Source organism: Symphalangus syndactylus, chromosome 13 (genome assembly GCF_028878055.3).
Source record: "Symphalangus syndactylus isolate Jambi chromosome 13, NHGRI_mSymSyn1-v2.1_pri, whole genome shotgun sequence".
NCBI classification, from domain to species: Eukaryota; Metazoa; Chordata; class Mammalia; order Primates; family Hylobatidae; genus Symphalangus; species Symphalangus syndactylus.
Window position 1 is genome coordinate 122,582,697 of NC_072435.2, and position 72,089 is coordinate 122,654,785.

A 72,089-nucleotide genomic window follows, 5' to 3' on the forward strand; every position below is an offset into this window, starting at 1 on the left:
TTTCCTTTGCCCAGAATGGGGGACCCCTGGATCTTAATCTCAAGAAGAAGTAACTCTTTTGAGCCCGTCCTATTAAAAGAATATTTCCTAAACCATATTCACATGCCACCACCATAATGATTGCAAATGCCGTGGACCTCTTGCATTTACCTTCTTAATAGTTTTCTTTAAGTAAACCAACTTTATAACTTAACAACAAATGCTAGCTTAATTTGAAATCATAAACACGATCACATAATATCATGCTCTTTAGAATTTTAATACACATAAAAATAATTAACTATTAAAATGAAATGTTTATCCATGTACCCCCTGGCATTATTCTGAATATCAACACATTTTAATTCTGCCCTAAGAATATGTCTCCTGTTTCTTATTCTAGTTGGCCAGCTTTATGTCTCTAAATTCAAGTAGGATCCAACTCATAGTTCTCTCAAGGGTCTGTTTGAATCACAATCTTTTGTGTTTCTGCCTATTTTTTTTTTAAATACATTGGGTGGTCTTTTCCTTTTGCAGCAGAGACCTCAGAGGTTAGCTCTTAAGAAACAGAGCTGGGTCCTCAGAAACATCCTTCCTCCTTTAACTTCTTAAAAGGAGCCCCTGAGTCTCCATGTATTTGTTCATTTTTGAAAACGTTAACAATGCTGAGTTCTGTGTTTCCTCACATTTCATTTTCTCCTAGTCAGAAGTTGAATTTAAGTTTGCCTCTGTCGTAAGAATTTCAAGGTAGACAGAAGAGCCTTAAAGTTTTCTCCTCCTGTATAAAAGTTGTAAGAGCAGTTAATTTCTTCTCATAGTCTAAGATTAGACCTGGGAACTTTTGAAGGAGATTGCCTCTGAAGTTATTGATAGTGTTGATATGAAACAAATGAGATTGCATGATAAATGCTGATGTTTTTTAATTTGGAAGTTCCAATTAAGCATGACGTATTTCTTGGTTGTGGAGACCACTTTTTCAAGATGAAATTAGCTCAATAGCTGCCTGGAATGTCGATGCAATCTGTATATGATGTGAGCCTTACAGAAACTAAACAAGTGGAAGGACATTGGCAACAAACCAGGGTTTGAAAAGAACTGCAGCAACTTATCCACAGTTTGATGCGTTCATATTCCTCTTCTCTGCAGAGGAATATGAATGCATTTAAAATGTTAATGGAGGAATATGAATACATCAAAATGTGAATGAGTTGTTGTGCCCTTGGTTGCCTTTGATTCTGCATATTATTTGCTATTCCTACACTCGTCATGGCAGAAGGGAAACATGAATCATTGCATCTGGCGTTGGTGTCCTCGTGTGTGTACCCTGAAGAAGAATTGCCCTGGAAATTCCCTGGGTGTTTTCTCTTTCCTACAGAGAGCCTAAAATAGAGCCCAATGAGCTGGGACCTTTACTGTCATAACCTAAGAGAGGTGATTCAGCCCATGATGGGCTTTGTCCTATTGTTGCAGTCTTCCTGGTTGAGTTCACTGATGGTTAATTTCATGTCAACTTGACTAGGTCATGGGGAGCTCAGTTTAGTAAATAGCATTTCTGAATGCGGTTTGTGTCTATATGCTGAACGTGTCTGTGAGGGTATTTTTGGATGAGATTAGCATTTGACTTGGCCGACTGCAGGTAGCCTTCTTAAATATGACTGGGTGGGTGTCATTCAATCCTTTGAGGGTCTGAATAAAAGAAAAGGGTTGAGGAAGGTTGAATTGGTTCTCTCAGCCTGACTGTCTGAGATGAGACGTTGGGCTTCTCTTACCCTTGGGCTGGGACTCAGGCCTTTGACTTCGGATTGGAATTTGCAACACTAGCTTTCTTAGATCTACAGCTTGCAGATTGCCCATAGTCATGAAAGATAATTCCTCACAATTATCTATCTATCTGTCTTCTATCTAACTGTCTATCTATCTATCTATCTATCTATCTATCTATCTATCTCTATCCATCTATCTGTATCTGTCTAGCCTCCTATTTGTTCTTTCTCTGAAGAACCCTGGTCAATTCAAGTTTCATCCATAGGACTTTATTTACATTATCCCCTGCCTAGCCTGCCAAATATATCACTTTGGAAGATAATAGCCCTTGGCTCAACTGTCACTTTTGCTACTGTATGAAGATGGCGTTTCTTCTCAGCACACCATGACAGGAGGTTACAGTTTAGCCCGCTGTTCAGGGGAAACCCCTGTGGTCTGCAGGCCACCATGTTCTGAGCAATGTTAATACTTTGCTGGGAGATACTCAGTTCTGTCGCTAATCCTGAGACCTACGTAAATTGAGGGGATCTGATTAATTAGCTGTGATGTGCTTGTCATAATTTTAATGTGTGCATTAATAATACATTATACTGTGACTCCACAATGAATCGAGAATTCCAAGGAGCTGTGTTCTTCTTTGCATTACTTTGAAATCATCATGAGGCACCTCTAAAAGTGTGAAGCACTCATTAGCATCCTGTAGAAGATCCTTGTTCGTGGTGTCATCACTCTTCAACAGCACAGGAAATTTGGTCTGATTTCCAGGGAAGGTTTTTGTTTTGTTTTTGTTGTTGTTGTTGTTATTTTTGAGATGGAGTTTTGCTCTTGTTGCCCAGGCTGGAGTGCAATGGCATGATCTCAGTTCACTGCAACCTCCAAATCCCGAGTTCAAGCAATTCTCCTGCCTCAGCCTCCTGAGTAGCTGGGATTACAGGCATGCACAAGCATGCCCAGCTAATTTTGTATTTTTAGTAGAGATGGGGTTTCTTCATGTTGGTCGGGGTGATCCGCCTGCCTCAGCCTCCCAAAGTGCTGGGATTACAGGCGTAAGCCACTGCGCCTGGCCTCCAGGGAAGGCCTTAGAAGGATTATTAAAGACACCTACAAAGCTCCTCTAAGAAATTATTTTACGTAGTAGAGACTGCATTAGCTAAAGGTGAAGGTGTCAATTGAAGTGATAATATAAATTATGGTAATACGAAAATATACTATATTTTGTGTGTCCCAGGACTGTATTCCTTTTGGGTAATAGAGAAAGAAGCGTATTAGAATCCAGAATTTGGAAAAAAAAGTCATTGGCAATCTGGAAGCTTGTGCCTAGTGGAGTAATATCAACATGGATGAATGTAAAGTTCTGTAATTAGGTCCAAAAATTACTTTGCATTGGGAGAATGTGGCAGATGTAGCTTAATAATAACATGTGAGTATGTGTGAAAAATCCTAACACGATCTTTGTTATCAGTAATTAGTGTATGTCATCAGATCATCTTTGTTGAACAGGTTTTACTGGATGAAGACCTGTCTTCATACTTTAGGGATTAGGATCCAAGTCTTCTTCAGATTTCATGAAATGTTTTTATTCCAAATATATGTATATATTGATTACCTTCTTTGTGTAGGGAAATGTATCAAGACAGTTACTATCATGAAATTGATGTGGTTCTTCCTTAGGGGATTGCAGTCAAACTAATGATTTTGAATGGCTAGCATTTAGTGAGCACTTAAGTGCTAGATGCTGAGGACACGAGAGGTATTGGCTCATTTCATCCACACGAGCTTTTGAATCAAGTAAGGCTACTTATGACACCATTTATAGATGAGAAACACAGAGTCATGGAGAGGTTAAGTAGCTCACCTAAGGCCACGCGCTTTGAGCATGGTGGAGCCAGGGGTCCCGCTATGCTTTCTAGCTCCAGAGCCAAATCTATTCACCACTGGCCATTAATGAAGTGCCACGCAGCATGATCATGCAGGACCAGAGGGCCTGGAGGTCGCCCTTATGAAATAGTAGCAAATACCCCTCATCTATTTCTCCACAAAGGAACTAGTTAGCTGATGATGTGCTAGTTCTAAATTTGCAAAATGCCTTGCTCCTTCCAATTATATCACCTGGAAAGCATGACTTCTCTTTGCCAAGTTTTTTTGAATGTCTTCACAGGAAGGAAGAACACAGCTATGCCTTTCATAGTGTGACTATAATGTGATATATAAACATATACAGTTCTGGATAAGTGGTGGGCTCATGTATTTATGTGTTAGTAATTGTATTGTTTATCAATAATTTGGGGCTTCTTAGGGTCCCAGAAGCCTATCATACATTATCAGCAGGGGATGTACTCTTTCGTCCATAAGACTAAGAAAAGTACAATTATGGTCACCTTGACGATAGTGCCTGCCAACTTCTCTCTGCAAGAATTCGGTTTTTCAGCTTTCAGTTTCAGCTGCGCTAGGCACTAATGAGATGCTAAAGAATTATAAAAAGAGATTTCACATTTGAAAGCCTTCCCTACATCCAAGGAAACATCTTGTTTCCAAACTTAGTCTGTGATGAGTAAGGAGAGGCTGAGTGTCTTCTGACAGATGTGTTCTCAGAGGAAATTTAAAGTTACCTGCTGCTTGCCTGGAAATATGCAGCGAGCTCCTTTCCTAGGAATAGAATCTGATGTCACCTCTGGAGGAAATCACTGGCTTTGAAATAGCAGTGAATTTCCTGGGTTAATATGCAACAGCTACAAAAAGAAGAGCTCTGATACCAAGGTTGCCTTAAATGGTAGAATTTACAAAGATCTCCCAGGGAGCGGTGGCTGAGCCAGAATTAGAAACCAATTACACTTGACTCCAAGATCCCTGTTAATCCACGATGGTGGGCATCGTCTTCTGGCACTGATATTCTCTACTGATAGATCACATGGGCTCCTTAGGGGCAGGGAACACATGCTTTTCATTTTAATAACACTTATTGGATATTTATAAAATATCTTCTAAGTGCCAGGCAGGGTGGTGAGTGATGATGATACACAAGATTGGCAAGGTCCCTGCTCTCCTGGACATGCCATCTTGAGAATAAGGACAGGCCAATAGGCCAACAAATTAGTAGGTTGTAACACACCCAGCCAGCATCAAAAACAGCAGTGCCTTGCAAATCATACTCGCTCCACAAATTCATGCGGGATAGGATTGAGTGGAAAGAGGTAGGATGCGAAGGAAGACTGATGCTCACTGAGTTCCTGCAGCACTTCAACTTTGGCCATGACGATGTCATCCATTCATCCTTTCAGTTGACATTTGCTGAAAACATATAGCTCACCGGACAGACACCATGAGAGGGAGTGAAGCTAAAGAGATCGATGAAACCTGAATCTCTCAGAGGGTCCAGCTCTCTCTCCAATGCACTGTCAGACAATTTCGGTGGTTGTTATTGTCACATAACTAAAAATATCTAAGAGTTAGCTTCAACTCACATGCAAACGTCATTCATTCATTCATGGCACAAATAAGGAGAAAAATAAATGCAAATCCAGGTCACATTCTGTCCTCACAAACTTCTTGGTGGCATCACAAGAAGAAAAGAAACACACATTGATCTGACATTTAGAATTAAGGGAGTTCAGCAGAAGTGAAAGAATCAGGACTCTGATGGCAAGGGGAGGAAGCTGCTGGGCATGGAATCCTGATTCCCTATCGTGCTGGAAGAAATCCTGCTGTAGGAAAGTTTTATTTACCTTTCTAAAAGGGTCTGCATCACTAACCTATGTGCTTCCCTTTAAGCAAATGTTTAGAAACATTAGGGGCTTCTGCTTCTTGGACCAAGATCAGGGGGCATCAGGCCTAGTGGTCCCTGATCAGCCACTCTGCCCCAGCTCCGGCATCTCGGAAGCCCGTCTTCCACTCTGGATCTTGGAGGTTAATTTCAGTTCGTAAATCCACAAGTGCATAAAACTGGAAGGCTTTCCATCTACCCCACTCTGCTCAAGACTTCAAGTGAATTTTTAAGACATGAGGGTAACAGGCCAATACTTTAAAACCACCTAGCTTAGTCCTTATGTTGCAACTCATCCTGCCCATCTTTGGAGATAAAAAAACAAGTAAATAATAGAAAGATTATTTATATTCCTGGAAGAAAAAACTCAAAAACAAATAAAACTTAAAACCCGGCACTTAAAAACAATTATAAAGTGGTCCCAGAATACATGTAGCTCCCAATCTGTCAACTCTTCAGAATTAAAAAATGTACCAGTGTAAGCTTTTTTATTCCCTCTAGAGTTAAGCTCATAACAAAATCGGCCATACTCTCAATGGACGAAAGAATTTGACTTTTAAAACCACATCCCAAAATTCCAAAAAAATCAAATAATGCACTTGGTCTAAATTAATTGTGGGCATCTCATTTCTTATAATGATGTTGATGGCGATGATGACTATAGTTATTGATATTAATTTTTACCTCGTGCCAATCACTGTGCTCAGGACCTTCCTCCACACATCTCACTTGGCCTTTCAAATCATTCTATGGGTCAAACTCTAACATGATCTTCATTTCATAGATCAGAGAGATTACCAAAATAAAGCCACTCAAAATGTTCTGGAGGTCAGAAGTCTGAAGTCAGCCCCATTGGACTAAAATAAAGCGTCTGCAGCCACGTTCCCTTTGGAGGCTCTGTGGGAGAATCTCTTTCCTTTCCTTTCCATGCTTCTAGAGGCTGCACAGATTCCTTGGCCCATGGACCCTTTCTCTGTCTTCAAAGCCAGCAAAGTCAGCAAGAGTCTTTCTCATGCTGTCATCTTTCTGATTCTGCCTCCTGTGTCCACTTATAAGCACTTCCGTGATTACATTCAACCCATCTGAGTAATGCAGGATGATTTCTGCATCTCCATTGCATCAGTCCATTTTCACGCTGCTGATAAAGACATATCCAAGACCGGGCAATTAACAAAGGAAAGAAGTTTAATGGAGATCTCACAGTTTCACGTAGTTGGAGAAGCTTCACTATCATGGTGGAAGGCAAGGAGGAGCAAGTCATATCTTATGTGGATGGCAGCAGGAAATAAGAGAGCTTGCATAGGGCAACTCTCGCTTTTTTCTTAAACCATCATATCTCCAGCACGGGAAGAGAGCATGGGAAAGACCCACCCCCGCGATTCAATTACCTCCCACCACATTCCTCCCTCAACATGTGGGAACTGTGGGAGTTACAACTCAAGATGAGATTTGGGTGGGGACACAGCAAAACCATATCATCCATGTCTGCTGATTAGCAACCGTAATTCAATCTGCATCCTTACTTTCTCCATGCAAACTAACAAATTCACAGGCTATGGAGATTAGGACATGGAAATATTCGGGATGGGGCGGGGGTGGCATTACTTTGCATGTCACAAGCAGAGAACAACTGAGAGCTTCTATGATTCCAGATGAGCATGCAGAATGAAGGAGGAGTCAGGTATCTCTGGATTTGGAAAGAGTGCAAATATGTCCACCTGGTCTTCCAGGCTAATTGCCAACACCTTGCAGGAGCTCACACACACACTTTTCAAAGAATAGGTCAAGGCTTTGTCAAATGTCAGCTAGTGTCAATTCTTGAGTTAGGAAAAATTTAGCTTCCTGCAACCCTTGCTGTCTTCGTTGCAAAAAAAAAACCTCTTTACCAGAAAGAATAGTGTTCTAAGATGGGACCAAAACAGTTGGAACCACCAGCACTTACAAACAGCTACCCTGGAAGGCTGGCCTGTCTTCTCTGCCATTTCTGTGGCCATATTTAATCCACTGATCAGATGACTACTGGTCAGCCTTGCTTCAGAATGTCCATGTGCTATGTTACATGTCAGTGTGATCGTCAAGATGTCAAGAGAGAGAATTTGACAGCCTCCATAGATGTGACTAATAGCACCTTATAAAGTCTGGTAAAAGAAGCCCAGTTATGGCTGAACACCACTCAGTCATGACCCCTAGTGAGCACTGAAGGGGAAAGGATACTTACTTATGTCTTCAATTCACTTTGGAAATACTGTCCTGGTTTAGTTAACTGACCCTTGTGGACTGTTATCCAAGGAGCCAAAGGAATGCTTGTCAAGAGCAAAGGGGAAAAAAAGCATACTGTCTTACGTCTTTATTCTGTTTTGCACATCACGAATGAACAGGGTGATGTCCTTATTCATTCACCTGGACATCTAGTGTCAGACACCGCCTGGTGACATCAACATTAATCGACTGAGCGTGACTATTGAATTGTATTCTGATAATAATCTCATGAAGTTGGCTGAGCAATTACTATCATGCTTTCCTAAGAGGGCTTTGCCATTTGGAGTGATTGACTTGCTGGAGGTCCCAGAGTTAGTGGCCAGAACAGGAACCATGGTCCCTGTATTAGAGACAGTAGTGGTTAAGAGCATGGGCCCTAGAGCCAGATCTCCTGAGTGCAAATCCCAGGTCTACCATATGTTACCTGTGTGATCTTAGGCGAAGTGTTTAGCCCTTCCATTTTTCAGTGTCTTCATGTATAATCTGAGGATAATAATGTCACCCATCTCATTTTTAAGGGGATTAATGAGCTAATATATGTATGGTGCATAGAACTATGCCTACATGCAATATAAATATGAAATCTTCTTATTCCCCAGTATCTTTTATCCTGCATAATATGACCTCTTTACAGAGATTGGGCATGGTGAAGTGAGCATTTAATATTCTTTCCTTATGTATGTTTCCTTCTGTTTCTCTTTGCGAACAACTCCTCTGATACCCCATGGCTTCTGAAGGGATGGATTCCAGGGTGGCCATAGATGAAACATGGCCAGCCGGCACTCCATCTTCCTGGCCAAAGTGAATAGTTCAGAAATGGACATATCCAAGTTTTACCACTGTGATCTGAGAGACCAACTTAGACACCCCTTTATCAACTAAGATGACCCTAACGTTAATGAAACAAGTTACCCATGGTTCCACGGTTCAGGGCTTGGCTGGCCTGGCAACTTCCTAAATTCCTAGAGCTCCAAAAAAGATGACACTATCACTAAACTCCCTAACTGTAGGAGCTGTCAGGCAAATTAAATCAATGTTGTACTTAACTCTAATTTATAACACAGACCTCTACAACTCTGATTGGACAACGGACTAGCCTTACAAACATTATTTTCCAGTAAGCAACTGCAGACTTTAAGCTGGTTTATAGAGGCTGCGCATAAACTGTCATCAAGCCCTATAGTTTACCTTTTGATGTAAGAAGGCAAATTCCACATCATTTGAATGCTAAAACCCCTCTCCAAAGTGAACATGGGATATATGTAACATATATGCTTACCCATTGCATGTGCACTCAGTTCCCTGCATAAATACGTGTAGCTTTTCGCTTTTCCTGGAAACCTTCTGTATATATATGACTCCATTGTGTGAGGTATAAAAGCCAACCTACCCTTTCCCTCTTCTGAGAGAGAGCACCTTTAGCACACGCCAGAGATATATTTCTTCCTGATTTGCAAACTGATATCACCAATAAAACTCTCGTTTCTACTATTTAGCCATCCTGGCGGTCTTTGGAGAACACCAGGCAAAGACTTTGCTAGGATTACGCTAAAATTCTTAGGAAATGGGGTGCTTTCTTAAAACTGGGCTTTCTTACCTGAGAGGAGGCAAGCCCAGGATGGCCAGGGCTATCATCAGAAGAGACGTAGCTCAATGGTGATCCTAATAAATGTAAAGCAGACAGAAAAGATGAAAGGAGACGAGAACCTGGGCACATTGTGCATACGCAAGTGAGTGAGGCTAGGGTGGAGATGAGCGGACATAGCGTTTGGCCAGAAGAGAGAAGAGAAAAGCCCATGACAGTATTTGACAAGACAGGAGGAAAGCTGGGGCCTTGCCGGTTTAGAGTGCCACATAAAAGGAGGTCTGTGTGCAAGAACATCACTGGAAAATCAGTACTTTGGAGATGACAGAGAAAAATGAATAAATCAATTCACAAGGAAATCATAAAATATTCGATAGTAACAAAAGGCTAAAATGTAGTCTAGAAGTCCAATATACAACGTAAGAAACACAGTTCATAAAATTGTATTCTATGTTGGAAATTTGCTAAGAGAGTTTAAGTACTCTTAACCACGCACACAGAAAAGAAAAATATAAAAGGAAGTAAAGTAACTGTAAAAATATTTGAGGTAGATGAACCAATTTTCTATTTCTGGGAAGCCAACAAGCACTATGTTTGCATCACGATGGCAATGAGGCCTAGATTTGTACCAGTTAATTTATTAAACAAGCAAACAAACCCATATCTTTTTCTTTCCACTGGCATCTGGAGTCATGTTGTAAGAAGTTTCTTTAGGTTCTAAGCAGCAGCTTATGAGAATGGCTTGTTTTGGTCAGTAAAGCATTTATATATGCATCAATAATTCATTCATAATTGCTGGCTGAAATTGAAAAGTTTGCAGATTTCAACAAAAGGCTCTATTTCCAACTTGTCTTGAAAAGTCAGGAGCTCTATAATGCTAAGTGAAATAAGCCAGTCATAGAACAAGAGATACTGCACAGATTCCACTTATATTCAAGGAATATCGAAAATAGTCAAATTCAGAGAAGCAGGGAGCATAATGGTGGTTGCCAGGAACTGGGGAGAGGAGAAAATGTGGAGCTGCTATTCAGTGGGCGCAAAGTTTTAGTTATGCCAGATGAAGGAGCTCTAGAGATCTGCTATACAACATTGTGCCTGCAGGTATATTGTATACCTTTAAAAATTAAGCAGATACATCTTATGTCAAATGTTCTTACCACAATTTGAAACACACACACACACTGGTGTCAACATCCTGCAGTGAGTGCTGGCTGCCCCTAGGAATGGATGTTCTAATCCCAGCTAGGCGCACACCCTACATTGCCAATTAAATAACATCAGATCTGCTTCTCTGATTGTATAGCTTTAAAAATTAAGAAGATACATCTTATGTCAAATGTTCTTACCACAATTTAAAATATCCACACACACACACTGGTGCCAACATCCTGCAGTGAGTGCTGGCTGCCCCTAGGAATGGACGTTCTAATCCTAGCTAGGCGCACACCCTACATTGCCAATTAAATAACATCAGATCTGCTTCTCTGATTGATGTTACCTGTCCTGTCCCTGCAGAGATTTTTGCTTTTAACTGCTGCTTATTTATTTTCACTAGCACCTCGTAAGACTCTCTGTGTATATAATGGTCTTGAAAATTTCGCCTATCGCATAATTGTTAAATGTATTTACATGTAATGAATAGCATTATTGTAATTTATCACTAGTGAGAATCTAGATTTTATATATAAGTGATGTCTAGAGTATGGAGTAACTATAATGTCTTCATAACACTGGTGAGAGTTGGGAGCTCAACATCCCAAATTGTTCAGGACAAAGACTTTTATACCCATGGATTCCAAATAGCTTTCCCCACAGTAGAATGAATTTAAAGTCCAATAAACGAGTGTATTCCGTTGAATCATCCCATGATATTTAAGGGATTACTCCTGCACCAAGCCTGCCTCCATGAACCATGTGAGCCTGGCTCGATGATCAATTGCTTGGCTTCTTTTTGGAGGTATTCACTGGAGTGTAAGTTTTAAAATTCAACTTCTCTTGACTGTGGGCAGCATTAGCATGCTTCTGTCAAGTGTTTTCAACATAGTTCTTTAAATAAATATTCTTCAACAAAAATTTGGAAAATGTGAATCGTATAGACCTTTTCTCTTTCTTTTTCCTTTGAAGAATTTCCCGTGCAAACCCTGAACACTTAAGCTTGTTGTTTCAGTGTTTGTGCCAATGGCACATAATTAAAAATGCTTCTATGAGCAGCAGGCTCTGCATTAGCAGTGATCCAAAGGATGCAAGAAGCACATGGGCACCATATGTCAGGCTTTACCAAGGCAAACAGGTCTTGATCCCTTTTGTGGCAATCACTTAATGAATTAGGAGTACCTGGATCATTTTCTAAGCTAACATGTGCTGATGATGTCTTTTAATCTCCAAAAGTCAGGGATAAAATGATAAAAATAAAGGAGCTCATGAGATGTGTCAGTAGCTGGTCAAGATAGAATAACAGGGACTAAATGTAGCCATTTACTTGAAATAACTAAAAAAAATGGCTAAAATAAAATGAAACAACTGCTTTCAGTCATTGAGCATTAGACGGTACAGTATATTAATTCCTGTAATAAGGAAAGTAAATTAATTGAGTCCTATCATTGTTCCAGTTATGTCCTGGAGAACATTACCAAGGCACAACTCAGAGAGGGGAATCCAAGCAGAACCCAGTAGTTTTCAGATTTGAGAAGACAGACATGGAAATCCAAAGAGACCAAGGCAGCTGGAGCTCATAGGATGCCGTAGACAAAAGAGGTGGTTTTTGTTTGTTTATTTCTGTTTTTGTGTTACAGGTGGAGAAGAGACATTTCTCATTCCCACAGAGAGTTCTTTTCAAGTCTTCAGCTAAGTGCTGATCAATGTATGAGTACAAAGAAGAGGTCCGAGGTGTGGAAAGAACGAAAGGGTGAGAGGGAAAGAGTAGATGAAGACAGGTTGGTCAATGAGTACAGAAATACAATTAGAAAGAATATGATTTAGTATTTAGTACAGTACGGTGACTATAGTTTACAATAATTTCTTGTGTAGTTCAAAATAGCTAGAAAAATTGGAATATTCCTAATGTAAGGAAAGAAACTATTAGAGGTAATAGACATCCTAATTATCCTGACTAGATCATCACACATCGTATGCCCGTATCAAAATATGACATGTACCCCCCAAATATGTTCAACTATTATGTGTCAATTAAAAACTGGGAATGACAGTTCATATCTTATAGAGTTGGCATAAGAACTTAAATAAAATAATGGTGACTAGTATATTAAAAAAGAGAGAGATGCTGGGGAAAATATTATTCTCACACAGTGTCAGAAATGGTTTGTGTTTCCACCAATGAAAATGGAGAAACTGAATATTACATGGGGCATCAGGTTGAGTATTAAGAAGGATAGTGCATTCATAGTGAGACCAAATTAACACTAAGCTAAAGTAAGCCTGGGTCCTTAGTAATAAAGCTTAAAAGTAAGTATTAAAAAGGCCAAATTGTCTCATAGCAAAGTGCATGAATATTTATGCAATAAGAAAATCCCACAACACAATGTGACTTTTACATGGTCTGGCAGAAAGAATAACACCAATGATGGAACGATCAGGCAAAGGTACTAACACAGTTATCATTAATAGGGTTCATATGTTTGAGAAGATAATGATTCATTAGATACATGAAAGGAATTTTTAAAAGACACAAAACAAATCTTTAGAGAAGAATATTACAACAACTAAGAAGAAAATGACATGGGATGGGATTAACAGCAGAATAGCTCTTACAAAATCAAAGATTAGTAAACTTGAGGACATAGCAATAAGAAGTATTTCAAATGAAGCACAGAGAGAAAACATAGCTGGGAAAAATAAAGGAGCAGATAATAAAATCAACAATATTAGATTCACAATTCATCCCATTCTGAAAAGTCGTAAAAAGGGGAATAATATTGCTACATTCAGGGCAGTGGTCATGTTGAAGAAACATTCTTTTAAAAAAATAAACCCTACTTGAAAGACCTTTATAATCAACAAATGGACCAACAACAGCTTTGGTGATTCTGAAACCCTGGAAAAAAAGCCTCATTACTACATCTAACTCAGATACTGCCCTAAATTTTTGGTAAATTCTACAATGTTATTCACTTTAAGCAATAGCCATTTGCTGCTGAAAAGAGAAGGAAAGTAATGAGGTTAAGAAGTGGCATGCAGGAGTCTTTCATGTATCTGTGACGTTGTTTCTTTACCTTGATAGGCTATACATAGACCTGCTTTTATATTCCTCACCCCTTTTCACTCTGGCTCATTGAATCCTGATTTTGTATTTTGTAGGCAGTAAACTCTTGCCCTCAAGGAAGTAAGCCTCCCTCCTTTGTCCAATCCTCAAATTTAAACTGGTCGTGATTATATCTTTCTAATTGGTTAAGAGACTGGCAGGTCAGCCAGTTCTAGCAAATGAGATGCAAGGGAAAATTTGTGGGGGCTTCTGGGCAATATTTTATTTCTGGATAACATGTGCCTTGGTAGCAAACAGTCCTTTATCCATCTGCTTATATCAGTATCTTGTAGCCATGAGGCAATGAGTTCAACATCAAAAAGCAAAAATTATTAATATGGCAGAATGCAAAGACAGTAAGTGACATCACTGAGCTGCTGAACATTTGGGAGCCACCAATCTCTGGACTTCCTTTTGTATGAGACAATGGGATGCCATCCTTCCATATTCCACAGTCAGTCAGAGCGTGGAGGGAAAGCTGACAGAGAAGCTTGTTAGTAGAAAATGTCAGGTATCTTAATGATCCTTGATGGTCAAGTGTAGAATTGCATGATAGGGAAGAATCCCTAAGCGCCACAGATACAAGGGAAGTTTGTGTATACTGACCATCTCCTTCTTGCTGGTCTCCATCTAGTGCTTCTGAGAAAGATTGGATGCAGAGCAGGACACCTGAAAGACCCCTACCACCCACCACCACCCCACTTGATGGTTCAAGTAACAAGGTTTGAATGTAGGACACTAGAGGAGGTACCTGGAGTAGATAATCCACTCTTCAAGACTTGCATAGAGGCAAGTAGGAATGAGATGCTGCAAGTAACAGACACAGAACACATGCCAAACTTGTACTCTTCTCTTATATAAAGCAAAATTAACCTGCCACAAGAAGAGGGGCCGGAAACCTGCCTGTGAATGGTTTCTAATGCTGCTTTGACAGGAAGGCTAGAATGGTACATAACCTCCCTTGGCTGTATATATTAGTTGGTTCTCACACTGTTATCAAGACATACATAAGACTGGGTAATTTATAAAGAAAAGAAGTTTAATTAGCTCACACTTTTGTGGACTGCACAGGCCTCTGCTTCTGGCGAGGCCTCAGGAAACTTACAATCATGGTGGAATGCAAAGTGGAAGCAGGCACATTTTCACATGACCCATAGAAAAGAAAGAGAGTCAGAAGGGGAAGGTGCCACACACTTTTTTTTTTTTTTTTTTTTTGGCAGAGTCTCACTCTGTCGCGGAGGCTGGATTGCAATGGCAGGATCTCGGCTCACTGCAAGCTCCACCTCCTGGGTTCACGCCATTCTCCTGCCTCAGCCTCCCGAGTAGCTGGGACTACAGGCGCCCGCCACCAAGCCCAGCTAATCTTTCGTATTTTTTAGTAGACACGGGCTTTCACTGTGTTAGCCAGGATGGTCTCGATCTCCTGACCTCATGATCTGCGTGCCTCAGCCTCCCAAAGTGCTGGGATTACAGGCATGAGCCACCATGCCCAGCCCCCACACACTTTTTTACAACCAGATTTTGTGAGAACTGTGTCACCGACAGCACTAGGGGAATGGTGCTAAATGATTAGAAATCACCTCCATGATTCAATCACCTCCTACCAGGACCCTCCTCCAACATTGAGGATTACAATTCAGTGTGAGATAGGGGTGTGGACACAGAGGCAAACCATATCATTACATGTTAAACTTCAACACAGCACAGCTGCCTATAGAGCAGAGTTTGCTTGTTGCTTTGAAGGCCATTTAGGATGTGCATATGCAACTTCTTGCCTTCTAAGTTTGTCATAAAATTCTTTTCAGCAACAGCAGTTCACTTTTTTATAATAGTATTTCCATAACTATTATTTCAGAAAGACTATTAAAAACAGGTATACTGTAAACACACTAGAGGAGAAAAAATAAAAATAAAATTTCCCTAAACACCATAAAGAAAAAGTGATTAGTGTTTTTTTTCCCCCTTGGCATTAGAAATAGTTATTGGCTCAAGAAATGCTATGTTTTAAGTCAATGGATTCCCCAGCATGTGGGCGTAATGAGAGAAATGAAAAGGATGACAGCCTGGGGCTGAGTATCTGATTGCTAAGGCAGAATAAAAGCTCAAATGAAGGCATGTCCCTGTCTATCCTGTTGTGTAAAGAGAGAATGAATGAGAGGCGAAGGAGCTTATGTCAAATAAAGTCTTCAGCTTCTGATGTGGATGTTGGATTTTCAGAACACCTGGCTTGTGGCTGATGGCTGCTCTACTCATCTTCCTGATTGGGTAGCTTGTCAAATTAAAAATAGCAATAATAATAACAAGGATAGAAGAGTGTAGAGTCATGCTTGCCAATCAGTCTAGTAAGAATTGGGATTGTGTAGATAGTAATAGCGATGATTAAAAACCAATGCATTACAGAGTGCCCAAAATGTGCCAACTCTAAGATAGTTGTTCTAAGCAATATTTTGCGTGAATTAACTGTCTTTCCTCCCTAATAATTTTGTAAATTATTTTTGACATAAATTATCATCATTTTGCAGGTGTGGAAATGAGTGCACTAAGAGTTTAGGTGTACGGTTTACATTGTACAGTGATGATGGGAGTGGTTGGGATTCAAACTCACCTCCTGTGGCCCTGTTCTCACACTGTAAGTATTTACATTTCTCTGCCTCAGTGAATCTCTTTTCCAGTGGAGCAGAGACTTATTTCTGAGTTCATGAGCTTGCATTGCCTTGTGTCTCCTCCTAGACCTAGGCGTTTTTTTGTTTTGGTTTGGTTTTTTGAGAGAGAGTCTTGCTCGGTTGCTTAGGCTGGAGTACAGTGGCACAATCTCAATTTACTGCAACCTCTGCCTACTGTCTTCAAGAGACTCCTGTGCCTCAGCCTCCTGAGTAGCTGAGACCACAGATACACACCACCACACTTGGCTAATTTTTGTATTTTTAGTAGAGATGGGGTTTTGCCATGTTGGTCAGTCTGGTCTCAAACTCCTGGCCTCAAGTGATCCACCTGCCTCTGCCTCCCAAAATGCTGAGAATACAGGTAAGAACCACTGCACCCAGCCAAGATCTAGCTCTAATGCCAATGCTTTGCCTGTGACATCGATTCCCAAAATCAAGATAGAAAATAAGCATTTGATTATTTTATCTAAACTATTTCTCAAGAGTTTGAGTGAGAAGGATTTAATCCCTGCCTCCCTAGTCTTAGAAGACAATGAAATCCTCCATTGAGATTTGTTTTTTTCATCATGCCCCAGAACAGTATTTCTCTAGATTTTCCTGGCAACTCTGATGTTCCCCAACAAATAAACTTGATGTTCTGTCTGGATTTCTCAGGACTGTGGTTGAAAATCAGGAAAGCTCACTGTAATCTAGTTTAAGCAATGCTGGGTAATTTATTTTGTCATGAAGCCACGCTATGCACAAATGGATCTGCCAAGAGAACAGACTCCCTTGGACTCTGGGACTTCAACATCACCAGATAATATTCTTCTTATTTCTCCTGATCTTTCTTCTCTCTTTGTTTCTATAATTTGATTCCATTCTCTGCACTGTAGACATATTCTTTCTAAGACAAAGGAAACGTGAGTACAGGAAGCCCTGAACTCATACTGTAGCAGTACATTCTATCAGGAAGGAAGAAGGGGTCATTCCTGTCAGCTCCAGATTGGAAAATCCCAAGGAAGAACTCAGGAATCTCTGCTTAGATTATGTGTTCATCCTTCCACAAACACTGTGGCTAGGAGGATGGCTGCATGAACCCCCTGCCTTGGGCCTGAGACTGGTCAATGCACAGGGCTTCTCACTGAGGGACAGGACTGGCCCTGAATGAAATAAGCAGTGCTCCACTGCCAAGCAGCAAAATGAAATGACTAACAGAAAGTTTTAGTTATCTCCTGTGGCAAACAAAATAAGTATCCCCCCAAAGATGTACACATCCCAATACCCAGAACTTGTGAATGTGTTACATTACATGGCAAAGAGGTATTAAGGTTGAAGATGGGATTAATGTTGCTAATCAATTGACTTTAAAATCAGGAGATTATCCTGGATTCCAGGCTGACCTGACCTGATGTAGTCAAAGGGTCTTTAAGAGTGAAGAGCAGCTACTCAGGGGGCTGAGGTGAGAGGATCGCTTGAGCCCAGGGAGTGCAGCTGTCTGTGTAATAAGACATTGGCTGCACTTGGCTACTCATAAAGTGTGGACCGGGACATTTAGACACATTCACAGTTCAGGCACGTCTGACTTCAAGGACTCTAGTGGCCTTGATGAAGAAGGCAGCTCTAAGGAGAAAAATTCGTATCACGGCCATGTGATGCCTCTGCGGACTTAAGGCTTGGGCCCAAGAGATTTTGGGGATCAGGTTTTTCCAAGGTCATTTGTGAGATGGATGAGTAGGCAAACCTTCTAAATTCTCTGAGCCTTTTATTATCAGTGAAATGACAGTAAACATACAAGCCAGTTCCACATCACAGGATTGTGGTGAGCAAAAACAAACTAACATCACCAATGTAACCTAATTTGGCAGGAAAAGCTCAGTGAAAACATAAATAAAAACAATATTTATCTTCAAACATAACCCTCACTCTCCGTATATTACCCATGGAAGACAAGGAACCTTTGGTCGTCTTTATTGTCTAATTTTGGAGTTGAACTGTTTGCTGTACTTGGTGTTAGACAGTGAATAAAAACATTTAAAAATATTTAAAATTCCATTTTTGGCACAAAATATAAAATTACTAGAGTCTTGTGCTCTATTATTTCTTGTACGACTACTGAAAATATTTTCTAGCTAATGTATATAGAGTAATATTTTGGAGATTGATCAATAGATATTCTTCATGAAACTAAATTGTTACTATAAAGTGTTAGTCCAACAAGTTAGTTGCCTAACATTCATTTTCCCCATGGCTGCTTTATTGATGGTACATTCCATTCTAGAACTAAATTTCAAGTGGATATTGAATTGGTTAGACTGATGCCTTTAGGCCACCAAAATTTTTTAATTCCTTTTTCCATTGTGCCTTCCTGGGGTACCTAGGAATGTCTTCAGAGTCTACTCATTATCACTCCATAAATATCTATGTCAAACTTGAAGGTAATGAAGTAGGGAGGGACAACTAAGCACTGTCATTTAAACTGTTTTATTAGACTTGCTCCATTCCTTTTTTTTTTTCTCTTTTGAGACGGAATCTTGCTCTGTTGCCCAAGTGCAATCTCGGCTCACTGCGGCCTCCATCTCCCAGGTTCAAGCAATTCTCCTGCCTCAACCTCCCAAGTAGCTGGGATTACAGGAGCCTGCCACCACGTCCGGGTAATTTTTATATTTTTAGTAGAGATGGGGTTTCACCATGTTGTCCAGGCTAGTCTCGAACTCCTGACCTCAGGTGATCCACCTGCCTTGGCCTCCCAAAGTGCTGGTATTACAGGCATGAGCCACCACACCCGGCCTACACTTACTCCATTTTATCAGCATACATATTAATTTTTTAATGTGATGATTCATGCACTTTGAATATTCAGCAACGATATGCATTCTTTTTGAAATTTTAAATTATTACCAATAAACTAATTCATGCCCTTTTATAAATCCATGAAATTATTACTGTTTGAATCAAAGAAATAAAATGCAATAAGCTGTTCTCTTTAGAAATCTTTCTTTTGGCAGGTGAAATCAAACAATTATGAAATGCTTTAATAAATCATTTCAGCAAATGCATACTTTTGGCAGTAAATTAGGAACATATTTTGGTATAAACATCAATTACAAAGTTTTAAGTGTTTTGTTGTAAAGTTGTGATTAAAAATAAAGCATCTTTGTCATTATAATAATTTGTTTTCCTATACAGTACACATATACATATATATGTGTATACATATATACATATTTTCTGTACATATTTCAAATTTGGTAGTTTTTGTTTGGTTAGACCGTATGGAGCAGAGAAACAAGTTTTCACTTTTATTTTTGAATATCCTCTCTCCCCTCTCTTAGCTCCCTCTTGGCTAAGGGATGGGGATTTTCCTGTGTGACTGGTCATCAACACAGAGCTGGGAGTGTGGCTCTTGGCAGACTTATCTAAAGATACAATAGAGTAGTTTCCTAGGATATCCTTCAAGTTCCTAAAGATGAGTGACTCCCAGAAACTCTTGAGATTTAGGTTGGTGAGGATGTGTTAGTCCGTTTTTATGCTACTGATAAAGACATACCCAAGACTGGGTAATATTTTTTTTTTCTTTTTGAGATGGAGTCTCACTCTGTCAGCCAGGCTGGAGTGCAATGGCACTATCTCAGCTCACTGCAACCTCTGCCTCCCGAGTTCAAGCGATTCTCCTGCCTCAGCCTCCCGAGTAGCTGGGACTACAGGTGCCCGCCACCACGCCTGGCTAATTTTTGTATTTTTAGTAGAGACGGGGTTTCACCATATTGGCCAGGCTGGTCTCAAACTCCTAACCATGTGATCCACCCACCTCTGTCCCCTAGAGTGCTGGGATTACAGGCATGAGCCACTGCTTTCAGCCAAGACTGGGTAATTTATACAGAAAAAGAGGTTTAATGGATTCACAGTTCCATGCATCTGGAGAGGCCTCACAATCATGGTGGAAGGCGAAAGGCACTTCTTACATGGTGGCAGACAAGAGAGAATAAGAACTAAGCAAAAGGATTTACCCTTTATCAAACCATCAGATCTCATGAGACTTATTCATTACCCAGAGAACAGTATGGGGCAAACCACCCCCATAATTCAATTCTCTCCCACCAGGTCCCTCCCACAACACGTAGGAATTATGGGAGCTACAATTCAAGATGAGATTTGGGTGGGGACACAGCCAAATTATATCAGAGGATAACTTGTCCTTCTCAGTTTTCATATCCTGCAAGGAAGATCAGCATCAGGTACTTGCAGCTGAGATGGAAATTCTTGAAGCTTCTCTCTGCTTTTTGTTGAGCCTGTCCTGTCCTTTACAGCAATGCTCCATGACATGGAAAAAGTTTCCTCTCAGATGTTTTTTACATGCCCATCACAGGTCCAAATGCCATTTACTTTGCAGCAAGTTTATCTGTGCAGCTGACAGTCTACTGTTAGACCGTGGCAAAAGGATTCTATTTTTCCACTTTTACCAAAGCAGACAGTTTTTGACACTTAGACATCCCATTTCGGGTACTATACGTAAGTACCAAATTGCTACCCATTCACTATAATTATTGCCAATTCTAAAATGTTCCCACATCTTTAGAGTTTTAGAAGATCATTTAAAAAAGGTATCAGGAGCATTATGTCTTTCAAGCAGGATGGAATTATAATGCATCCTTTTGCCAAATACCTCAGGCTAGGACTGTATTGCCTTATCTGCATTGGTTTTCTATCTGTTCTGGTATAAATAATATTATCTGGAGTGGTGGTCTAAATTAGTTGCACTTTAAAATAATTTGGATGTATTTCCTAATCTTCAAAATGTTTTAAGAGGGGACAAAATAAAATTCAGTCATAGAACATGAAATAAGTCAATGTGTACTTCCTAATTCCATGCACTTATTAAAATGTATTGTTCTTCACGTCAGTGGGATAGAGAGCATCACTAATGACCGTCCAATGCATGTCAAGAACTGTTTAAGTTTTCAGAGCACTAGAGGTTATTTTTCTAATTCTCTATATTGAAATAATTTTTGGCATCAACATTTATGTGAATAAATTTTGCAAGTATGAAATATATTTATCATAACAAAAAGCTTTGGTTTCTTTTTGAATTTTTGTACAGTGATATTTCAGTGTCACCTTTAAGGTTCAATGAGATGGTTACTGTCTCATTATTACATGAAGTGGTGGTGTCTGTCTTGAGTTCAGATGATGCTTTGTGGTTGCGGAGGGTGAAAGCCAAGGGCTTTTGATTAAGTTAAACTTGATGACTAGTGATCTTGTTTGAAGACCAACCAAGAGGAAGAGTGTCCTTGCCATGAGTAAAGGAAATGCCGAGGTCAAATTTGAACCAAGTAGCAATGAATACCAAATACACGGCAATGATATCGAGGGCATAAATTGATACTGTAAAGACCACTTCAGTGAATATTTGTGAATCACATGCAGTTCTTGTAATTTGTTATCTGGTGGCTGAACATTCGTTGGAAAAGTATAAACAAAAAAGTCTCAAAGAAAACACCTGTATTCATATGAGTAGTTTCTGAAAAACATATTTTGCCACCCAGGCTCAAATATAAAACCAGGATTAATAAGTACAAAAAGAAAATCCCCTAGGAAACAGCTGCAGATTAAAACTGCCATTTAAAAAAATAAAGAAATGAGCAAAATGCTGTTTCAACTTAGCAGTGAGAAAATCCATCTTTTCAGTGACTAGAAAAGCATTCACATCCATAATCCTAGCAAAGTTGAAACTTTCATAGGACATGTACTGAGATTGAAAAGCAACAAGTATGCTCAATAAAGTCATGCAAATGAGTGGATCGGGAAAAATACGAATGAGTTCTCAAGCTCAAGAGGCAGTTGTCAAGAACACAGGGGACTGGAAAAATAATTGTCAAAAAAAGAAATTACTCAAATCCTAAATAGTTTTTAAAATAGAAATTATTGTTGAAATAATAGTATTATATTGTTGATATTAAACAAATATAATATTAAGCAAATCAAGATTTTTAGAATAAGAAAATGAGACAGTATTTTAATTTATTAAGATGGGATGGCTAAAAGAGCAGACATTGGGCTAGTAAGGCCTCAGTGTGGGTTCTATCAAGCCATTGGCATATTTAATAAATAGACCTGGAAGGACATAGAAGAATTACCTGGGACATTTTCATGACCACAGATGGCTGATGATTGAGCTATTCAAAACAGAAGTGTTCAGGTAATCTATTGTATTGTTATTTTTTAAATATAACTTTGATTTCAAGTTCAGGGCACATGTGCAGGTTTGTTATTAGGTAACCTTGTGTCATGGGAGTTTGTTGTGCAGATTATTTTTTCACCCAGATATTAAGCCTACTGTAACCCATTAGCTATTTTTCCTAATCCTCTCCCTCCTCCCACCCTCCACCCTCCGATTGGACCCAGTGTGATTGTTCCCCTCTATGGCTCCATGAGTTCTCAGCATTTAGCTCCCACTTATAAATGAGACATGCAGAAGTTGTTTATCAGCTTATTGAGCTTTTGGGTCTCTACTATAGAGTTTTCGAGATATAGGACCATGTCATCTGCAAACAAGGATTGTTTGACTTCCTCTCTTCTTATTTGGATGCCCGTTATTTCTTTCTCTTGCCTGATTGCTCTGGCCCGGACTTCCAATACTACGTTGAATAGGAGTCACCCATCCTCAATGATGCTGAAAAATCCCTGCCTCGCTTTTACCCAATGGTTCATGTGGCCTTGTTTTTCTAAACACAGCCCCAGGCAGAGATTTGGGAAGATCCCCTGGATTGTCAGAAATTAAGAAGGGAGACAAGCTGAGCAGGATGGATTACTGAGCATTAAAACAAGATTTGCTTCCTACCTTTGTGCCCCAAATCACCAGAATTTATTACCTTTTCAAGAGGTCTTTGTATAATACACACATGATATTTTACACACTCTCTGTCTTTATTTTCAGTAGAGCAAGCAAGGAAAGATGGAGGACTCTTAGGTACGTGTGTTCAGCCAGAAATCTATGTGTATGAACATCACAACCAAAACCCGCATTCCCCTTGGAACTCATCAAATTGATGACCAAGAAGTTGTCCCAGCATCTCTTGCTAACAGGACTAGAGAGTGTGAGTAACGTACAAATCACAGGTTTCAGGGGCTTGACTTGAACACAGGCATTCGGCTGATTCTTTAATTGTTAAAATGGGGGTGAAGAATTGAGTCTGTCCATGCTTGACAATTCTTGACATTTGTCTAGAGAATGAAGCATTTGCTGTAAGGAAAAAAGTTTACAAAGAGATTGCTAATGCCTAGTAGAAATTTCCTCAGCTAGCCAAAGAAAACCACTGCTTTCTTCTTTACCTTTTCTTTTATTATTGTTGCTATTATTGTTTTTAATTGGGTTATTTGTTTCTGCCACTGCTGCGTTTCAAAGGATTTGGTGGAGAAGAAGCTGAAAACCCACCGCAATACCAAGCGACACAGGTAAGTTCACCTGCGTGTTCACTGAAACACAATTAGAAAACCAGGCTTGTGCGTTCTGAAAGGCATTTTCCATTTTCTTTCCATCTGTATCCTCAACAGAAAAGGATTTTTTTTTTCTTTTTTACCCTGTGTGACCTGAATTGCATTAAGGAATGAGTCGTCTTCACCTACTCAGTATCTCCGTTAACAGATACTGGGTGTGACTTTGTTTTGTGGGAGTGTTTTCATGGATAAGAGACAGGACAGGTCCTTACCTGTGGACACCGTAATTAAAGCAACATTTAAAGCACGGTATTTCCCATGTTGTGGAGGCTTGGCGCGCTGAAGCCAACTCAGGGTATTGCATGCAAAGGTGGTTTCTCAACGAAGTGCGTAAAGCCCTTCTGCCCTGAAAATGGCTTCAGGAGGAAAACAGTCAGAGGTCACCTCTATTTGTCTGCTCCAACTAAGCTCAAAGTAAAAACACAAATAGAAGAGTTGGGTGCCCATTGACAAATTAAACTGTTGAACATACCCATAACTTTACATTTCAATGTAGTATATAGCTAGTGAAGGAACATTTTGGTGGGAAGCAATAAGGCCTTTTAACTAATCTTACATTTGGCATGGGTGTTAATCGAACCAACAGAAAGTCATGGAAGTTTCATCTGCTCTCTTTTCCTGATCACTGGGCAGCACAGGTTATAACCACTCTTGTTTTCTAGCTGATTGCTTTTCAATAAACAGGATCTATGGCCTGCGATATGTAAACTGAAGCAGGGGTTGGGAAAGAACATAGATTATAGCGTCTAGAAATTCAGTTCCCTGGACATCTGTAGAGATCTGTGCAGCATGCTGATATTCACATTTCTACCCCACGGTTTTGGGAAATGAGAGAGGAATCCACGCATCCAGGCTTTCAGAGATCTTTATGCTGGGTTTCTGCTCCTAGGTTTCCAGCTGCTGAGAATAAGAAAAAGTAAATACCTGTGTAATTTGACATTTAGATTTATAAAGATGCATCAACTTTCTTCCACACACTTAATGCTCTTTTTGCAGAAATTGAAAGTAATATAAACAATTTTTAAAAGTGTTTAATTGGCCGGGTGCAGTGGCTCACACCTGTAATCCCAGCACTTTGGGAGGCTGAGGAGGGCTGATCACCTGAGGTCAGGAGTTCGAGACCAGCCTGGCCAGCATGGTGAAACCCATCTCCACTAAAAATGCAAAAATTATCCAGGTGTGGTGGTGCGCCCCTGTAATACCAGCTACTTGGGAAGCTGAGGCAGGAGAATCGCTTGAACCTGGGAGGGGAGGGGGAGGTTACAGTGAGCTGAGATTGTGCCATTGCACTACAGCTCCAACAGACCGAGACTCCATCTCAAAAAAAAAAAAAAGTTTAATCTGAAAAGGACTAAAGAAGTTGAATCTCTAAAAAATTAACTTTCCTTTTTCCTATGAACCGGAGTAAAAGTTTTTTTCCAGATGTCCCCATTTGATGATAAGAGAAACAGGACAAATATTTCTTACTTTCTAATCAGGAGAGCAAACTACCTAAAAACTTAGCGTTTTGGTGGCTGAGGCCATGGCTCCCATTTTGCTCTTTTGTGTTAATAGCTTGATTATGTATATGTGTAGGGGCAAGACTTTTGTATGGGGCCAAGAGTAAAAGATGCTACTGGCTCAGACATGCAGAGTTCTGGAGACATAAGAAAGACTCAAGACCACTGAGGAGTTGCTTGGATCCCTGAAGATTGCTGCAGATGTTTCAGGATGAGGGGGTGAGTTATTTACTAAATTTTTTTACAAGCCATCTTGTCGGCTATGCAGGCACTTCATGAAACTGTCAGCATCATCTTTGCCATTTTGGCAAATGCCATCCTTTGTCATTGGTATGGAAAGGGAAGTCTCAGTCGGATGTGTCTTAATGATCAATGGCTCCCCTTTTTCTAAACGTCACAGGCATCATATAATAATAGACAACTGAAAAATTGTCTTTATGAAACTAATCTATAAAGATGCATGCTTTTACGAGTCTAAAAAGCTGGCAGAAAGTGAGCCTAAAAGGCTGGGCATGGTGGCACTTTGGGAGGCTGAGGTGGGTGGATCACGAGGTCAGGAGTTCGAGACCAGCCTGGCCAATATGATGAAACCCCATCTCTTCTAAAAATACGAAAATTAACCTGGTGTGGTGGCAGGCCCCTGTAATCGCAGCTACTCTGGAGGCTGAGGCAGAAGAATCACTTGATCCTGGGAGGTGGAGGTTGCAGTGAGCCGAGATTGCACCACTGCACTCCTGCCTGAGTGACAGAGTGAGACTCTGTCTCAAAAAATATATATATCACTGGGCGTGGTGGCTCCTGTCTGTAATCTCAGCACTTTGGGAGACCAAGGTGGGCAGATCACTTGAGGTCAGGAGTTTGAGACCAGTCTGGCTAGCATGGTGAAATAACATCTCTACTAAAAAAAAAAAAAAATACAAAAATTAGCAGGTGTGGTGGCACACACCTGTAGTCCCAGCTACTTGAGAGGCTGAGGCATGAAGATCTCTTGAACCCAGGAAATGGAGGTTGCAGTGAGCCGAGATCATGCCACTGTACTCCAGCCTGGGTGACATAGTAAGACCCTGTCTCTAAAAAACAAACAAAAAATCTAAATTTACATAATTATAGATATATATATATAATTTAGGTAATTTAGGGGAAACTTGTTCCCCCTAGAATATAGAAAGTCTGAGCCGCAGATCCCAGCATTTTCTCTCCAGATCTCACTATGCATGTATGCCATGTAGTAAATGTGGTTTCAATAAAAGAAGAAAAAGTGGAATTTGAAAATGAAAAATGGCACTCATGAAGAAAAGTACACCTTTTTTTGACTTTTGTTTGCAAAGTGCATACACTACATATCAGATTTTTTAAATTCACATCATCAGTATGCATCAATGATCTCTTTATGAATTTGCAAAATTTAGATAAGTTATGGTGCCATATTTGCTGTGTTTATTTTTTAGATTTTTTTAATGGAGGAAAATTTGGAGAAGGACATGACCTGGGCCTGTGTTTCATGGGGTGCCCTTACTTGAGACAATCAGGACACTATCACTTTCCAGACGGAAAATAATGATCCAAATGCTTTAAAGTCCATTAGGGATATTAGCCTTTCAGTCCAAGAAAGCAATCATGTTATCAATTCGTAATACTGGGCGGTCTTCATGTTCTATGAGATGTCTTCAAAACGTCATTGCTACAGTAGGTCATTTTTTTACATGATTTTTAAAAATTTTATTTCAAAATGTAGGCTTATCTATTTAGGTTCTACAAAGGATGAAACTCTAGAAAAACCTTTTTACATATCTGCATTGTCTGTAGGAATAAGCCACTTTGCAAGTAGTGAGATGGATGTTATGTCTTAATTTCTTGTCCATGTGATGATGACTTTTTGCTCCTTTAGATGGTTTAATTCACTCTTTATATGATGCAATTCTCTTTGCTGCTTTCTTTGCACAAAGATAATGGTGAAAATATTGGGAAAGAGGTCATTCACAGTTTTCATTTTTCATTGGCACACTTGGAACTGAAGTGACCTATTGCTTGATTTTGAGGGAGACTGTAGACCCAAGTGTTTAAAGAATAAAGCTTCTAAGATAAAACTCTTTGCTATCTTGGGTTTAGCAAAGATTTCTTAATCAGATCTCAAAGTTGCTAACAATAAATTAATAAAATAATTAAGCTTATAAACATTTTTAAAAATACTTTTCCTGATCCAGGAGAGAATTGACTTAAGAGTCTGACACCTTTTAAAGTCTGATAAGAAACATTTACAATTTATCCTCTCTGAGCCTGCTACCTGGAGGGTTCATCTGCATGATAAGAATCTTGGTCTCTGCAACCCTTTATCTGAGCCCAGACCTTCCCGTCTATGGATATCTGGTCTTTAGATAACCTCTTTCAACCAATTGCCAATCTGACAATCTTTGAATCCGCCTATGACCTGGAAGCTTCCACTTTGAGTTGTCCCGCCTTTCTGGACCACTGATGTCTTCGGTCTCCCTGGAATGTACAAAGCCAAACCGTGGCCTGACCACCATGGGCACGTGCTCTCACGACCTCCTGAGGCCGTGTCACGGGCATGTCCTTAACCTTGACAAAATAAACTTCTAAATTGGTTGAGTCTTGTCTCAGATACTTTTTGGTTTACAACGTGAAATACACTATGCCTCCATTACACTCGTTATCATGGGAAAACACCTCAAAAAATAAAAACAGACCAACAAAAGACAGTAAAGACCTTTGCATCGTCCATTATTTTTCTGCCCTAGTATTTATGGCTGGGTCAAAAACAAACTAGACAGGGACCCTGAGGGAGGGAGATTTCTCTGACATCTGTAGGTAGCATCAGGCTTCCAGGGCTGCAGAGGGAAGAGTTTCAATAAGAGGAGGGAAAAGCAGTGATAACGACCCTCATGGGTCCTCTACTGCCGACTGTCTGGGCTGCAGTGCCCTGGCACATTTCCTTGCAGAGAAAGGACAGCAGGAGTGGGCTTCCTGATTTCCTTTCTGTTTTCTGAGGCCAGCAGGTGCCTGGAGTGGCCTTTGCGCCCCCTGCTGGTCGTTCTGGCAGCACACAGCCTCATGCCTTGCCAGTGTGAAACCCGGTGCTGTCTCGTTCCCCAGGTGGAATGCAAGAGAATGCTTGGGTAGAACTTTGTTACGCAATGAAGCCTCCTGGTTCCCTAGTCCCTGGTAGCCTGTCCTGGTTGCCAGGTGCTTGTTTGCATTCCAAGCTCCACATTCCCCAGGGCCCAGTGTAGTCTTGTGTCTAAGCTGGTGTCTGGCCACCAGAGGCAGGTCTGCAGGGCCTTGGCTACTGTGCTAGGTCTGCTGATGGCCACGAGCCTTTACTCCCATCTCTGCCTTAGCAGTGGGGGTGTCTGAAGGCTCAGGGGATACACAGGTCCTCTAGGTTCCTGGGGAGATGATGGTAAGTAATCCTTCTTAATAGTCTTTAAAAAATACATAATTTAACATGGACAAAGCAAGTAATCAAAAGACTATCTGACAAAGTGAAAATTATTGTAAAATTCTTAGCATGTTTAACTAGATTATAAACCCAAGAAATCCTTGCGCTTCCTTCAAGATAGGCCAGCTCTTTGAGTGAGTTAGATACACTGGGTTTGTCATCAGTTAATACTAATCTGAACAAGTCTGTCTCTTTGTGTAATGATAAAAGAGGCCTTGTTGAAAACAAGCCCAAAGGGAGCCCCCTCTCTCCCTGGTAAAGTGCGTATATGGGTCACCTTCAAAGTTAGATATGGTTTCTGTAAGATGAAGCCCGGCCATTCTAAGTCACTTGAATGAAAACAGCTTACGAGCCTGGCAGAAGAATAATTCACAACCTAAGAAAGCACTTTCTGGTCTTTAAAAACATTGAAAATTTCTTTTACAAGAAATTGAAGGGTGGAAAGAAAGGGAGAAGGACTTGAATAGAAAGAAGGAAATTATTGGAACTCTAATGAATACAGAACACAAATCCTAAAGGATAGATTTAGTTTAAGCGTCTGATGGAAACCTTTCTGAATATCACATATCTACCAGCCAATAGAAAATAATGTCGAAGGTGGAAATCTGAAATTAAATATAAAGAGTGGATTATAAAATGAAGACCGCATTGTCCATTAGGCAAAGTCCTTTTTGAGAAACCTATTTGTGCTTTTAAAGTAAGCACTTTCTCCTAGAGGAAAAAAACTAGAAGACAGATAGTAAACCAAAAAAAAAAAAAGAAGAAAAAGAAAAATCTAATAAATACATTTCTTAGAACTCAAATTGAAAATATCCTATGGAACGAAGAATCTTTCCATTTAGAAAATGCTCGCGCAGAAAGTGAGAAAGCTTCTGCAGAAACTTGAAATACCATCTGAACTTTATCAATAACAGATACATCAGGTATGGATTTACCATTTAACATTGGAGAAGAAACAGTTTGAAGTAAAAGGAAGCATCAACCAGCCCCCTTCTAAGCTGGGGACCTATGAAAAAAGAACAAGGGAATTGAATCAGGATTAGAAGCACTTTGCTTTTATCAAAACCTTTTTATCTCCCCTAAGGAAAAAAGCTTGCGATAACTAATTAGCAGGTCCGGCCACTGGAGAAAGCTCAATGCCTTGAGAAAAGAAAATGCACAGGAGAAACACAAGTTAGATGGAGCTGAATTAAAGGTGAGCTTTTGGCCAGGCACGGTGGCTCACGCCTGTAATCCTAGTACTCTGGGAGGCCGAGGCAGGTGGATCACCCGAGGTCAGGAGTTCAAGGCCAGCCTGGCCAGCACGATGAAACCCCGTCTCTACTGAAAAAATAAATAAATACGAAAATTAGCCAGGCAGGATGACAGATGCCTGTAATCCCAGCTACTTGGGAGGCTGAGACGGGACAATTGCTTGAACCTGAGAGGCGGAGGTTGCAGTGAGCCGAGATCGCACCACTACACTCCAGCCAGGGCGGCGGAGCAAGACTCTGTCTCAAAAAAAAAAAAAAAAAAAAAAAGTGAGCTTTCATGAAGTGGTCCTTATAGCCCTGCAATCCCCAGTACAGCTCTGGGAGAGCCTTCAGAGGACACAGTGATCCACCGATAACCAGATCCAGGAGAAGGAAAGAGAACTAGCAACAGATGATCACTAAGTTGGAAAACTGGTTTTTTTCCCCATCTCCTATGCCAACAGTATCACCTTTTCTAAAAACCTTTTGTGCTTTCTCTCTGTAGCAAGAGGAAAGCAGGGAAAAAAGATATTTAAGAGTAGGTCTTAGTGTACACATTCTGCATAACCTAAGGATTTAAGAGCCCTTCACCCTCACCCCTCAATTCATCCAGTTTCAACAAATAAAAGCAAGGAGGCAGTTTGGGGCCAATATAATTGCTGTTATTTGTGAAGTAAAGGGCATACCTAACTTCCAAACACTCCATGCTATGGTTCAGGACTCTTAGGAAAAACACAATAATTGTACAGGCCATCCCTTCTAGAGATGGCCGGGGCCTCACTCCTGCAGTAGATGGGGTATTCTGGGTGCTGACGCAATCCTCAACCCGCAGTATGCCTGTACAAGCAGGGCTGACTAACAAAGGGCAGCGCGAACAGCTTTACGGTGAATGTCATATTAGGATTATTTTATATACCAATAACTAAATCCCAACCATTCTGGCTTAAAAACACACATACAAAGTTTACAATAAGAAATGGAAGTAAGGCCAGGCGCGGTGGCTCATGCCTGTAATTCCAGCATTTTGGGAAGCCGAGGTGGGCGGATCACCTGAGGTCGGGAGTTTGAAACCAGCCTGACCAACATGGAGAAGCCCTGTCTCTACTAAAAATGCCAGATTAACCTGGTGCGGTGGTGGGCGCCTGTAATCCCAGCTACTCAGGAGGCTGAGGCGGGAGAATCGCTTGAACCTGTGAGGCAGAGATTGCGGTGAGCCAAGATAGCGCCATTGCACTCCAGCCTGGGCAACAAGAGTGAAACTCCTTCCCCCCGCCGCCAAAAGAAAAAAGGAAAGGAAATAAAATTTACCTGGAAAATTTAGACTAGTTGACTGCTGGTATATCTTGAGCCAGGCCCTCAATGTCCTCAACAGTCTCCTAAGGAATTTGCCTTCTTTTCCCAAATACTCTCTCTGTCTCTCTCTCTCTCTTTCTCTCTGTCTCCCTCTCTCTCCTGTGTTGGCCGTATTCTCTCTCCATTTAGTAATGAATGTGACAGTGCCATGCTTTTATTCTACCAGTTTAGCAAATCATACTCAGACCCCACACATACACAGGTGAAGTGGAGCTTCCTATTCCTAACCACAGTGTTCACTTCAGAAAGAGGCACGTAATTGAATGTCTGCAGTAAGAACCCTCCACAACAGCTCCCTCCACAGGAACCATTAGAGACCACGTTCTTCTCTTGGAGGACTCTTAGTTACATGTGTTCAGTCACATACGCTTTTCTGAAGCCATCCTTGTAAGAAGGGACAGGACACATTCTGATGATCACGCCAATTCCAAAGAATTTCCATATGAAAGGAGAGTGGTCAAATGACAGTTCCTCAAAGGACAACATGGAAAGCAGTTACTAGAGAAAAGGAGAAGCAATGATGAACAGACAGAATAATCAGGTGGGTGAAGGGGTGAGTAAACAGAGTACAGAGAGGTGACTGTGTGGTGCCTCAAAAAACTGTCCTGAGAACTGGGCAGAATGGAAACTTATCAAATGGAGTCACAGTGCTGGCCCAATGCCACTGCAAAAATCTGGATTTTCACCTCAGTAAACAACACAGATGGAAATTCTCCTTCTGACCAAGATGGAGTAATCAAGACTAGATTCATGATCTCACCTGGAAAAAAAAAACAAAATTACATAAAATAATGGTTTTCAAGACATTAGGCATCAGGCAAGGTAGGACACTGATCCCTAAGAGATGGGAAATGATCAAGGCAGATCCTATGGCTGCCCCCATCCATTGCCTAGAGAGGCTTCTGAGTACATTGCACAGAGTGAGGACCCAGTTGAAGCCTGGTGAACTTCCTGAGCTGGTGCCGGGGAGTAGGGATTCTGGGGGGACCACGGCAGCTGACATTTGCAAGCAGAGTTAACAAAGATGAGGAAAGTTGCGCCTAGAAGAAACTCTTGGGCTGTACAGCGAGCCCAGGTGAAGTCCTCAGCAGGATTCTGATCCGCACATGCACGTGAGATTAGCCAAGGCAGAACCACCTCAAAGGGAGTGAGGGAAAAGTACTCAGAGCTCACACAGGTGCCAATTCCCACCAGCCAGAATGGGAAGGTCACTGAAGCATTTGTAAGTCCTCCAAAGCACAAGGCTTTCTTGTGAATGGCAAGAGATGAAATTTCTTCTACCCACTGCTGAAGGTAAGCCCACCCCAGTCTCCAGCCCCCCTGACCCAGCCCATGATAGTGCCCTTCTCACCAGTCTGATGGATCCAGATCTTTCCCATGCTGGTTGTTGTTATTGCGGGCTTGAGTTTCAACTGCACTCACACACTCTGACATGATATATAAAGACGTAAAAGCAAACAAAAACAGCAGGAGAATCTGGGACCTGTCTCTTGCATCTGATGAGGTAGCCACAACTTTTGTTAGAAGCCCCTGCACACACCAGGAAGCCTCAAAATAATGATGGTAACATCAACTTATTTGGTGAGCGCCCCCATGCACAATGCATCAGATGGTCTGCTAAGTGTTTTACAAGCATGATGCTACATAACTCTCCCTACATGGGCCGGATAAATGCAAAAAGCTGCGTAACACTTTCTTATTAAGACAGTGGGGAAGTGAGGATTTGAAATCATCTCTGTATCAGTCTATACTGTCTCTATGTGATAAAAGATGGAAACCCAAAGAAGCTCAATGAACTACAGACAGCAGCCAAAATGTGTCTGAATAACCCGAGGTTGCTCAGGGGACAGATTTGTATATCTGGAATCCAAAGGATAACAGTTAAATAAAGAAAATGCAGGCCATTTACAAGGGAACTGTCACATTGTCTCCACCCTTTCGCAGACCAATTTCCCCCAAATAGCTGTTTTGTGGTCAAATTAAAAATGGAACTGTGGGCCGGGCGCAGTGGCTCAGGCCTAGTACTTTGGGAGGCCAAGGCGGGTGGATCACCTGAGGTTGGGAGTCCGAGACCAGCCTGACCGACATGGAGAAACCCCGTCTCTATTAAAAACACAAAATTAGCCACGCGTGGTGGCGCATGCCTGTAATCCCAGCTACTGGAGAGGCTGAGGTGGGAGAATCGCTTGAACCCAGGAAGCGGAGGTTGTGGTGAGCCAAAATAGCGCCATTGCACTCCAGCCTGGGCAACAAGAGTGAAACTCTATCTCAAAAAAAAAAAAAAAAAAAAAAAGGAACTATGTTATTTCTTTATGTTTCGTTGAGGAAACTGAGGCCCAGGAAGTTGGAATGGCTCCACTGAAGGCACACAGTAAATCATTGCCAGCCCTGGATGCTAAGAACTCCTCTCCCAGCGGTTTTATTGATGAAACAGTCTTGTCAGCACTCTTGGCAGTACTAATGACTGGGCATTTCCTCTCCTGTTATTATTCCAACCTAATTACTACGGGAAGCATCTGTTGTTGAACATGGCACTGTAGGCATAGCCATGATTAATTGGTTTTTATTAATTCCGTTCAAAAAATTATGAAGTTTGGCTTTTGCTTAGAAAAATGAAAGCTGCATGCATATGTTACTCTCATGTTAACAATAAGAAAATAAAATGGCTAATCAACATAAGCCCAGTAACTCTGAAAATGGAGATCTCCGTAGAAAGAGGTGAGGTAAATTTCAGTGACAAGTTCCTCTTACAGGAGCAAGACATGCAACATTTGGCAAAGCACAGTAGGCAGAGGAGGCAGCTATAACATTAGACAAGCAATGAAATAACATTTGAGCAAATTCTTGATAGATACAATTGAGCTACCACGTGAGTTGGAATTTGAATGCCTAAGAATGCCCCACACAAGGGACATCGGTACCCATACAAAAGAGAGTAATGCCATCCTGAGCAGGAACCTGTTTGCACCCAAGGTCCTACACCTCTGCAGAAGAGAATCTCCCTGCCATTCAGGACAGAGTCAGCGATGCTGAGAAATTCCTGCCTCACTTTTACCCAGTGGTTTATGTGACCTTGTTTTTCCAAACACAGCCCCAGGCAGAGACTTGGGAAGATCCCCTGGATTGTCAGAAATTAAGAAGAGAGACAGGCTGAGCAGGATGGATCACTGAGCAATAAAATAAGATTTGCTTCCCACCTTTGTGCTCTAAATCACAAGAATTTATTACCTTTTCAAGAGGTCTCTATATAATATACACATGATATTTTATACATTGTCTTTATTTTCAGTAGAGCAAGCAGGGAAAAATGAACCTTTCGGGACCAGGTTCCCTGTCTGTGGTTTACGTGTCCTCTAAGCACACAGAAGTAGCATGGCCCTGGACCGCCAGCCCAGGGTCCAGCCAGCTGCCACCAATCCCTGGCCTTTCCCTGGCTCAAGACACCTGGGACTCGCCGGCCATTTTATATGCCACTTACTGTCTAACCTTTTCCCTAAATTGGTTCCTCTGCTGGAGGATTTTTCTCAACCTGGACATTTGTAACACAGATATTTTCTAGCTCAGATTCTTCTAGCGATTCAGGCTTTTGCTGAGCATGACTATTCAGAGGGGCCTCTGGGATCAGTTGCATCACTGGTGCTAATTCCTTAAGCCATCCCTTTGTGCATGCCGTGTTCCATTGTGAGCTTCAAATTCCTGTCAACAAAACAGCAGAATGTATTTATTCATCCCTTGAATTTCTGTTCAGTCATGTCAACTGTGTTACAATAGAATGAGGTGCAAGGGGTAGAGTGCCTGTGCTAAGGTAGGTGTTTTTGTTTGTTTGTTTTGAGACGGAGTCTCGCTCTGTCACCCAGGCTGGAGTGCAGTGGCGCGATCTCGGCTCACTGCAAGCTCCGCCTCCCGGGTTCACGCCATTCTCCTGCCTCAGCCTCTCCGAGTAGCTGGGACTACAGGTGCCTGCCACCACGCCCGGCTAATTTTTTGTATTTTTTAGTAGAGATGAGGTTTCACCGTGGTCTTGATCTGACCTCGTGATCCGACCGCCTTGGCCTCCCAAAGTGCTGGGATTACAAGTGTGAGCCACCGCGCCCGGCCTAAGGTAGGTTTAAAGGGCCTTGAATTTTCCACGGTCTGTCACAAACCTCTGCCATTCCTGTGCAACAACATGCCTGGGCTGATGGGTTCGAAGAGAAAAGTGACAGCCATACAGAGCACAACTGTTTGAAGACAAGGTACCCCCGCCAGGCCCAGCATAGATCAGCCAGTCCCCAGGTAATCCACAAATGCATGAGCCACAAATGATGACTGCTTGGGCTCTGAGGTGCTGTGGTTGGTTGCAGCACCGTCACGGCCACAGTTAACAAACGCACATGGATTTAAACCGGTCCCTATTTGTCTTCTACACAGCACCTCTCACTACCTGAAACACCCTTGTTATTCATGTATTTATGCACTTTAAGGTTAGAGGTTCTTCCTATTGTATTCTCCACTGTATCTCTGATAAGTAAAGCAATGTTTGCAGCATAGGAGTTTCTAAATAGGTATCTGCGAATACATGAATGAATATAATTCTCACATTAGCCCCCTCAGGTATTATAGAAACTTCCCTCATTCCTATTTTAGAGATCTAGAAACAGAGGCACACAGCTATGATAAAATTGTTCATTATCACATAGCCCGTGAGAGAGTTGGGATTTCAGCAGACGGATCTGTTTACATCCATAGAACTCTCCAAAGATGACCTAGACATTTGTGGCCAGCTTCTTTTAGGTCCTCTAAGATGCAGCTCTAACTGTCAGGTCAATCTGACATCTCTGTTATCATTGCAACTCAGTGGAACATTGTTTGTGGTTTTCCAGCAACCACTTTCTAGCTGACACCCTCCCCACCCACATATACACAGCTCTCCCTTCTCATGGAAGCACAATTTGTTCAGTCTGTGTTAAATGTTTTCACCAATTAATCTAGTGGGAAAGGTAACGGAATTCACAGGAAGAAATAAATATTGTATGGGAGCCTTTTCTGAAAGCAAGGGAGAGAATGAGAGGATGGCTCTCCCAGGCTGCCTGTGAGTTGAGTTTATATAATAGGTATCTACGCACGTGCTCATTTAGTGTTTATTGTACACTTGCTCTGTGACAGCCATCACTCTACCTGCAGAGGTTATAGAATACATAGAATGATGTGTTTTCTGTCCTTGAGGAGCTTATATACATATAAATAAATATATATATTTTTGAGACGGATTCTCGCTGTGTTGCCAGGCTGGAGTGCAGTGGTGCTATCTCAGCTCACTGCAACCTCTGCCTCCCGGGTTCAAGTGATTTTCCTGCCTCAGCCTCCGGAGCAGCTGGGAGTACAGGCACGTACCGCCACGCCCAGCTAATTTTTGTGTTTGTAGCAGAGACGGGGTTTCACCATGTTGGCCGGGATACTCTCGATCTCCTGACCTTGTTATCGACCCACCTTGGCCTCCCAAAGTGCTGGGATTACAGGCGTGAGCCACCGTGCCCAGCCGAGGAGCTTAAATTTTTGTAGAGGGAAAAAAATTTTTTCTTATGTCACAAGTAAATGAATATGGCAAGGCAGACAGAAAAACATGGTGTTGAGAAAAGTATCCAGGGAATGTACATTTGAAGTCAGTGGTCAGGAACAGGGTTTACTGTTTCAACATAATGGTCCACAGACCGTTTTTGGATAAGCTGCCACTGGAGCAAAGACTTAAGAGAGACAGGGAGTAAGTAAGTCACGTGGCTATACAGAGAAAAAGACTGCATCAGTCTTGATAGCAAAAGCAATCAGAATTACCCGTGGGCATCCCTTAAGATACTTAAAGGTATAGGACAAGGGAATCTCTCTGCATGTCCAGTGCAGCCAATTTCCCTCCAGTGTTGGGGCTGAATAGCTGATCTTCGCTGATGTCCAAAGGGAGAGGGTGCCTGGCACTTCAGGGCCATGTAGCATGAAAACACAAGGATCATGTTCAGGATGTTGTGACATCAGAGACAGCACAGGACCAAGACAGAGGGGACAACAGGATCACTGCATGCATTCTGGGTTCATTCTGGGGCATTTGCTCACAGTGTGGATAGGACGTTTGAACCATTTAGATTACCTGTATTATTTCCTTTGTCATTTCTCCCTTTCTCTTTTTTTTCTTGTTTCTTCTCTCTTTCATGCATATAAATATCCTAATTTATGTAACCTCCAAGAAACCTATGCTACTTGCAACCAAAGACTGAAGCCATAGATTTATGTTTGCAAAAGTCAAAACTATAAACACTGGGTAAAAGCATTAGGGAAAAGGCTTCATAACAAGAGCTACGCAAAGGTGAACTGGATTACCCCGGAAAATGAGTTGTGTCTCAGGCAGAACACAGGGGAGCTGAATGACCCTCTGTTATGGTATCAGCCAGGGAACTTGGCTGCAAATAACAGTAACAGGGTTGATGTAACTTAAACAGAAAATGAATTTATTGAAAATTAATGGGTAGTTCCCCAAATCCACTAACAGCAAAGAGGAAGCCAGCTGGAATTGCTGGAGGCTGGGCAGACCATTTAGCCAAGGAGCAATGCAGTTGCAAACTGGACGCTGGGGCTGCCAGCTGGCTGTGTTCTCATGTCCCTGCTGGCTGTGTTCTCATGTGCCTGCTTCTGGATGCAAATCTCAGGGCAGGAATTCAGTGGGTCAAGTCTAGCTGTCCTTCCTGTGTCTGAGCTGGCAGAAAGCAGGAAGAAGATTTGTGGTCTCATTTGACATCTTCAAAGGGATCTAAAATTCAGCCCTTTTCAGGAGTCACACAGTGGGGACCACCCAGCAAACAAAAGGCGATTAGATGGGAGGCTGTCTTCCCCTCCAAAATGGGTCAAATATCCCCCAAAGCAAGAGTTATTGTGGATAGTGTGATTTACAGAACTAGATAATCTAAAAAAAAAGGTCCTTCTGTGTCTAACATTTTATAAGTAACAAGTGTGTTAAAATAAGAACCCATGGGAAAAATATGTACAAATTTTCAAATTTTCAGGGATAACAAACTCTACTACTGTATGACACATTTATGACTTCTGAGCTTTTATTGTAGTTGACCAGGTTCATCTGGTTTTAGCCATTCTACGAGTCTAGTGTCCACCAGATACTTACTTAAGCTAGCATCCTACAGCTGTATGTAAAAGAGACCTTCTCAAGTCAGCAGAGCTTAAAAGGACAATTTATTATGAGAAATAAGATGTCACATGGAATACAAAAATTAAGCTGGAATGGAGTCTCTGTAACAGGGAACCAAAAAGCTCTGAGGCTTTTTCTGACATTTCTTTTTCTCTGCCCCCCTGCATTTCCCTTTCTTTCTGTAGATCTGGTTTCTTTTAATGGCGGGCAAAAAATGATGTCTTTCATTTCCACGTTGGAATGTTATGGTCTGGCTGGTCACGTCTTTTTTGGGGGAGCTGCCTTATTTTGTGTTGATTACATATTGATGATATCAACCATAGCATATGTTTTCATTACATATTGATGATATCAACCATAGCATATGTTTTCCCAATCTTGTGAACAAAAACACAGCCCATGTGAGGAGGTATTTGGCTGACATTGAGGCACCTATTCTAGGACGTGGTGTCTCCCAGGACATGCCATTTAAGTTTCAAGCCACAATTAAACTTGACATCCAATTACAGTCACTATTGGTTACAAACACAATTTTACAATAATTAACTGCCAAATTGCACTACCAAATCCAGTTAGGTAACATAAATTTCACCTTGTTATATACAATGATGAATTATGAAGGACAGTGGGAATCTTTAAAATCAGTTTTCATATTTCCAGTAGTAGGTTATTCTTTCATGAAAAAAAAACACACCATCCTATAATCCATGAAATACATTGCTTGAGAAGGAAGAGTTTATAATTTGATCACATACACCTTGCCCCACAATAATTCATTTATATACATTACATTTTTGTAGCAATGCATGAGGTTTGTAATTTTGATTGAATAATTTTACAAATTGTGAACTTTAGAAAAGTTGTAGCTGCACAGTTTTCGGGATTTTCATTACTTGGTTTGCTTGTTTGTTTCAGAGTGAGAGTTTTGACCAGGAGTGGACACTGAGGAGAGCAAAGATCACCTGGTGCTCATCAAGCCACACTTCCAGAGGTAAAGCTCCTTAACTGAGGAATTCAGAAGTAATTAGACTTCCCTATTATCCAAAGCAGGCATCTGGTACCAGCCTTCTTTCTCAAAAATTTGTAAGTAACTACAATTTCTCTGCAGCTCCAGAATGCATATACGTAAAAACTCATTTTGCAACCCATGATGACATCAAGGCACCAGAATGCCTAAAAATGTAATCATCTATCATGACCTACATGGTTCATATGGTCCCAACTTACCCTTAAGCTCCTGCTCTAAGGTGCATACACACCCCTGAGGAACATCCACCGCGGTGGACTCAGTTCTCTCTTGCTGAGGCTCCTGCTGAACTCCTCTGCAGCTTTCTTTCTTTCTAATAAGACTTTCCTTTTCATCCAGTCTATCCTTGATGGGCATTTAGGTTGATTCCATGTCTTTGCTATTGTGAATAGTACTGCAATGAACATATGCATGCATGTATGTTTATAATTGAATTATTTATATTCCTTTGGGTATATACCCAATAATGAGATTGCTGGGTCAAGTGGTATTTCTGTCTTTAGGTCATTGAGGAATCACCACCATGGAATACTATGCAGCCACAAAAAAGAAAGATATCATGTCCTTTGCAGGGACATAGATGGAGCTGGAGGCCATTCTCCTTAGCAAACTAACCTATGTAACAAACTTGTACTTGTACCCCAGAACTTAAAATAAAAGTTTAAAAAAGCCCTTTCCTTTTCAAACTTATACTGTTGTTGGTAAATTCTTCTTACTACCCGTGAGTAAATCACTTCTTGTTGCCTGACATCTGACACCTCACCCAGCAGGCACCTACCCTTTTTATTCCCCATTTACCTGTCTAAGCAGGAATTGGTGACTTAACTAATTTGGAGGAAGATTTTAGCAGAATGAGAATTTGATCAAAGCCTACTGACCCTAACTAACAGACCTATTTGTAGGCAGTCAAGGTTCTCCAGAGAAACAGAAGCAGTAGGACATGGGGCAGGGAAAAGGAGAGAGAGAGAGAGAGAGAAAGAAAAAGAGAGAGAAAGGTTCCAAGGAATTGGCTCACATGCTAGGGGCTGGCTAAGCAAATCTGAAATCTGCAGGGCAGGCTGTCAGAAAGGGCAGGCAAGAAACTCTAAGGGCCGGGGGCTGTGGTCCTATGGTTCTGCCGGGGTGCGGTCCACAGGTAGAATTTCTTCTTCTCAGGGAAACCTGTTTCTAGTCTGGCAGCAAATCATGGCTAAATGGATTTTGTGGCTAAGGCTGCACAGAGATATAGAAAAAGTCCAACAGATATTATTAAAAGGCATTTAATCTCTAGGCAACTCAGCTAAATGAAATGCAGTGAAAGAGTCGCTGCTTTTTTCAGGAGAGATACATGAGGCATCTTTACCTAATAAACACCATTTGTTATATTGAAGCTTTAGGGCCGAAGCCAATGAGTTGAAACTCTTAAAAACGAAATCTTTTGAAAATAATTCTGCACATTTAGGCATGTTTTTTTCTCTCCTTTGGGATCTGAAGAAAATTTCCTACTTACTCTGCCCAGCCCCCAACCTTTCTTTGGCTTTTGTGATGGTTTATTCTGTAAGAGCCACCCACAGAATGAGGACCACCTGTAAAGGTCATCAAAGTTTGTTTATTAAGATCTTACCAATAAGGGACTTACAACGCTTTTCATTTTGGCAGAGACTCCCAGGGGTTTTAAAAGAGTTTTATAGAATCAAAGGAGCCTTAAGTTTTAAGACAGTCCTTGATTGGTGAGTATCCTTTGGGGATGAATTTTTCTCCTAGAGGATGCTGAAGCAGCTGAGCTTTCCTGATGGCTTTGGGATACACTGGATCACCTTTGATTGATGTGGCTTCTATTGGTATATACCTGGGGTCTTTAAAGGCTGGGTGGAATCATCTGTGTTTTTCTGTTGCAACTGATAGAATACTGGTCCTTGGTTTCGAGGTCCAAGTCTTTCATAAACAATTCCACAGATTATATCCTAATATCAGCTAGTGTTGAAGACAGGGGAGTTGTGTTGCCAAAAATAAAAAACTGTATATATTCTACAGTATTTGAAATGAACCCTCTTTGTTTTAATGTATTGGATCTGTTAGTTACCCTTAAAAATAAACATCTATTTGTCTCATATAACTATCTGCTATTTGTCTATTATCTATCTATACATTAACCCTACAGGAATAATTTAGGGATTTGGGGAAAATAGAATATCACAGCACTGGACTCTGTTACATGATCAGAGAGCAGATAGCACTGTAAAGGAAAAATCTTTATTGCCATGAAATATTTTATTATCTGTGTTAAATAATCTCTCCAGAAAATAATGTCAAACAGCTTTGAATCAATACCAAGTGAACAAACTACCAAATTTACAAAATAACTGAGTCAATGTATAGATACATACATGCTACTTACACCTTCCTGACACTTCAATAAGTGGCTCATATAAAGGTTTCTAAATAAATGACATGGTGTGGAACCCACTATGGTGATGTCAGTAGCAAAAACAACATTGTAATAGCTAATATTGATAAGCATCAATTTGGTGGCAAGTAGTCCTACAAAAACGTTCAAATGTAATTCTCATACTTAATACAAATAACACAATAAAAAATAAACATATTTATTAGGCCATATGTCAGTGGTTCTCAATGAAGGTACATTTCTACCCTAAGAGGGTATTTGGCATTGTCTGAAGACAATTTTTGTTGGCACAATGGGAGAGATGCTACTGGCTTCTGGTGGGTAGAGCCCAGTGATGCTGTTAACATGCTACAATGCACAGCACAGCTCTCCCTGACAAAGAATTAGCTGGCCCTAAATGTCAGTAGTGCTGCGACTAAGGACTCCTGCCTTGCATTCTCCCCTTTGATCTTCTCATCCACCCCACGGGGTAGGGGATATTATTGTAGCACGGAGAGGCATCAAGTCCACCAAACTATTTCTCTCTTCTTGGACCTCCACCTAGCCCACGTCTCCTACTGATAAAACTGATTTCTGGTCAATGGGAAGTGGGTGAAAGTGGTGTTGCCACCTCTATTTTGGGTTTACAAAACCTCCTGCTCAGTTCTTCCTATTCTCTCCCTTACTCCCTCTATTGGATGGCCACAGATGATCCAGTGCAGGACGCTGAGAAGCCCACAGGAGAAGAAGAATCCCTAAAGTGAGAGAATCCTGGGCCCTTGAGTGACTGCATGGAGAAGAGCCCCATCATTGACTCATGTTAGACTGTGACTGAAAAATAAACCTCCTTTGTGTTAAGACACCGAGTTTTTTGGTTATGTGTTGCACCAATTTTCCTATTTTGGCTAACACAATTCTTCTACCTATTTTTCAGATGAGGAAAAATGAAGATTGCAGAGACGATGTTTGATCAGAAGTCTGGTTCAATGTAATGCTCTTAGCTGATTGTCTGAGCTCTGTCCTCCTTCTGTCACCTTGATCCTCATGTCTGCTGCAATTCCAGTCCTCCTTCCAACATACACTCTTGAAATTCCCTCTCCTGGCACAGGAAAGTTTTTATTTCACTGATGGACTTAGTTTAGGTTATTTGCACCCTTGAATTTGTCTCTGTGGTTAGGGAGTTGCTATGCACTGATTGTCTTGGGTTATCACCTTAACAAGTCATGGACATTAGATGAGAACGATATGTTGATTCACCTCCAGACTTGATACTGGGGGTCAGCTCTACCCATTCACACCTGATGGCTTCTGTGCTGTGTGCCTGAGGCTTTTCTTTCTGAGGATATGCATGTGATGGAGGTGACCTGGGATGTTTATGTCACAAAGAACCTTGAGAGGGTCATCTGTTCCCTAAAGCAATATGGACCAGGCTTGCTTGAGAATTTCACACAGCTCAGAGAGAATGTGATGCCCAAATGGATGTTTATATTCCAAGACACGACCACCAGGCTAAACATCAGGTTCAGCTAAAAGAACTTTACAGATGGACTTGCTCCACCCCTTCTGTGACTGTCATCCAAAGGCATTCATTCTAAGGCAATTATAATTTTGCACTGTGCCTTCCTCAGAAATCTAATGTGTTTATCACCTACTGGTGAAAGGACATGGCTTCTATTTTAGGTGAAGAAAGAATATTAAGAACTATAAAACTCCCAGTAATTCAGAATGAGGGAGCGGAGACCCAGACCACTTACAGGCACTGCGTCTGTTAGTGTTGGATTTATATTCCTGCCCTTAAGTACAGCCATAAAATACTATCTATTGGATAGTTTTATCTAAGTAGACTTTGCTTGTTCATCTCACCTGACTGATTTAAAGTCAAAATTGGCATTAACTCATGGGGGAAGATAAAATGGAGTGGCCAGTAACTGGGGACTTTCACTAGCTTCATTAGATGCCATTATCTGAAATGATTTACTAGAGCACCGAAGAATTATTTGAGTGTGAAACTATAATAATAACAAATATCTTGTAACCTTGCTACACTTGGAATCAGAAAATTAAGATACGCAGTTCTCTTTCCTGGTCAGTCAGGGAGAAATCACTTGCAAAGAATAACTACTTTGAGAAGAAGAGCAAGTGTTCTCTTTTGGGACTCCCATGGGCAGGGCTGCCCTATGCAGTTGTTCAGGTTGGTCATTGAATAAGGGCCCCGTGGAGATAGAGTAAGTCAGGGATGACATTTAGCCCTCACATCCTGTGTTAGATTAAAGACAGCCACATTTTTTTTCCCCACTACTTCCACGGAGAGATGAGATCTAAGATGAATTTCCTCACATGTGGGCCAGGTTTATGATTCATTTACCCATTGACAATGTTTACGAAATAAGCAAGAGTTGAAGCCTCAAATCACACCCAAGCCAGCTATGTCCAGAACTTGGCTCTTTACCAGAAGAATATGTTAATTGTGATATCAATTAAAATAATTCCAAAAATGCGACCTTTCGTCACTCTTACAATAAATACAAAAGGGTCAGGGAATCAAAATTAAGGGCCAAGCAGCGTTAATGATTATTTACTTATTTATTTATTTTTGGTTGTAGAAGGCTCCCCATTCTAGAAAACATCATTATCATCTGCATGGGTGACATTTAATATTTTCTGCAACCTCTTGTGACATTTCCTCAGTGCAAAAAAAGTGGAGTGATTGCTATCTAGAGAACAATAGGACAATTGAACTAGAAATGCCAATCACAGGAAAAGGTCAATTATCAAAATATTCTAAGAACATTTTCTGGACCTTAAGGCGAAAACATTTTTGAGTTCACACCTACTGCACTTGTTAGAAAACCATTTACAGCATTAGGTAACATATTAGAGTAAATTACATCTTAGACATTTGTTTTGCATCTTCTTGATATAATATGGTAAAGTAAATGGCCCATAAAGAAGAAAAGAAGTAATTTTTCAATCATAAGATTTTAAATATGCAAACAATATTACCCATATCAGAGCATGTATAAAAAGGAGTTAGCTGCATTTTCTTGATGGAAGTTTTACGAAGCTTTCATAGGCAGACTGATTATTCAAAATGGTTAACGTTTTGTTCTATTATATCTTATGTTCTGTGTTTCTGATGATTCTCACTACTTCAGTAATAACATTATCACAAATGTTACAGGGTATGTTGGCAGAAAATAAACCCCGAAGACTTCATAAAACCTTAATAATTTGACTTGAGATTACCCTTTCAACGATGTCAAAATTTGTCCTACTTCTTTGGAGGTTATAGCTTTGTGTATTACTATTTTTAATCATTGTACTCTGTATCAATTAAAGCAAACCTAGCAATAGTAACAGATAAACCTGTACTATTAGTCAGCCCACTAAAGTGTCTTTAGAGTCCATTCGGGTGCTGGAATATGAGAGGCTCTGCTCCACACGGTCACTTAGGGATCCAGGCTTCTCCCTTCCAGTAACTGTGGAAGCCCCTAAGATCTCAAAGGCATTGCCTGGCTTCCTTGCGCCCTGGGTCAACAGATGAATAAAGAGTATTAGAAAGATTACATGGGAGGGTATTAGGGACACACCTGGACCTGCCACATAGGAATGTGCCAGATAGTTCATTAACAGGGGCCAAATCATAAATCACATACTCTGCTCACTGCAATAGAGGCCAGGAAATTTACCTGTGTGTCCAGGAAGAAAGGGAATCAGATATTGTGGACATACAGCAAGCCCTAACATACACTCATTACATTGATAGCCCTCTTCAATTGTGAATCCAGCTTCCAAACATAGAATACAAACACCAAAAGCTGTATTTTTTAACCTCATTGTCACAGTTGGAAAGGAATGCAACTTGGGCTCTGCCAATTAGACACTTTTATGTGAGATTTTGATATGGAAGCTACATTAGGAAATAACTGTGACACAGGGCATCAATATTGTGAAAGACAGTCACAAATGTGGTAGCATGATTCCTGGATCAAGAGTGGTGGTGGCATCTTCTCAAGTGTTAGAGCCATTATGACTCCTCCTACTTCAAGGCTCCTCCCATCCATGGCTCCTCCCATCCATGTCCCCTCCCATTTCATAGTCCCTCTCCTTCATGGCTCCTCCCATCCATGGCCCCTCCCACTAATGGCCCCTCCTATTCCACAGTCCCTCATCTCCCTGGCTCCCTCCATCGTATGGCTGCTGTGGTTTCCTGGTCTTCCCACTTTCAATTTCTCTTTACCATGCTGGCTGGCTGTTTGAAGTGTCTCTTGGAGTTGTTTCTGGAATCTCAGGCAAACCTCTGCTACCCTTGCTTTGACAATGCATGAGCTTCCTAATATTTCTTAATATGCCCTTTCCTGCTAAAATTAGCAAGAGTGGATCTTGTTTTCTGAAATTAAAGATGCTGAATGTAATAGCCCTTTGTTTTGGAAAAACAGAAAAACAAAGACAACAAAACCCACAATTTTTAATTCTGAGGTTTCACTCTGGCTTCTCTTGACAAGCAAGGGAGTTCTGTTTAAGCCACGCAAGGTACTACTGCTAACATTTACAAATTAGAAGGTTTTATCTCTAAACCATGATATCTGATTTTTTTAATAAGTGGAAAGATTTGACATATTTGAGAATAGATCTAAGGAAATCTTCACTCATTAATGCAGCCAATATTTTTGAATGCTTACGATTTACTAAACCTTTGTAAAAGACAGCAAACAACTTCTAGGGTATTTCCTTTTGGTCAGGTTTTATTATCTGATAGAAGCATGAGTGTTTACTCTTCTTGTGAGATAATCAATAATGTCTTGATGGAAATGGGTATCAATTCGTGGATTCCTGAGCCTTAAAAACCAAATAGGTTTCCCAAGGAGAGACTGTGTTTTGGAAATAGAGGTGCATCATTTTCCTTTCTGAAACTGAATCAGTAGCATTCAGATTTGTGCATTTCACTTTTGGTCATTTTCAGTGGGCTATTTTATAGAGCTCCATGAAATGACTTGATAGTAATTGAATTGCTCTTGTCCTTTGAAATAATGAGTCTCAATAATCTTAACCACTGGGGGATGGGGCAGGGGGATCACTGGGTAACAGAAGTTCCAGGTGACAGGAGCCCCATTTTCCTCTTTAGAAGGGGTATCTTCTGGTGTTAAGGGAATGTGTTTGCATGTTCTCACTCATAAGTGGGAGTTGAACAATGAGAACACGTGGACACAGGGAGGGGAACATCACACACCGGGGCCAGTGGGGGGGGGGAGCAAGAGGAGAGAGAGCATTAGGACAAATACCTAATGCATGCGGGGCTTAAAACCTAGATGACTCAGAGCAAAAATAAAAGTAGCAAAGTTAAAAAAAATAAAAGGAAATTCAGATATATCAGCTTTCAAAGTGCACAGGTTCTGGGTCCTGCCATTTGGCATAAAATAGAGTTTTTCAATCCCCACACTATTGACATTTTGGGTGGCACAATTCTTTCTCGTGGGTGGTTGTTCTGTGCATCATAAAATGTTTACAGTTATCCCTGCCCAATACCCACTAGATGTAAGAAGCACTCCCTTCCCATTATGACAACCAAAACGGCTCCAGACCATCCCCGATTCTCCTGGGTGGAAAGCTGCCCCCTCACTGAGGACCACTGCCTTAGGAACTGAGGGAGTTTTGTTTTGTTGGAGTGAGACTATTTTGATGCTGATCTTGTAGAGCTGAGAAATCACATACTCTTCAATTATTTGGAGGCATTTTGCCTGTAAAGATGAATCTGTTGTTTTTAAAATGTCTTTATACTTTGCAAATTTTCACTTGAAACAATACACTGGACACTTAGAATGATCATTCAGTCCAAGTAATCATTCAAATATAATTTATTAACTTGTTTTAAACTCTAGTCCAAGCAATCATTCAAACATAATTTATTAACTTGTTTTAAACTCTGTATAGCTTACAAAACGTTTACATGTAAATTATCAAAACTTCATGTCAATTATTTGCTTAAACAGTAATAGTAGACCTTTTGTCCCTTAACCTCTAATCCTCATAACTGTTAACATAACAGCATATTTGGCACTATCGGCATTTTTACGTTGACGTCCCCCATTTGATAGCCTCCTGGTAGAGCAGGCTGGGAAGCTGCCATCACCTCTGTATTGATTATGAGGAAACTGAGGCCCAGAGGGGTTATAAGTGTGAGGTCCCAGTCCTAGAGCGAGAACAAAGAATGAAACCCATGCGATCTCGATCAAAGGCAGTCCCCATACACCAGGCTGGCTTCTCACACACTCTTCCGGCTCCCACAGTTCAGGGGCAGAAGGAGGGTTTGTTTTATATCTTTTCCTCTCTCTTTCCCACAGGCTGACCTAGTTTCTGTGATGGATGTGGCAGAGGGAGAAAGGAAAAGGGGACACAGAAAATATCATGGGATTTATGGTCCTAGTTTCAAGTCCCCACCCTTTCCCATTCAGTGGCATCATCTTGGGCATGACAGATCTGAGTTTCTCTTTCATCATCTGTAAAGACAACGCTATTCATGCGGTTGTTTGTGAGAACTTGAAGGCAATCAGTCTGGTAGATTTTACATGTTAAAGGATAAATTTCACGTTTGAAAAATTAAATACAAATTATAAAGTACACTGAGTAAGCAATTGATAAAAGATGACTGCAAATGTCCAATATAGTTATTTTTTAATATTTAAGCTCAGTAATTGAAAAAATAGAAATTATTATAATAGTTTGACATCAAATTATATCACCTTTAAGATGCTAAAGTTGAATCTACTACATATTCTTTCTCCTTTTTCTTCCATCAGTTGGTTACAGAGGATGAAGCCCAAGAAATGAAGTAGCCACGTTATGGAAAAAACCTGGATTCCTGCATGACTGTGTGGAGCAGAAACTCCCATTCACCCTCACTGAGCCATGATGTAACAAGAATCAAAACCTTCTTGATTTAAGCCAATGAGATAATACAGACCTCTGTGACTGAGTAATGTTACATGGTTTCAGTGTCCAAATTGGCATTTTTATTTGGAATCCCAATAGTGTTGAAGATGTTCTAAAGCAATTTCTCATCTGCCAGGCTGAACCTCAGTAGAATTCTCTTTAGTCTGTCCATGTGATAAAGATTTCAAATTAATTACAAAATTTATGAAATCCAGAAATTTTATTAAAAATCTGAACTTGCAGTATTCTGAAAAAAAAAAAATTGGCACTGTTGGGCTTATATTCCTGTCTTATGAAAGGACTGAAGGAGGGTAATAAGTAGTCTCTAAAACACTAAATTTCCCATCTGCTCCACCAGGCCACCCTCAGTCACTGGTGTCACCTTCTTTCCCTCCCGACTGTGTGACATCCACCATAGACTGATGGTGAATAACTACTAATTCAGGATTTTCCACGCTAGCAATGTGAGAAACGTTACTGGTATATCAAAATATAATTGTACCTTTTAGAAGATGTCCATGTTTGTCAAGTTTAGGAAACATGGATTTCATTCTTATCTCCTTTCCATGTCTGCATTTCTGAACACTGGCTTGTTCAAAATTAAGGAATGACTCCACTGTTCAAATTATTTTTCTAAGAGATGTTTCACTGAAATACAGGCCTATAGCACTTCTTTCCCTTTTCTCCTGTGTGCCAAGATAGAAAAAGCAAACAAACCAACAGAAAACTATCCAGGGCCAGTATCTAACAAATGGATAATTTGTATTAAGGTTATAAATATTCTCTGTCTCTCATCCAGTGAAACCTCTATTAAGGGTTCTCTTGAAGCATGAAATCTATCTCATTATTAACTGTTTTTAGAAATGATTTCCCTAGGGTGTCAACTTAGAACAATTTTCCTTATCAAAACCTACTTTTTTGTATCATTCAGCAATCCAATTACTTTCTTTTCACACTAATGATCTTTTAAAGGTTGTGTTTTCCTTTCAGAGATAGCAGTGAAATCCACAGTGTATTTTATTTCATGGGTGGCATCCTTTGGGGGCAGAAGAATAAGATTTCTGTGGAAATTTTCAGCTCTTTATTTAGGCTCTGCTGATTTCTCAGATTGGCTATTTAATTAAAACCTACATTTGGCCAGGCTTGATGGTTCACACCTGTAATCCCAGCACTTTGAGAGGCCAAGGTGGGTGTATCGCTTAAGCTCAGGAGTTCAAGACCGGCCTAGGCATGGGGAAACCCCATCTCTACTAAAAATACAAAAATTATCTGGGCGTTGGTGGCGAGCACGTGTAGTCCCAGCTACTCAGGAGGCTGAGGCAGGAGAATCTCGTGAACCAGGAGGTGAAGATTGCAGTGAGCTGAGATTGCGCCACTGCACTCCACCCTGGGTGACAGAGTGAGACTCCATCTCAAAACAAAACAAATAAAACCTACATTTCACTCTCCCTCTTACCCTGGCCATTATTTTACTCCTGCCTTCCTTCTTTACTTTCTTCAAACCTTTTTTCAATATCTAAGAACCCATTGTCCAATGGCAAACATTATGTGGTTCTAACTGTATAAAATATTAGAATTAGGCCTCTTTCTTTAGCAAGTGAAAAAACATCACATTATTTCTAGATAGAAGAGAGGGAATTTATTGGTTTACAAAACAAACATCCAGGTACATTTCAGTTTCAGCTGCGGCTGTATTCAGGGGCTCAGAAGGACATGGTTTATCTCTTTTCATCTCTAAGTTTAGTCTTCTGTTGTGTCAAATCCAAGACACACTTCTTTTGTGAAGGCAATAAGGGCCACCTGTAGTTCCTCTAAATTTAAATCTAGCAAAAATGAAAGTTATTATTACCCCCAGAAGTCTCATACATCTGGAGTGTGCAGAATAAAGATAACTGTCCTAAGACTGCTGTCCTTGGAACGGCCTGTTTACAAGGTTGGCACTTGGCTGCCATCTTGGAACTTGGATGTCAAGAGAGTTCCCACCATTTCCTAATAAGAATGACTCACTTCATCAAGATTATTTATGCAAACAATGTGGTTTATGGTGACCTCCTATTTTGGGGCGAAGTCTAGAATTTTGATATGTGCCAGGCAGAGACTCCTAATGTGACCAGCCCTCAATAGAAACTCCAGGTGCTGATTATCTGATGAACTTCCCTGAAAGACAACATTGTGGACATGCTGAGACATGTTCCAGAAGGAATTGAGTGCTTCCCATATGGCTTCACTGGAAGAGGACTCTGAAAGTTTGTGTCTGGCTTCCTCCTGACTTCGTCTCATGCGCATTTTCCATTTTCAAATTATGCTTTGCTTTTTCAATAATAAATCATATTCAGGGGTTGATTCTATGCTGAGTCCTGTGAATTCTTCTTACAAATTACTGAACCTGGTAATGGTCTTAGGGACCCTGACACATTGGGATTCACTGTAACTACAAACAGATCCTGGGCAGGTCTAACAGGCTGTACATTCCTTAGGCCCTCAGCTGATGGCCTGTTCCCCTAGAGTAGGAATTGTGCATAGTTTCACATCAGCTGGGCACTTTGATAGGTTATTGATGTGCAATTGTCCTCAGGCTGATACAGGTGGTATGGCGAGATGTTGCTGGGCACGAGGTCCAGGAAAAGTGGTTGGCTGAAGGCAGTGTTTGCAAATATGTCAGGTGATTAATTATGCTTTAAGGTATGTTTGGGTGCTTAGGTTGGGGAAATCAGAATCTTGGTAAATTCCACTTGGCATGTGCTTAGAACTGACAGGACCTCATCCTGTGATTTTTGTATCTTTAGTAGAGACAGGGATCTGACAGGACCTCATCCTGGACAGAAAGAATTCTGTCATCATTAGACCTGAGGATGTGAGATTGTCAATAAACTTCCCCCACCAAACACACGTATCTGGATATCTTCTGAAATATGTGTATATTGGGTGAGGCCATGACAATCTCCAAGATTTATATGTCAAGGCGTTACTCTCCCCAACCCACCAACCCTCTATTCTGAGGTTTCCACAATCACACTCCGGGGACTGTTGTGGGGTGGGGGGACGGGGGAGGGACAGCATTAGGAGATACACCTAATGCTAAATGACGAGTTAATGGGTGCAGGAAATCAACATGGCACATGGATACATATGTAACAAACCTGCACATTGTGCACATGTACCCTAGAACCCTAAAGTATAATAAAAAAAAAAAAAGTGGAGGCACATAACTGGTGTGTTCAGATTGTTTGTAGCTATTGCCTAGAAATAACATCTGTACTGTTGCATGTGTAGGTCTCCATGTTTTTGTATGTCGTATGTGTGAATATGCATCTCTGTGTGTGTGTGTATGCACATGTATGTGAAGAGTGTGCTATAGAAGTCTTTGAGTTGAAGAATCTGCACTGCCAAGAAAAAAATACAGAAAAGAAAAACAGGCATGATAAGTAGCCAGTTTTTGGAAAACCAAAACAATGCCTGTACATATCTAGAAAATTCAAATAATCAGAAAGCCTTATTTAAAGAGAAAGGAAACAAAAAGCAAGTATGAAGCAGTTTTTCACTCCATCCACATTTCCCCTAGACCAGAGGCAATCATTCTTTACTACTTTTGTACTTTAAATATTAATCTCTACAGCTCCAAATAGCATACTTATTTTTCTATGTCTTGGTTCTTTGCTAAAATAGCAAAGAACAGTTTTTCTTCTCCTTTCAGAGTTCCTTTTTCTTCAGGGTTGCTTTACTCTTTTTGATTTCTTGGTTTTTTGTTTGTTTTGTTTTGGAGACAGGGTCTCACTCTGTTGCCCAGGCTGGAGTGCCGTGGCAGGATCATAGCTCACTGCCATTTGACCTCCTGAGCTCAAGCGATCCTCCCTCCTCAGCCTCCCAAGTAGCTGGAACTACAGGTGCATGCCACTATGCCCAGCTGATTATTCTATCGTTATTATTTTTAGTAGCAATGAGGTCTCGCTATGTTGCCCAGGCTGGTCTCAAACTCCTGAGCTCAAAGCTGTCCTCCTGCCTCGGACTCCCAACGTGTGTTTGCTTGTTTTATTTTTTGTTTGGTGTCATTTATGTTGAAGGGTGTCCTCGTGTGTGGTGGTCTTTGTTGCTTGTCCATATCAGAAAGTGGGAACTGTGCAGTGGAGCCTGTGGCTGGTTGCTGGGACTGATCCCTGTAGGGTAATCTGCTGGGCTGTTTCATTCCTGAAGCCTTCATGCCAGTTGCTTCAGGCATTTCTTCTTGCCTTGGTCAAATTTTTCAGAGAAGGAGCATCCGGTCTCCTGTGAGGAGGGTCTTGATCTGCCGTCATCAGCCCGGAGCACGGCTGAGGAAGAGACTGTGCCTCCCAGTGTTCAGCGCACCCTTGCACGTGCTCAGTATGGACGCTCATTTCCAGCCATGCGGGAGACTTTCTCTTTCTCTGTCTGCAGAGAAGAATCCAACATCAGTGAGGGCAGATATCTGTTCTGTGCGGGAAACGCGCAGGGGAGAAGAAAAGACACACACACACAATACCTTTAAGGGTAAACAGCCTTTATCCCAAGTATATGGCAATACAGATATAGTAAGCCAATCATATAATAAGCAAATGATATAATAAGCAAATTACAATGGGAAGGGGGGAAGGGAAAAGATGTATGTATTTACACTCACCCGCCTATGGAGGATTCACCCCCAGACCGGGAAGCAACAGCCTGGGTTCCAGAGTCTGCCACTGGTCCTGGCACAGCCAAGGAGAGGTCTCATGAAGCTTCGGCGCGGTCTGGGACCCGAGCTCTTTTTGTAACGAGTTGTTTGGCATGAGGCCCAGTCACGAGGGCCCTTCGCGACTTGGCTCAAGGAACACAAAAAGGTCAACTCGTTTTTGCGATTTTCTATCGTTTTTCAATAACTGACGTATAGGAATACATTAAAATAGAGATTTCTCTGAAACAGCGCTGGATGAACGCCTCAAGGTGCTCACACAACCTGTTCTGGGACTTGGTGACCATTGTTTGTGTCCACGTTCAATTGAGTTCAGATTTAATATTTACCTTTTCCTCCACAGCATCCAGGTGCCTAGAACTGGGGAGGGGGCCAAACTCTGTGGAATAAACGTGATTGCTCTTTGACTCCCCCTCCCTCCCCATTGGAATAGGATTTAACTTGCTGGGACCCCCACTGTTTGCCAACTTCCGTTTCTTGTTTGTTTTTTTTAATTACAGCCTCTCCTTTTCCCTTTGTCTCTTGGGTTTATGACTTACAAACGGAATCAATATTTGTATTTTAGTGGTGTTTGGGAAGTAGTGGGGGGTACAATTTGACATCTTTACTAAATGCTGATTAACCGATCTTTTTTACAATTTCATTTGAATAATTTAATGTTATGTAGACCACAGTGTAATGGGCTACAAAATGTAAGTTTTTAATTTATTTCATCCCATATGATTATTATCAATTTCTTGATTATTCTATTATGATGCTTTCTGAGCTTTTAGTGCCTTCTAACTGCCAGTAAAACAGATAAAAATTCAGCACCAAGGGTTCAAGAAGACAAAATCAACTCCTTTTCTTTGTTTGTTTTTTCCCTAGTAGATATAGTTTGTTTGTAAATCAAGCTTTTATGGAAATAAACGGGGAAAAAACCCTCCTAGGATGAATGATTCCTTGTACCCTCAGTGTCTTGACCCTCAAAAAAAAAATCCATTTTAACCAGGACATCTACGTAACTTTGCTCCCTGAAGTCCTATGGATCAGAGGCAAAAGGTCAACATATTTTCATAAGGTACATTTTTTCTTATGAAAACATATTTCTTGAATGGATTTTATGCCAAGTAATAATTAGACCTAATCCCTAGGTCTTCATATGTTAACCCTGCACCATGATTAATGATTCTGTAAAAAATAAGTAATGTTCGCATTTTCTATACACCATCAACCCAGCAGAGGAATAAGAGAATGCTTTCAACATTTAGTTAACTCTATGAGAGGATTATTTGACTTTTAAAATTAAAATAACTACTGTACATCTTGATTCTCATCACATTTTTCTCTTTATTACTATTTTTATCCTGTTACCTGTCACTCATATCACAGAAAATGATGCATCCTTTATAAGAAATAACAATTTGCTGCAATTAGCAAGATTCATATTAAATGATTAAAGAAGTATATGCTTTTTATTGACAAAATTGAAAATTATATAGAGAAAATCTTCCTTTCTTTCTTCTTCCCTCCTTTTCTCCCTTCCTCCCTCTTTCTCTTTCCCTTTCTTTTTTTCCTTCCTTCATATACATGTTAGTATTTCCTTTATGAACAAAGAGGAAGAAGAGAGAAATGTCCTCAGAGGGGAAATATGTTCAGTGATCTGTAGTTAATTCACTCGTGTATATTACAAACCAGCTACTATTTTAATTTTGTATTCTGTATTAGAAATTCCTAATCACACTTTGTTTCACTCCATCTGCTTTGCCCTTCCCCTAAAGCTTTATTTTCCTTTACTAAGAGTCACTTTTTATAATTTACTGGGAACTCACAGCTTTAATTTGAAGGTGATTACTCTCTACTTCTCTGGTGACATGAGTTAAGAGATGCTGATGTAATCGCAAAGGAGAGGAATTCCACCTACCTGCAGGAGTTGGCCTAGCAATTCTCAGAAAGTAGGAACCAGAGGAGGCAGCCTCTGAGAACTCCAGCCTCTGGGCACTGGCACAGATCCCGACACTGGGGAGGATCAACGTGTTACAGGAAAGGGGTCCTGATCCAGAGCCCCAGAGAGGGTTCCTGGATCTTGCGCAGGAAAGAATTCAGGGAGAGTCCATAGAGAAAAGTGAAAGCAATTTTATTAGGAAAGAAAAGGAACAAAAGAATGGCCACTCCGCAGACAGAGGAGCCCTGAGGGCTGCTAAATGCCTATTTTTATGGTATTTCTTGATGATATGCTAAACAAGAGTTGGATTATTCATGCCTCCCCTTTTTAGACCATATAGGGTAATGTCCTGTAGTTGCCATGTCATTTGTAAACTATCATGGCGCTGGTGGGAGTGTAGCAGTGAGGACAACCAGAGGTCATGCTCATCGCCGTCTTGGTTTTGGTGGGTTTCCGCTGGCCTCTTTATTGCAACCTGTTTCATCAGCAAGGTCTTTGTGACCTGTATCTTGTGACGACCTCCTATCTCATCCTGTGACTTAGAATGGCTTAGTCTCCTGGGAATGCAGCATAGTAGGTCTCAGCCTCATTTTACCCGGTTCCTGTTTAAGAAGGAGTTGCTCAGGTTCAAATGTCTCTGACAAATGCACTCACTCCCCACGTGGACGCTCAGGGTCTCACGGAGAGAGCTATCAGCCCTGCTCACTCTTCTAGATTTTTGGAGCGGTACAAAATGATAGAGAAAATTAGGTGGTATTTTACAATCTGCAGTACAGTGAAGGGGAACTTGTTCTACTCTTCACCTGCATTAAGTTTATAATTTAATAGCACCTTTCTGAATTTCAACTTGGTATTTAATTCAACCAGGCTGAAAAGTTTCTTCCAAAGCTTCCAAATAGTACATTAATAGTTCTGGTTTTAGAAAGCTGTTTAGCGGCCGGGCGCGGTGGCTCACGCTTGTAATCCCAGCACTTTGGGAGGCCGAGGCGGGAGGATCACGAGGTCAGGAGATCGAGACCACGGTGAAACCCCGTCTCTACTAAAAGTATATAAAAAAAAAAAAATTAGCCGGGCATGGTGGTGGGCGCCTGTAGTCCCAGCTACTCGGAGAGGCTGAGGCAGGAGAATGGTGTGAACCCAGGAGGCGGAGCTTGCAGCGAGCGGAGATCGCGCCACTGCACTCCAGCCTGGGTGACAGAGCGAGACTCCGTCTCAAAAAAAAAAAAAAAAAAATGAAAGCTGTTTAGCGACTTCAAATTCTGGATGGCATCTCTCCGCACAGCTCTGAATAAAGTTACCAATGCCTCCTTATTGGAAATCTATTTCCATAAATGAGAACTTCAGTGACCAAAATCAATTTTTTCATTTTGAAGTATGCTCGAGAAGACATTAGACCCTTGTGCCACCCTTCCACATGCATGCCCTCTGGGCCCTGGTGAGCTTCAGGAACATCAGGAATGACCTTTGGTGTCAAGAACTGATGACTGGGTTAACCCTTCTTGGTGTGGTGGTTTTTATCCTTGCAGTTATGTCTCCTAAAATCTATCCTACAAATGAACTTGAGATCATGGGTTAGTTCTGCTCACCCACTCTCTGGATCTTATTTCTGACTTACTGAGTATCCCCTACTGAACTGGTGACTCCTGCCCAATATCTTCATACACCTGAGTCACTGACCACATCAGATGGAGAAGATGGAAATCCTGGGCTAAACAACAAACAACTTGTTGTTGTTGTTGAGACAGGGTCTTGCTCTGTTGCCCAGGCTGGAGTGCAATGGTGCGATCATGATTCACTTTAGCCTCTACCTCCCTGGCTTAAGGAATCCTCCTGCCTCAGCCTCCTGAATAGCTGGGACTGAAGGCACACACCACCATGCCTGGGTATATTTTTTATTTTATTTTTTGGTAGAGATGGGGTCTTCCTATGTTGCCTAGGCTGGTCTTGAACTCCTGGGCTCAAGGGATCCTCCTACTTCAGCCTTCCAAAGTGCTGAGAATACAGGTGTGAGACACTGAGACTGGCCCTGAATAACTTTTTTTTTTTTTTTTTTTTGAGACAGTCTCACTCTGTTGCCCATGCTGGAGTGTAATGGCACAATCTTGGCTCACTGCAACCTCCACCTCCTGGATTCAAGCAATTCCCTGCCTCAGCCTCCTGAGTAGCTTGGATTGCAGGTACCTGCCACCACACCTGGCTAATTTTTGTATTTTTAGTAGAGACAGTATTTCACCATCTTGGCCTGAATAACTTTTATGTGTAATACTTGGCAACAAATTAAGCAAAACAGATATCAGATCACAGCTTGGAAAACTCATGCATCTGACGTTGTTAACAACATGTGATTCTAATACACACCAAAGATGGATGTTACTGGAAAGATCCTGATCCAGTACCCAAGAGAAAGTTCTTGGATCTTGCGCAAGAAAGAATTCGGGGTGAGTCCATAGAGTAAGGCAAAAGCAAGTTGACCAGGAAAGTCAAGAAATGAAAAATTGCTACTTCAGCGACACAGCAGCCCCAGGGGCTGCTGGTTGCCTATTTTTAATGGTTATTTCTTGATTACATGCTAAACAAGGGGTGGATTATTCATGAATTTTCCGATAAAGGGGTAGGCAATTCCTGGAACTGAGAGTTCCTGACCTTTTTATTCCATATAGGGTCACTTCCTGATGTTGCCATTGCATTTGTAAACTGTCATAGCTCAGGTGGGAGTGTCTTTTAGCATACTAATGAATTCTAATTAGCATATAATGAGCAGTGAGGATCACCAGAGCTCACCCTTGTTGCCATCTTGGTTTTGGTGGGATTTGGCTGGCTTCTTTACCTCATCCTTTTATCAGCAAAGTCTTTTGTGACCTGTATCTTGTGCTGACCTGTGATCTCATCCTGTGACTTAGAATGCCTTAACCTCCTGGGAATGCAGCCCAGTAGGTCTCAGCCTTATTTTACTCAGCCCCTATTCAACATGGGAGTTGCACTGCTTCAAACGCCTCTGACACATATATTCTTTAAGCAACAAAACTTTAGTACAACCATATTTTGGAGTATCCTTCCAAAATATGTTGTGCTTTCTTGTCCTTTAAGCAGAATATGAGGAATATATGATAATGTGTCTGAGTGCTTGTGTGACTGTGTGTGGGTGTGTGTGAGTGACTGTGTGTGTCTGTGTGTGTATGTGTCTGTGTGTGTGACTGTGTCTTGTGTCTGTGTGTCTATGTGTGTCTGTGTGTCTGTGTGCGTCTATGTGTATGTCTGTGGGTAAGTGACTCTGTGTGTGAGACTGTGTGTGTGTCTGTGTGTGTGATTGTGTATGCGCATGTGTCTGTGTATGTGACTGTGTATATCTGTGTGTGTGCATGTGTGTGTCTGTGTGTGTATCTGCGTCTGTGTGTGCATGCATCTCTATGTGTCTGTGTGTGTATGTACCTGTGTGTGTTGGTATGTGGGACTCTGTGTCTGTATGTGTGACTGCGTGTGCATGTGAGGCTGTGTGTCTGTGTGTGTGTCTGTGTGTATCACTGTGTGTGTGTTTGTGTGTGCGTCTGACTGAAAATCATCACTGTGAGCATTGGCTGTTTGTCGGGTACCAGCATTGGATGCAGTGAGGCCTCTGAAGCTGCCTAACTAATCCCATTTGTTGCTTTATATACCGCTCTCAGACAAGCACGTTTCTGGGGGTTTTTCTCTTAGTTTTTTTTTTTTTTGAGACGGAGTCTCGCTCTGTCGCCCAGGCTGGAGTGCAGTGGTGCAATCTCGGCTCACTGCAAGCTCCGCCTCCCGGGTTCACGCCATTCTCCTGCCTCAGCCTCTCCGAGTAGCTGGGACTACAGGCATCCGCCACCACGCCCGGCTAATTTTTTTTTGTATTTTTAGTAGAGACGGGGTTTCACCGTGGTCTCGATCTCCTGACCTCGTGATCCGCCCGCCTCGGCCTCCCAAAGTGCTGGAATTACAAGCGTGAGCCACTGCACCCGGACTTCTCTTAGTTTTTTAATGTCCAATCTTATTGCTGCATGCTGTCACTTTTTATTGCTCTCAGTGTGGTTTTTCGTAACAGGTTTCACATGTGCAAATTTGCTTTCTGTAAACAACCTTTGAGGAAGAAACCTTTGTTTGCTATACTGTTAAGTTCCATGAGGGAAGGACCTCATTTCTCTTGGTCTCCTTGCACCTGGCACACAGGGAGGCTGAAAGGAGAGCTCATTAAATATTCACCAAGGGAATAATCAATTCTATTTCAATTGACCATAAAGGAAGAATAAGTGTCTCAATCCAAATGGCTTAACGTTGCCTAATACAGAGACTCGGCGGGTCTACACTGGCTTCTAACAGGCTTAAAAATCTCTTGGTTTGGCCGGGCGCGGTAGCTCACGCCTGTAATCCCAGCACTTTGGGAGGCCGAGGCGGGCAGATCACGAGGTCAGGAGATCGAGACCATCCTGGCTAACACGGTGAAACCCCGTCTCTATTAAAAATACAAAAAATTAGCAGGGCGTGGTGGTGGGTGCCTGTAGTCATAGCTACTTGGGAGGCTGAGGCAGGAGAATGGGGTGAACCCGGGGGGCAGAGCCTGCAGTGAGCCGAGATCGCGCCACTGCACTCCAGCCTGGGCGACAGAGTGAGACTCCGTCTCAAAAAAAAAAAAAAAAAAAAAGAAATCTTTTGGTTCTTGGTTATGTCATTGGAAGATGTACTTTCTTGGCAGAAATTCCCTTTTTTTTTTTCTCCAAGACCTCCTTGGCCACTTCTTCTTGGAAATCCTCCTTTTTCCTCTCCATGTGGTTCTAGAGAGCTCTTTTGTGATTACCCTTTGAGATATCTTCATGCAGGGATTTCATCTGAATTTTGCTGTGTACTCAGTTTGGCGGAGAGACCCTTCAAGAAATACGACCGCTCATTGCCTTTTGCATGTTTTTTCTACTACACTTGACTTTAATTACCTTACTCTTATTTAAATTCTTTGAGTGCTCTCCTGTCTCATTTGCAGCTGTTTACACCCATTTAAATCTCTTCACATCAACAAAGCCACTTATTTTATCCCGGTAATTTACTGGTCCAGATGTTAGTTACTGCCTGTAGGATTTTTTGCCAGTTAATTCAAGATCTACCATTTTTCTCTGTCTATGCTGTGCATCATTTCTTCTACAAAAAAAATGTAATGAGCCCACGTTATTAGGGGACAATTAATAAGGTAATTTTTTCAAACCCCTTTCATTCTTGGGGGGAATTTTCCTTTCCTGTTACTCAGGCCATTGTAGAGAACAGACTGAGGGAATTTACATCCCGAATTTGGTGATGGAACATGAATGGTAATTCCTACTCTTAAAAGGAAAATTGTGGTTGGATGCGGTGGCTTATGCCTGTAATCCCAGCACTTTGGGAGGCCGAGACAGGCGGATCACGAGGTCAGGAGATCAAGACCATCCTGGCTAACACGGTGACGACTAAAAATACAAAAAAATTAGCCGGGCATGGTGGCATGCGCCTGTAGTCCCAGCTACTTGGGAGGCTGAGGCACCACTTGAACCAGTGGGTGGAGGTTGCAGTGAGCCGAGATCACGCCACTGCACTCCAGCCTGGGCGACAGAGTGAGAGTCTGTTAAAAAAAAAAAAAAAAAAAAAGGAAAACTGTCTTTTAAGTGTTTTCTTTAATTCAATATGATGATTTATTTTGCTCAGTTTAATTTTTCAATTTCAGAAAATAATCTGCTTAAAGCATTGTTAGGTCAAAGATGATCACAGTTGCGTGGCCTCTGTTATTTGTCCCTTTAAAAATAGTAAACGTCTCAATATATTTTATTTGACAATTCACTTTACTGGCAATTGCTATTGATGATATAGTCCTGTTACTGGAATGGAGTCACGATCTGGACCCCAAGAGAGGGTTCTTGGATCTCATGCCAGAAAGAATTGAGAGGAGTCCATGAAGTCAAAGCAAGTTTATTAGGAAAGCAAAGAAATAAAGAATGGATGCTCCATAGGCAGAGCAGCGGCATGGGCTGTTCCACTGAGCACACGTATCTCTTGATTACATGCTAAGCATGCTGTGGATCATTCATGAGTTTTCCGGGAAAGGTGTGGGCAATTCCTGGAACTGAAGATTCCTCCCCCTTTTAGACTATATAGGGCAACTTCCTGAGGTTGCCATGGCATCTGTAAACCGTCATGGTGCTGGTGGAAGTGTTTCTTAGTGTGCTAATGTAATATAATTAGTGTATAATGAGCAGTGAGAACAGCCAGAGGTCTGTTTTGTCGCCATCTTGATTTCAGTGGGACTTGGCCAGCTTCTTCACTGCAGACTGTTTTATCAGCAAGGTCTTTATGACCTGTATCTTGTGCTGTCCTCCTATCTCATCCTGTGACTTAGAATGCCTAACCGCCTGGGAACGCACCCTAGAAAGCCTCAGTCTTTTTTTACCTAGGATCTATTCAAGATGGAGTGGCACTGGTTCAAACGCCTCTGACAGTTCCTCAAAAGCACTCACCATTCATCTTGTGAGAAGCTCACTTCAAAAAATAGGGAATGCCAAATCATCCACAGAGTTATTATTTTAAAATATTATTTATTCCATCAATTACAGTTTCATAAACTCTTGTTAAAGGAAATAAATTTGCATTGGGTTGTGAATTATATGTTTGCTTCCGTTTGCTTTATTGTCTTAATTTTTGAGAATAAAGGTGACAGATGACAGATAGGGAAGGAGGTTCTTAGAAATATCTTTCTTCTGCATCTCATTCTTTGTAAACTGACATTTCTAAGACAGAAGAAAGACTTACGCTAAGATGGAAATAATTAAGCAGGATCTTTTCACGTATTTGATAGAAAAAGTGGCAGAAAGAGACATGCATTTCAGGAGTGGGTGATTGTGGGGGCTGAAGGCAGGGAAAGACAAGCTTAAAATGTTCTTCACCTCCAGAGAGGATCACTTAGCTCTGAGTGAGGTTAGAAAAGGGAATAATGGGCTTATTCATGTTAAGAGAGAAGATATTTTATGTTAGACTTCACTGCTTGCATTTTGATTTGCACTTTCTTCTCTTTTTAATTGGCTCCCCCTGTTACATTTCTTTTCTGATTTTGAGCTTCTGACATCATGTGCACACATGCAGTATCTATCCTGGATGTGATAAATGTTCTGAAGAAAAATATATGTGCAAAGGTCATAAAATTTGTCCTGACTCAGATACTTAGGAAATTTGTAATCTTAGGCAAGTTATAGGGCCTCAGTTTTCATGCCTAGAAAGTGACTATGATCCCTCCGTGGTGTACTTACGACATTGCAGGGATATTGAGAGAGTCAAATGAGTTATTGAATGTGACAAAACATATATGGATACCATATAAGTAGGAGATGAATATCATATAGATGGGAGGGAGGATTGTTACATAGCTTTATCCTCTAAACTGTAAGTTCTGGGACAATGCTCTTACTAATGTGCTCAGAAAATCATTGGGGGGTCTCAGGCAATCATTCAAGGGGTCTATAAGATCACAACATTTTATATACTACTACTAAGATACTGGTGCCTTTTTCACTCAAAAATCTCTTAGATGTGTACAGGGCAGTTTTCTACTGATATGTGGTGATGTCACTGCTGTGAAGACTCATGGAGTGTGTGCCTGTGTGTTCTTGTGTTTCTTAAAATGTTCCAAGACTGAAAATTTAGAAAAAAAAAAAGGTGTACATTTTCAGAAAATAATTGTTTGTTTTTAGTGCTTCTCCTGACTCTCTACTATTTGTCTTCAGCTTTATCTGCGGAGTGTTGGAACCTCATTATCATTCAGTAAGACATTATTTTGAAGACACAGAGTTTACCTTGAGCCTGTGAAAAAACACAAGAGAGACCCTATTATCTAGCTTTGAAATGATACTTGCTTTTCAAAAACTGATGGAGTTTTATTTTTTCCAAATCTGAAATTTTACCATTCAGTAGGATTTTATCCTAAAATATCAGAATATTATTTAAAATACGGTTTTCTTTGTTTAAAGATGGATAGAACTTCAAAAGTGAGACCTGAAGACTGGCTTTCTCAAGCTAAAACAGCACTATCTACGTAAAATGCTGAAAAAATTAAAAATGACTGCTGAAATAGTTGTCTATCTCATGAAAGGGAGAAATCTGCTCAAAAAAATCTTGAGTCTAGGAAATAGAGGAGAAAAGGAGGGAGAAGGTGACATTTGTTAAAGGACTTCAAGACCAGCCTGGCCAACGTAGTGAAGCCCCGTCTTTGCCGAAAATACAAAAATTAGCCGAGTATGGTGGTGGGCACCTATAATCCCAGCTACTCAGGAAGCTGAGGCAGGAGAATTGCTTGAACCCAAGAGGCGGAAGCTACAGTGAGCTGAGATCGCGGCATTGCATTCCCGCCTGGGCGACAGATTAAGACTCCATCTCAAAAAAAAAAAAAAAAAAAAAAAGGGATACAAAATTACAGCTAGCTTGGAGAAATAAGTTCAACTGTTCTGTATCACTGCAGCATGAATATAGTTAACAATAAGGTATTATACAGTTTCCCTGGATCAGCTGGGCTTGGCGGGGGTTGCCCCCTTTGAGAAGGGAGGCACAGGGCTTGGGTGAGGGGCGGAAGCCATTGGAAGTGCCTAGCTCTTTTGGAAACTGGGGGCCCAATGACTGACTACGTTTACATGACTTGCGTGTTGAACCTTGATTAACATCTGTACGCCTTTCCTAGTTCTAACCCTGAGCCCCGGGGAAGCAGGAAAGTGTGGCCGGCCTCTTGCACAGCTTTTTCTTCAAGTAAACTACTGAAATCAAAACGCATTTCACATGTGTTTACACATGTTGCTCAGGCTTGTTATGTCATTCTCCCAGTCATTAAAGAACAGACATTTAATACAACAGCTTTACCTTAAAAAAAAATTATATAGTTTCAAATAGCTAGAAGGAGGATATTAAACATTCCCAACAAAATGAGTGTTTGAGAAAATGGATATGCATTGTGATCTGATCACTCTGCATTGTGTATATATAGAAACATTCTTAGATACCCCATTAAAATGTCTAATTATTTGTCAATTAAAAAAATAAAATATTCAATCTAGGTGGAAGTTTAAATGGTAAATAAAATAGGAAAAAATGTATATTCCCCTTAACTTAGTAAGTGTTAATTTCTTGTATTCAAGAGAACATCTCAAATAATAATACGGTGTAAGATAGACTTCAGTATCATTTTGTGATTAATCTTTTCAAGTTGAAAGAAGGCATTGATTATTTTTGGTGAAGTTATTACTGCAATAACTTTTGCACTAATATGTGTTCGTTAAAGTCACAACTTCTTTGTTGCTGTTTTTCAAATTAGAAGAGAAAAACAAACATGATGCTTTGAAGGACAAATTATGATGTGGTATCGACTGAAGAGGTGTACACAGTGGGCAAGGGAATGCCAGAGCTCTGCAGGGTTGGCATGGCTGGATTTCTCCCAGGTGAAACTCTGGAAAAGAAATGACAGAACCTCCACTTTCCCATGATGCAATATCCCACTGACAGAAAGACTTAGCTGTCAACATGAAGACTGAGTTAATATCTCATAGGCGGCATCATATGTTTGCTTTGAAAATGGATGAGGATGAGCCGCAGAACCAGGAGTGATGGCAGGACCAACCTTAAGAAAGTTCCTTCCACTAGGCTGGGTGCGGTGGCTCATGCCTGTAATCTCAGCACTTTGGGAGGCCGAGGCGGGCGGATCATCTGAGGTCAGGAATTCAAGACCAGCCTGGCCAATAGGGTGAAACCCCTCCTCTACTAAAAATACAAAAAAATTAGCTGGGCTTGGTGGCGGGCACCTGTAATTCCAGCTACTCAGGAGGCTGAGGCAGGGGAATTGCTTGAACCCAGGAGGTGGAGGTTGCAGTGAGCAGAGATCGCGCCATTGTTGCCCAGCCTGGGCAACAAGGGCAAAACTCCGTCTCAAAAAAAGAAAAAAAAAAAAAAAGAAAGAAAGTTCCTTCCACTCTTTGATGAGTATTGGTCAAAAAGAATCCCGCCAGAACTGTAACCGAAGGAGGCGTTAAGCCTCCAGAAAAATCTCAAGGAAACTAATGCGCAAGCAACAGGCATAGCTAGTGAATAGGGCTCTAAAGGAAAGGGTGGAGATATTAACCAGTTAGTGTAAAAGTTGGAGATAAATTTCTTCTCCCAGAATGCAGAGGCATCAAAGTCGTTCTAGATGATAAGGATTCTTTCTTCTTTAGAGATAATAACATTCTTGGAAAGTATTTAGACTGAAATAAGTCACTATTGAAATGACATCCACATGAAGCTGCCCACTCCACTGAAGTTCTGAAATCTCTCATCAGTTAAATAATTTCCATCTCCCTCTTTTATAATAAACTCATAATTCATAAAACATGAAAGAATTAAAAAGATAAAAATGGATGAGTCCCTAAGCTCACCTGGGCTTGCTATTTTTATCTGGCATGAGCACTAAGTAGCCATCAAAGATTGTCTTTTATGTGATGAAAATGCAGTGGTACTCAAATACAGAAATGTTGGAAAACGTGGTACTCATGGTTTATTCTGGAGCTAGTGCGTCGATGCTTGCCCTGAAGGAGGAAAATGGCAGGGGGTGATACCGCAGGTGCCTTAGCATAGATCAAGGCAGTGGGATGGAAAGGCTCTGGTGGTCACTGTGAGATTCCCTGACATCACAACTAAACCTTCTGATAAAGGAAAGGTCATCAATTTTATTAAATCTCAGCACTTGAGCAAAGATCTCTAAGTATTTTGTGTCGGGACATAAGAAGATTGTATAAAGCATAAAGCACTTCTGCTGCATATTGGAGTATAATGTTTATCATAAAAAATGAATTCTGTGGCCGGGCACGGTGGCTCATGCCTGTAATCCCAGCACTTTGGGAGGCCGAGGCGGGGGGATCACGAGGTCAGGAGATCGAGACCATCATGGCTAACATGGTGAAACCCCGTCTCTACTAAAAAAAAAAAAAAAAAAATTAGCCGGGCGTGGTGGTGGGCGCCTGTAGTCCCAGCTACACGGGAGGCTGAGGCAGGAGAATGGCATGAATCCGAGAGGCAGAGCTTGCAGTGAGCTGAGATCATGCCACTGCACTCCAGCCTAGAGACAGAGGGAGACTCCATCTCAAAAAAAAAAAAAAAAAAATTATGTTGTTGTTTGAGTTCTTAGCTCAAAAAAAAAAAAAAACCTTCATGGAACTCCTTTTTTTGTATGAAAGACAAACTGACAAACTGTGAATTATTCAAATTTTGGAATTTGGCAGACATTTTCTCAAATATGAATCAAGTGAGCTGCTTGTGACATCAAGGGCAGGGGGAAACTGATGACATTTGTTACCCAAGATAAAATCTGAACTTTCAAGTAACAATAATAAATTTTGAAACTTTGTATCTATCATCACAAGCTTAATATGTTTTCAATACTCAAAACTGCTAATGAGATCACTGAGACATGAATAAATATGATTTTTTAAAATATATTGTGAAAAAGAAAAGATCTGAAGAAACAGTGAACCAAACTCTTTCAAACGATTAATGCATCATGTTACAAAATCCAACACAGCTAAAAGAACTATTCAGTATGCAAGAGATACCAATAGATTTTAAAATATGCACAGTAGGAAACGCATATTGATATAGTTTCAAATCCATAATGCACCTAATAATTTTTAAAAGCAACGTGTTGATTTTGGGTATAGTATCAAAGAATAGCTACATTTATCTAAATAGATTTTTTGAATTCTATTTTTCCATCTGAGGAGGGCTTTATATTTTTAATATACTTCAATCAAAACAAGCTGTCATAACACAGTAAATGAAGAAGCAGATCTGAGAATTCAGCTGTCTTTTCTAAGACATTGAACATATTTCCAAAAATGTAAAATCCCCATACATTTTGGTTTGGAGAGTATAGTCATTTTCATAAAAAAATTTGTGTTAACCTATGATATATTTATATTGTCTTAAATGAATGCATGCATATTTTCTAAAAGTTTAGTTTCAATGATTAATATAGTAAATGCAAATACACATATAATACACAGAAACAAAAGACCTTCAGGGTCATCAATAAATTTTAAGATTATAAAGTGACTCTGAAACCAAGAAGATTAATACATGATATGCTCCAAAAATGATAAGCTACGTTGTATTAACAGCTTTTGCAGACTATCTAGCATAGAGTAGAATTTTTATAACTATTTATTGAGTGAATGAAAGAAATGTATATCTTCAGGGCTATGTCACACAAACTATGCAAATGTCTACAGTGCAGCATTCTCTCCCTCTCACTTAAGGTAATGGCTGACTGCTGTAACAAACAAATCCAAAGATACATAATAGCTCAAACTTGATAGACGTTCATTTCTTTTATGTCTATGACTTCTAATACCAAAGCAATTGTTCTTGATCACATCTGGCCCTCCTCTAAGTGGTCATGAGAAACTCAGCCCTTTGTGTTTTGTGATTCCACACCTTCTATGTGTGGCTTCCACGGTGACCATATTTCTCTGAGTCAAGCCCGGAGAAAGACAATGATTAACTAGAGAAGATGAAGCTGTATTTGAAGCGTTCTGCTTCAACGTGATACATATCATTTCTGCTTATATTATTTTGCTAAAGTGGCCTGGGACACCATGTCTAAGGGACAACACTAGATGAGGGAATATGGGAATCCAGCTTTAGTGGGCAGGTAAATTTAGAGAGTTTAGAGAGACAGTATCTAAATGAATTAAAATATCTAGATTTTGGCGCATGTTTAAAATACTCTGTTTAGTGTGCTGTGCAGTTAATGGTAGGAATTGTGTGTGGAGTATTGAGCTAAAAGTCTTATTTCTTTTTTTTTTTTTTTGTAGAGTCTGAAAAAAGGTAATTAGCCAGTATGTCTGTATTTTGGTACAAAATTTCTCCCCTGCCTTTTTATCTTCACTGAAATCTTTTCAAGTACATCCATTTCTTCAGTCGGTGAACCTATGGAGCACTCACCAAAAATATGATCACAGGATATTAATTAACTTTGGGGGGGAATAATTGCTGTATGGACTATTGGAGAAGAAAAATTATTGAGTTTTGAAGGCAGCATGGATTCCACATACACTTAAGAGCACCCAGGCCAATTTTAGTACTAGATAGATAAATGCTTTTTTTTAGTTTTTGATTTTGAAATGTATGATGCATTTAATGAGATTCTTAGCACGCAGATTAAAAACAGTTTGTTCTAATTTAAACAGAAGATAATTTATTGGATGCACACTAGGGACTCACCGAATTACCAGGTAGCTGGATTTTGACCCATCAATGGGCAATCCCCGGCAGTCCTGGAAGACAGGGAGCAGGAGCCTCCCCAGCAGCCTCTTGTCAGGAGCCACCTGGAAAAATGAAAGGGACCTTGAGAGAATGGAACTTGGAACATCATCAAGCAATTTGTCTTTCCGCTCAGAAAGAGGTACCTTGTTGGTTTAGTTAGGGATTTTTACCCAGTTTGTAAACACTGGAGAGTAGGAGCTGTCTAAAATTCTGTCTCACACACAAATAAATTGGGGTGCTCTTGAGAAAGAGGTACTAAAAAAGACAGGAAGAAATAAAAACAGAAATATCTGCTCTGTCTTGCGTTGTCTTATCCTTAATTCTAAGCACATAGTTCTCTTGCCCATGAATATATCAAATCCAAATTATGTTGGCCTCCCTCTGACAGCTCATTGATGCTATCGGCAGTGCACACCATTAGGAAACATATTTCTACATCTCAATGGTACTTCAAAGCGTGGCAAAACAATTATGTTGTCAATATCATTAATTTACAATTGTTATTTCATCATGACCTAAATTCAAGCCAAATAGATCGAGTCAATTGCTAGAAGGAGCTCCAGGTTTCTATTGGATTCATATTTTCAATGGTGATATATTTGAACTTACTAAATGCCCCAAAATCTCAGTTTTATGTTTTATTCTCTTGGTATTCTCATTTCCAACGTGAATATTATGTGAGACTAACTGATCCTAGATAAAGAGGAAGAATGGTAGGGATAAACATTTTCGATACATTCAACCAGGAAAACTTTTCCTTTCTTTCCCCCCAACCCCTACATTTAGCTGAAAATCTGAGCTAGAAAAATGTGTGTAACATTCAATAGGTTTGATTTTATAATAAAGGACAAAGCCTGATAAATGTCTTATTGTTTGTACTTCTCATTATTAGGAATTGTTTGACTATATATTAGCATTCCTATCCAGACAATAAATGGATTCTCAATTTCTCACTTTGAAAAAAATAGACAGTTTCCTCCTGTCTAATTAAACTGTCCAGTCATCTTAAGCCTCTGGTAAAATTGAGTGTGGGCTCATCTGTATTCCTGTGGTGTAAGAGCCATACTGATTGTTTGCACAGTTTGTACAAAATGGGCTCCAGGTTTAACATGATTCGTATTTTCCAGACTCTTTGTGGAATGTGGACTGCACTCATTCTACATGTCAGTTTATGTCTTTAATGTGCACAGTGAGATTTTGAGGTTTAACATGTGAACGGCATACACAATCTGATCACATCAAAATTATTTAAGATGCTTTTAGGTTTCTGTGTGTGTATGCCTGTGCAAACACATAGGTATACATACATACACAAACATATATTAATTAAAATATAATATATATGTTGACTGCATGTATATATATTGAATCTGGCTCTTCAATCTCATGTTCATCTCTAGTCTATTTCTTCCCCCATAATTCATTTATCATTACCTGGATCTTGGAAAATTAACTTGACCTCCTTTATGCCCCTCTAACAAAGATAACTAACTCCAATATACTTTACATTTGACTCCAGATTTTTAGCAGGCTTTTAGTAGATTCATTTTGGATTGACTAGTTGTTATTGTAATTGAGTAGTATAATTAAATATTATTTAACATGGCGAAAAGAATGAGAGATGTTATTTCTATGAAAACTTCCTTGGATACATTGGGAAGTCTGGATAAATATAAATTACTGACAGGAAAGACTGTAAAATTGGGAGTAAAGAAAACAGCATTCAATTTTAGAAACAAATGATAAAACAGCCATGGACTCTCTATCCTGGTTGCTTCTCGAGTGTCTTTAGGTCCTGCTCCAGTTTACTTAAAGCTGATGATTACAGCAGATGAGTAATAGCTATATTTTATGCAAGAAAGAAGATGGAGAACTCCAATCAGCATGCCAGGCTAGAGAAAAATTTCCATGCCTTGTCATTGTTTGGGTCCCTGATATAAAACCTGAGTTAAAATCTTGGTGGAGGTTGGTGATTTGGGAGGTGTTTCCAGAAGCATCACTGAGAGTGGGTTTAAGGAGAGGAAAGAGCAGGATACAGAGGGGAAGAGGCCATGTGGTTGTTTTTTGTGCTTATGAACAGTGGGAAACTGGGATTTTTAGTGGCTGTATGGAACACATATCAGAATTTCTCAACCAAGCAATGGACGGCTGGAAGCATTTATCCACCAACACCCATTCTCCATTCATTTAGGAATGCCTCCTCCCAGGCATTATCTCCCCCGTACTTCCAGATGGCACCTGTGCACAGGCTGGCAGGCCTTTGCTGTGGCGTCCTCACGTGGGATGCTGGCAATGTGATACGGGCTCCATGAGTGATTGCTACAGCCTTACAGGAAAGGGGAGGGAAATTGGTAACATTTATATAGTTTAAAATCAAATAAAATGCCTGAGATAAATAGTATCACTTTTTGTGAGTCCTCACTTTAATTAGCATTCATAGTTATAGTCTGAATAGGAGGGTCTTCCCTTATAAACAAGTTGTATGCAGGTTTGCAAAAGCTTAAGAACATGGTCCATCATGTGTTGAGATTTGGGACTCACTGATGAACATGTGCTCTTTCCTTCAGTCAATAGAAGTTTCATGCTCTTCTCAATGCCGTGTGTTTCCCACGTCCTTGTCTTTGCTAAGTCCCCTTCATCTGGAACCTCCACATGAGCCCTCACAGGCTGGTAAAGCTTTCTACTTCCCCAAGGTCTTACCCAACATCACCTCCCGAAGTCTTCCCTGCAGGATACCAGTGTCTGTCTCCATCCAAACCCTTGAAACACTGTGCTCATGTGTCTCTCGTGGTGTTGAGAACATTCTGCCTCCATCCCCTTATACCCGTGTATCCTCTGTGGACCATGAAATTCTCGTCAAAAAGGCCCACATTTTACTCATTATTGCATGCCTGTGGTTCTTGGTGACCCCAGGATGCTGAATATATGTGTAATCTTTTATTAAATCTATTGTAGCTATCAAGAAACTCAGGCTGACAAAATGTCATAATCCTTATGCAATATCAGAAGAAAAATAAACCCCAAAATATAACTTTATAGTAATTTCTGAGTGGAAGTTCACATATCGTATGATTAACCATTTTAAAGTGAAAGACTTGGTGGCATTTATATATTCATAATATTGTGAAACTACCCTTTCTATCTAGTTCCAAAACAGTTGCATTATTCCAAAGTAAACCATTTACCCATTAAGTAATTTATTTCAATTCCTCCCACGCTCCAACTCTTAAAAACCTCCATCTGCATTCTGCCTCTGTGGATTTATCTAGCTACCTGGATGTTTGATATCAATAGAATTGTACATATGTTACCATTTGTTTCTGGCTTCCTTCACTTGGTAACATCTTTTCAAGGTTTATCTATGTTGTTATGTATTACAATATCTCACTCCTTTTCAAGGCTCA

General features: G+C 40.7%; 1 long non-coding RNA gene across 3 annotated transcripts; it reads left to right on the plus strand.

The window, feature by feature from the left end:
* The first annotated feature begins 28,491 nt into the window (after positions 1–28,491).
* LOC129460071 (uncharacterized) lies at positions 28,492–48,827 on the plus strand. 3 transcript variants are annotated; one of them, XR_008650153.2, is made up of 4 exons: positions 28,492–28,661; positions 39,369–39,444; positions 42,780–42,833; positions 48,653–48,827. It is a non-coding gene; the product is annotated as an uncharacterized lncRNA (long non-coding RNA). The 3 variants fall into 3 exon arrangements; XR_008650154.2 differs by lacking the exon at positions 48,653–48,827 and adding an exon at positions 48,187–48,307; XR_008650152.2 differs by lacking the exon at positions 48,653–48,827 and having other exon boundaries at positions 42,780–42,851.
* Positions 48,828–72,089: the final 23,262 nt, after the last annotated feature.